Below are 61,126 nucleotides of genomic sequence, written 5' to 3'. Positions count from 1 at the left end.
GGGGGTCTTCTATCTACTCACTGTCTCTGCACTTCAGCTTCCTCACTGGTCCAAGGCTGACAGCCAACTAAGGAAGTAGATAGAGAGAGGACCAGGAGCGCCTCGTGAATTTCATAACCAAGCCACATTTTCAAGCCAGAGAAAAGGGGAAAGTTGACTCCCGTATAAGGAAATATTGTTATAAAGTGAGTGGTCATTAATAGAATGTACACTACCAAGAGTGATCCCTAATTAAACTAGGGGTGCCAGGTGGTTGTAACACGTCACTTCAGATTTATCAGTTATAAGGAATGTACCACTCTGGTAACGGCTGTGTATAAAGGAGAGGCCATGGGGGTTGGGAAATGTATGGGAACTCTCTGCACCTTCTCTTCAATTTTGCTGTGAGCTTGACACTGGTTTTAAAAATAAATCCAATGCATAAGTAAATAAGTAAATAAATTTTAGCAAAAGAGATGGTGATAAGGAAATTGGGTGCTGTCTTACATTACATTCCTTTATAAGTACACCCTAAAACAAGGCTTTAAGTATAAGTTGCTCATTTGGGAGTTGACCCCAGGAAGCATCAGTAGGGGAATGGGAACAAGCTGATGTGGAGAGTTTTGATGCAGAAGATATGATGGGGTGTCTACTGGGGACCCTTGGGAGACTGTGTAAAAACACCCCTGAAGATCAAGGAAGCTGGGGTATTTGTTTTCAATTGCCACCAGTCTTTCATTGAAGACAGGCAGGCCGTGCCTTGCCTGACACAGTAGGCCTGTTCCATGCGGGAGCTCGCCATTCTCTTGTAACCACAGAAAGCCCACCTGCAGAGTCGCAGAGACCTGCTATAGAAGCCCTACTCATGTTCGGGAACCGTGAGGGCTGAGGGGAAATGCTCTCCACTAACGGGGTAATCTATTTTTGTCCAGGAGCTCTCTCCAAGTCCTTTTAACCAGTTAGCTTTTTAGTGAATTTAAAATATAACGTGATTTCAACATTTCAGATTAGCACACTTTGCGGCAAATTACAGCACTCCTGAAAGAGAAACTTCCCATCCAGCGCTAGTTTCTTTCCCACCCACGGTATTTTGCATGGGGCGGCAGGAATGAAATTCCATGGGGGCTCCACACAATTTTGTGGAATTGATCAAGGAAATACAGTGTGTCCAGATGACACCTGGGTAGTTGGCAAATGTGAATCTGGGGCTAGGTTTAGGAGTACTGGAGGCGGTTTTAAAGGAACCAAGCCTAAGCACTGTGCCCAGAAGCTGGGGTGAAGATGGGGACAAGTGGGGGGCGAGCCTTTCTAGCCTCTTTTGAAAGGAGGCTGCCCGTGGCCTGTTCTGTGGCAGCCCCCTGCAGAGTCACACTTGATCATCAGGAGTGATAAAGATCAGGACGCTTTATCAACAAATACTCAACCCAAACTCACATAAAAGAAAACAGAATCTATTGGTTTATTTGACTGGAAAGTTCAAGGGATCCCTTTGGGCAGATTCATAAACAAAGCCTCTCTTCCTTTCTCAATTCCGCTGCTTTTGTGCTGCCTTCACTCTCAGGCAGGGTTTCCTTCAGTGGTTCTGGCGGTGGGATTGCAGAGGCCAAGATTCTGCATCCATTCCTGGAGGGAAGAGATGAGGTCAGCCCCACCCAACCCATGTGGCGTTAAGACAGGCAAAGAGGCCTCTGCAAAGGAAATTGCAGTGCAGCTCCCTGATGCAGGAGTAATCCTGGGGAAGCGAAAATGATTGGCATCACTGTCACCATGAAAGTGAGTGTTCTCTCTGCCTGTAGACATGCTCTTCTGCCTTTAAGACACATTTAAGTTATTCTTTATTTACTAACTATACACCCTCGTAACACCACACACACATACACATGCTTAAACCAACTGATATGATTTGGCTGTGTCCACACCCAGATCTCACCTTGAATTGTAATAATCCCCACGTGTCAAGGGTGGGGCCAGGTGGAGATAATTGAATCATGGGGGGCAGTTTTTCCCATACTGTTCTTGTGGTAGTGACTAAGTCTCAGACACCTGATGGTTTTATAAAATGGAATTTTCCTGCACAAGCTATCTTGCCTGCAGCCAGGTAAGATGTGTCTTGCTTCCCCTTCACCTTCCACCATGATTGTGAGGTGTCCCCAGCCATGTGACATTGTGAGTCCATTAAACCTCTTTCCTTTATAAATTACCTAGTCTTGGGTATGTCTTCATTAGAGGTGTGAGAGGAGACTAATACACCAATGTTGGGGCTCAGAAAGCAATATCCAAAGTATGGCATTTTGACATGAGAAATTGAAGGCTCCAGTGGACACCACATGTTCAGTAAATTTGCGTGCCTTTTCTCCTATTGATCCATCTGCCTCATGCCAGTGATTTTCAGCAAAGGGGCCAAGAGCCTGTGGCCCCCACACCTATTATGCACCGGGTTCTAGCCAGAGAATCATCAGTCAGATAATCTCATGGCCAAGCGTGTATTGCAATGCAAACAATGTGTAGCGATCAGAAAGCTGGTCCAATGAATGATCACGGACCTTCTCTCCTAGTCACGCACTAGTGATCCAACTGGTTCCAGACTGCCTTACCTCCAGCAAGAAGGGCTACATTCCAACTCAACTTCTTCCCACGGGCAAAAGGTCCCCAAGGTCTTTCATGGTTAGGCAGCTGGTTTATTCTACCAACTACCCTAAACAGTATAAAATAAATTATTGTAAAAGAGTATTTATGAGTGTTAATAAATATTTAGTTCTAGTAATCTATTAATACAACCAGCAAGAACGGCAAAGAAAACAAAAACATTAAGAATGTAGACTATTTAAATGCAAGAAGTTTATTTAGTGGACAAATATACAAGGAACTCTGCAACCAATAATTATAGAAAACATGTTAATTTTAACACATGAAAAACTAACAAAATGACCAAATTCCAGGCTATGAAATTGTCTTAAAAGATGCCAAACTATTAATATCTTAAACACAACATTTTTTGACTACAAGGCAATTAGTTTAAAAATTAATAACAAAAATATTTTTAAGTAAAACAATTCTTCCACAATCTTGGAAGAAAAATGCATGTTTCTAAATAATATATGATTCAAAAATAATAATAGATACTTCAAAATATTTAAAATTGAACAAAAATTAAAATACTACAGATAAAGGCAGTTCTTAACAAAATACATATTTTTAAATACTTGTGTGAGAGAAAGAAGCCTAAAAATTTATGAGTTAAGTGCCATCCTGAGAAAGATAAAAAATAAACAATATTAGCCAGGTGTGGTTGTGTGCACCTGTAGTTCCAGCTTCTTGGAAGGCTGAGATGGAAGAGTCTCCTGAGCTCCTGAGTTCAAGGCTGCAATGAGCTGTGATCACACCACTGCATTCCAGCATGGGCAGCAGAGTGAGGCTTCATCTCATTAAAAGAAAAAAAGAGAGAACAACAGAGTACATCAAAGGGTACAGAAAGAAGAAACTAACAAAGGTAAGAGAGAGGACTAATGGAACAGAAAACAAAGACACAATGAAGAAATCAAATCTTATCTTTTTCTTGAAAAGATGATAAAAATAAACAATCTTCTGGCAAGACTGAGCAAAGCAAAAACAGAGAAGGCACAAATAATTTTAGGACTGAAAAAAAGACATAACTGCAGATTTTGCAGAGATGTAAACAATAGAGAATACTTGGAAACTTTATGGCTTTAAATTGGAAAACTTAGACAAAAGGGAACATTTTATAGAAAAAAATGAAATCTGAAAACTGACTCAAGTTTGGGGAAAATCTTCACTATATTTATGTGTATATCTGTGTGTGTGTGTGTGTGTGTGTGTGTGTAGTGTGTATGTATATATATATATATATATACACACACACACACAAAGAACTCTTACAATATTATTATATATCATATTAATAATATCCTTGATTATACTTATAACAATCTATAATTATATTATCATTAATCTTATTAAATAAGACAACCTACTTGTAAAAGATGAGCAAAAGATTTGAACAGACATTTCACATAGGGAGACATATTTGCCAATAATTACAAAAGAAGTTCTCAAAAGTAGTAGTCCTCAATGAAATACAGATTAATATAACAATGAAATAACATTTCATACCCAGTGGAGTGGCTAAAATTAAAATTCCAACATCAGATGTTGGTGAGGATATGTCATAACTGAACTCTCACACATTGCTGGTGCAATGTAAAATGATAAAACATGATAAAATTATTTGGCAGTTTCTTATAAAGTTCATTATGTACGTGTCTTAACACTAAGCAAATGCACTCTGAGATATTTACCCAAAGAGTTAACACCAGTGTTCATAACATAAGTACATGTAATAGCCCAAAGCTGGAAACAACCTAAATATATGTCAAGGGGAAAGTGGCAAACCCAGTGCTATATATTCATACAATGTTGCAGTGCTTAAGAATAAAAAGCATAAGCTGCTAATGCATCATTAATATGGATAAATCTCAAAAAGACTACTTTGAGTATAAAAATATTAATGCATATTATATGATCCCATTTACTTAATGTTCTAGAAAAAAACAAAGCTAATCCCTGATAAACTGTTTCTTAGCAGTGGTGGTTTGGGGACAGCATGAGGAGGCAATCACTGGAAGGGTACATGGAGAATCTTTGTAGTGATGGAACTATTCAAAATTTTTGTGGAAATGTGGGTTATGTGGGCGTATGCACTTGTCAAAACTCATTAAATTATAAACTTAACAATAATGCATTTTATAATATATGAATTACATCATAATGAAAATTAAAACTGGCCCAATAAAGATAAGGAAAATGAATCAGAGCCTAAATATCCACAAACACCTACACACACACGTGCATATACTCAACTAGCAAACAAGCAGGACTAAATTTTTCTACAAAGTTACACCAAACATTCCAGAGATGGATTGCCTCAATCAGTCTTGTTGATTCCCCAGGACTAGGGGGAATTTTCTCCACACTGAAATCAGGAGCTTATCCGCCCCAGGCCTGTGGGGTGGCTGTAGGGTAGGAAGAACTCAGAGAAAGGGGTAGAGTAAAACAATATGAGACTGGAGGAGAGCCGGGGCCATCCCTGCAGGTCCTAGAGGCACAGGCAGCAGACATCGTTGGTTGACTACTGCAGAGTTCTTCTGATGTCCCCACTTTTTTGCTAATAAAGCCCTACTTTTGTTCAGATAGAAGGAGACCTTGAGAATGATTGTGAGCTGGGCCCCGCCTCCATCCCAGGAGATGAACCTTCATGAGTCTAAACAATGGAAGTGCCATTCTCTTTGCCATGACTTGTATTAAAGAAAGGCGACTGACAAAATACACGCCAAAGGGATGTGAATGAGGTCCCATAGTGGAGGGGTGGTGGTGGCTGGGGGGACTTCAGAAATGGTTCCCAGACTTCAAAAAGGGACCCAGAGAAGGGAATTCTGTCTTCTGGCTTTGAATTCTGCCACGTGCCAGTGTGGAGGTCTTCAAGCCAGGGACAAAACCCATACTAAGGAGGCCAGGAGAGCTGGAAGGAAGCTACTCCTTGAGTATGCTACTGAGCCACCAAATTAACCAGATACGTACATTTCTTTGGGACATTTACATAAGAGCATAAATGTTCCTGTTAAGTCATTCTTAATGTGAGTTGATCCTGTTCCCCATCACCTGCTGCCCAAAGCACTCTAAATACTTTCCCGTAATAAGGATTTCAGTATTTATGGTAAGAGCAAAAAGAAGGTATTGGTAAATTTTAAAGAAGGGATGCTTGAGTTATGGTTCAAAATGACCACTCTGCCTGCATAGGAATGGACTGCGTGAGAAGAAAGTGGGGTGGGGGATAAGGAGCCAATGGAAATACTGCGCAGAAGAAACATAATGACATCTAAGATGCTGGTGGTGGAGGTGATGATGGAGAGAAGTGAATCAATTCACATATATTTAGAAAGAAAAATCGAATATTTTGCCTCCTCCAGAAAGCCTTCCCTGATTTTTTTTTTCCAACCGGATCCCTGCTGCATTAAACTCTCCGTCTTTTAAATTTCCCAATGAACATTGTGTGGATTTCTCTTTAGTTACTGGTTCTAACTCGGGTCATTCAAATATGTTCCTCCCAGAAGACTAGGAGCCCTCTGAGGACTGAGACACCATTCTCGCTCATCTCACTCTCCCTGAGGGTCCCTGGCAGCCACTCAGCCAGGTGTGGTCAGCTGAGCTCCCTGACTTGCCTGGAGGAACGCAGACCTCACGGCTGCCTCTCTTTGGCTGGCAGGCAAGTTGTACCTTCAGTTCTCACCCACCCTCCTGTCCATCTGTACCTAACTCACAGGAAGCTGACATGGTGCTGTGTGAAACCAACCCGTGGAGGGAGGGGCAGCGAGGGGCACCCTAGCTCTCCATGCATGCTGCCAATGGGGAGACCCTCCCTACCTCTGCCACCTTGAGAAAATTCCTGTTCCCCTGTGAATCTGTTTATCCCTCTGCAATGCAGGCAGAGATCGGGAGTAGTCATTCCTCAGGACTGACCCTCTGGTTGAAGCGCGGCCTTCCTTCCACAAGAGGTTCTCAATCATGTCCTTTCTTCCTTGAGACTGAGTTCTACTGCAGGAAGCTGGAGAGAGTGACGTGAGGAACCCACTGACAGATGAGAAAAGCAAGCTTTTGCAAAGGACATTTTTTTTTCTTTCTCTACAGATTCACATTGTGTGTGTTCAGTGAGAAACAGAACACAGGGCTGCTGGCTTTGGAGGGTTGTTTATTTCAAGAATGCAGGTAGATGGTGGAAAGGGTGATGGAGCCATTTGCAGACAATAGCCATTATTTGTGCCCAGACTGCAAAGTGGCTGCAGGGTCGTCCTTGGCCTCCCCTTGAGTCCCATGACACCTGGGGAGCCCGGCTGGATGGACCCTTCGCAGGTTGCCCGATTCTAAGACATACCAGAAGGACATAAATAATCAGCCACCGACTCTTTCGCTCGACTATAAAAAGCGTGCATATGCTCTGTGCAGGTTTTCCTAAGGTAAGGGACAGAGCTGGGCAAAACCGGGCTTCTGGAGCTGCCCATATGGGGAGGCGGTCTTTTACCGACGATTCTGCAGACAGAAATTGCCCATCTGCACTGTTTGCAGGTGTTTTGAATGATTATATTATTAGCTCTGTCTGTTCAACTTTGCTTTTTTATGGTGGCTTTAGTATTGCAGTAAAAAAAAAAAAAAAAAAAAAGAAGAAGAAGAAAGAAAAAAGAAATATAAAGGCAGCCATCTGGTTCCCGATTTGTGATCGTGTTCTCTGTCAGGAAAGAGGGGAGAGGCAGCCACTGCTCTCTTGGGGGTGGAGTAAGCGCTGTGCAGCCCCCAGTTCTGCCCTTTTTCAGGAGAGTGGGATTTGGGGTAAGCAAGATCTTCAGAGGAAGCTGGTTTATTTCCTAATTTTTCTTCCCCCCGCCTTCACCTTCATGCGTTGCAGCTGCCACGGAGCTCACCTGGGTACTGGAATCGGTGATTGATGTGTCCCCCAGAGCTGCAGCCTGGCTTGGAGAACTGGCTGTGTGTGTGTCCCTGTGGCCCTGGACAGCCAGGCTGTGGCCGTCCATCCCACCCATGACTCTGGGCCTTAATTTGATCTGTGCTGTGACCTGTGAAACTTCACAGGGCATCCCGACTGCAGGTAGCAAGACAAAGATTTATTTGATTATCTGTGCATGGGTAATTCATCAGGGAAATGCTCTCTGTGTCAGATGGCGCAGAAGCGGGGTTATTTAGGGTTGTGCGGCACATCCAGGGCTGGGAGGGTGCCAGGAGCCACCAGCCCAGCAAGGTCACAATGCCTCTCCGCTGCAGGAGATGCCAGGCGGATCCGGAGTCATACTTGAGCCCGAGGATGCTGTCTGCCTTTTCATTGGCTTGGGCAAAGAGAAGAGAACTGTGTAGGATTTCTTTCCCCCATAAAAGGGCAGAAACAATACTCCGACGTAATCTGAGGAAGCCAACAGAGGGTGCTGACACCTAACCTTCTCTTCTCTTCAGGTACCCTACCCCAGGGACAGACAAACCATGCCAGTAAAAAGTATTCTATCGGTAAAATCTATTCTACCCTATATGCATATACAAAAACTACACTCTTCATATACTTTGCTCTTGTGACCCATCTCCTGCAACACGCAATCATGGTGACATGTGGATTCATTTGTCAGTTCAGTGAAAGAAGCAGCATCAGCCATGGGCCTCTTAGAGATCCAGAAGCCAGAAGGAGGAGGCTGAAGGAAGGCTCCAGAGAAGAAAAGAATCCCTAAAAATACTCTCCCCTGATTGTAGAACTGTTTCCATTTGGCATTTCTGATTGCAACAAGCAGAACCCCACCCGAGCGTGCAGCAGGAAGGGAGGCTTCTTGGGTGTTCTATTAGGGTGGAAGCTGAATTCGGATCTTTGCCTTCTTCTCTCCCCACTGCATCTCACTACAAGGAGTGAACCAGGCAATTTGTACTTTTTTTATGGGGTACAACTGCTGAGCTTAGAGCAGAAGCTGGGAATGGGAATAAACCCTTTTCCTTTACTTTATAAAAGGCCAAGTCACTGAAGATTGTGTCCACAGGATTCTGGAAGGAAGATGAAGTCTGTGGAGAGCAGCAAGGGAGAGGAAGATTGTCCTTTAGCCTAGAAGGAGGACCAAAGCCAGGGCCTGCGGTAGTCAACACTCCCCCCTAGCTCCTTGGCAGTGCCTGGAGTTGGTAGGACATTGGAAGTGATGGATCCATGGTGGGCATGGCATGAATAAAGCCAAGTATTGTGGTACCCAGCCAAGGCAGTTGGCTACGTGAGCATCAGAATTTATAGACATCAAAAGCTATATAAATGCAGGTAACCACTGCAGGGAGAAGAAAGGGGGCCCTTCCTGGGACATTTTGCTTTGCATAACACCACACGGTCTTTGCCTGACTCTGAGGGAGTGGGTAAAGTCAGGAGCTCCTCAAATGCCAGAAATGGTGCCTTCTAATTGAATGAAGTGATGGCACATCGAGGGTTGAATGCCTTTGATTGAGTAATAGTAAGAAATGAGATACTTTGGCGCCATTGAGATTGGAGCTGCAAATTCACATCTGTAGAGGCGTTTGTGGGGTGTCAAAGGAAAGTTTAGAGAAACACAAGGTCAGGAGCCACAATGGCCTGGAGTGAGAAAGGAGGTCGAAGAAGCCCTGAGGGCCTCAGCAGTGCAAGTCATAGGAGTGCTGTTATTATATAAACCAAAAAAGCCAAGTGCTGATCGCCTCAGACTGCTCAAATTGGTAGCTGAGACTGCACCTTTGGGATTCAAACTGCCTGAGTCTGAAGTTTATCACCTTTATTTATTAGCTGTAAAATACGTACCCCTCCTTCCTTCCTTCCTTCCTTCCTTCCTTCCTTCCTTCCTTCCTTCCTTCCCTCCTTTCTTCCTTCTCTCCTTCCTTCCCTCCTTTCTTCCTTCTCTCCTTCCTTCCTTCCTTCCTTCCTTCCCTCCCTCCCTCCCTCCCTCCTTCCTTCCTTCCTTTCTTCCTTCCTTTCTTCCTGTTTATCCTTTCTCCCTTTCTTCTTCCCTTCCCTCCCTCATTCCTTCCACTTTTTGCCTCAGTTTCCTCATCTGCAAAATCAAATTTATAATGTTTGCGCCTGCTGCAATAGCCCGTTAGAGGATTAATACACGCACACAAGGCTACCTGCCATGCAATTAGTGTTCAATAAACATCAGCCAGAGCTATTCTGATTATTGTTACCCTCAGTATATCTGCTTCCTTCCTTTCTCTGTACTAAGCGGTAGTACAGCTTAGAGTTAGAGAAAACATTTGCAGCCATACAGCCAGGATTCAAAACAAAATGCACAAATTATTTAATATTATTAATCTCTTCATCATGACATCTGGTCACTGTCTTTACTTCTTCCTTTTGAGTAAACCTTGCCTTGGGCTTGTTGTGGCCCCAGCTTATCATTGGTACAGAAAAAGGACAGAAGCCAGAGCCTGGGGTGGTCAGCGCTCTGCCCTAGCTCCCCCGCAGTGCCTGGAGTTGGTAGGACATTGGAGCGAGTGGAACCACGGTGCACATGGCACGGATGCAGCCAAGTCTTGACCCTCAGCCCCACCATATCAGGAGGTTACTCCACAAGGAGTCTCTTAGCAGGGCCCACGATCCCCCAGGCACAAGAAGGGACTAGAGAATTTTCCTCCAGGTCAACTCACCCAGAGCCTGAGCAGAGAAAGCAGCGGCTTCTCCCAAGCATGGACTCTTCCAGGAGAGACGTGTTTGAGGGGTGCTTCACCTGCTCCCAGTTGACCAAGAGGCTAGGGAGCCTCTTTTTCATGTGCATGTTTCTTTAATACTTTCCTTTATTCTCAAATTTTTCCCAATGACCACGCTCTCCTGTATTTACCAAACTCCCCTGCCCCCTGCAAGGTCTCTCCAGGCCTTCCCAAAGGGTGGACCTGGAGATGTGAACGGGTCCTCATTAGCACATGGTTTTGCTCCTTGGTGGGGGCAGGATTCTTGTTACTTGCAGTTGGGATTACGTGCAGCATGCTTGGGCCACCCCACCCATGGGTCACTCTGGGCTGTCTGGTCAGTCATGAGCCTGCCCTCAACTCTCCTTCACTCCTGTGGTCATCAGGGAGCACACCTGGCTCAACCTCCCCTTCCTCATATGTACCCCCTTTCTCTCTCCCCATAATCTCTGGCGTCCCTGTCCATATTCCCTTGAAGTCACTGATTCCAGTTATAATCAGCACTGAAAACTGCTTTATAATCTGTTCCACCTCAGAATTCTCCCACTGAACAATCCTAAACACTCAGCAGTTTTCATGTTTTTGACTTCATATTCCTAGGGCAGAAAATCAGATGGATCCAGCTCATCTACTGAGATGCCGCTTCCTGGGCCTCGCAGCTGCCTCCAGCAAAGGGGTGGAGTTCCGTGGAGCAAAAGAGGCTGCCTCACAATGCCAGGTTAGCAGGGAAGCCAGGCAGGGTGACATCTCCCCCATGTCCACACAGGGCTATCTCTGGTCCTGGGGACAGCATGTGCCTCAACACTTACCTTTTTCCCATAAGTGGGGTGGGGGAAGCCATTGTGGTCATCCATTTGGAAAACAATGATATCACATTTGTAATCCCAGCACTTTGGGAGGCTGAGGTGGGCAGATCACTCGACGTCAGGAGTTTGAGACCAGCCTGGCCAACATGGAGAAACTCCGTCTCTACTAAAAATACAAAAGTTAGCCAGGTGCAGTGGCTCACACCTGTAATCCCAGCACTTTGGGAGGTTGAGGTAGGAGGATCACTTGAGGCTGGGAGTTCAAGTCCAGTGCCAACATGGAGAAACCCCATCTCTACTAAACAATACGCAATCGGCTGGGCATGGTGGTACATGCTTGTAATCCCAGTTACTCGGGAGGATGAGGCAGGAGAATTGCTTGTACGCGGGAGGTGGAGGTTGCAGTGAGCCGAGATTTTGCCATTGCACTCTAGCCTAGGCAACAAGACCAAAGCTCTGTCTCAAAACAAAACAAAACAAAAATACAAAAATTAGCCTACCATGGTGTGGTGGGCTCCCATTATTCTAGCTACTGGGGAGGCTGAGGCAAGAGAACCCTGTGAATCTGAGAGGTGGAGGTTGTAGTGAGCTGAGATCGCACCACTATATTCCAGCCTGGGTGACAGGGTGAGACTATTAAAAAAAAAATGGTACTTTGCAGGTTGGGGTGGATTTTTCTTTTCTTTCTTTTCTTTTTTTTTTCTTTTTTTTTTTTTTTTTTTGAGATGGGATTTTGCTCTGTTGCCCAGGCTCTGAAGCACAGTGGCATAGTCATAGCTCATTGCAGCCTCAAGTTTTTGGGCTTAAGTGATCCTTCCGCCTCAGCCTCCCCAGTAGCTGGGACAACAGGCACATACTGTGTTTTTTGTAGAGATCTCAGTATGCTACCCAGACTGGACTCCAACTCCTGGCCTCAAGCAATCCTCCTGCCTCAGCTTCCCAAAGTGCTGGAATTACCGGCAAGAATCACCACACCTGCCCAGAAGGGATCTTTTTATTGTTTTTAGCTACTGATTTGAAGAAATTTGTTACAGAAACTAACATGAATTTCCCTGGCTAATATAAACAGTCTACAAAACAGACAAGAGTTCCTGCCTTCAGGGAATGTACTGCCTAGATGGGAAGATGGACATTAACTAAAAGTCATTTCTTGTTCAAAATCCAATGAGGATTAGGCAGCTGTCTTAGAAGGTTTCATCCAAGTGGTGACTCAGGGACTCAGAAGCTTACTACATTATGCCCTCAACATTTTGTATTCTTCCAGGTCCACCCAAGGAAAAGGGGGAAAGAGAGAGTAATTCAAGAAAAAGTATGAGCCAGAGAATATCGCAAGAGGTTTTAGGTGCAACATCCAGAAGAGGCGTACATCACTTTTGGACATCACATTTCATTGGACAGAATCAGCCTCACGGACCCAACCTTTCTGCAAAGAAGCCTGGGATATGTAGTCATCCTAGAAAGCAAAATCGTTCAAGGGATGAAGCCAGGCAAAAGTGCAGTTACAGCTGAAGTCTAACCCCAGCCGAATCTGAGGCTCCAGAGAGTGAATAGCATCAGAGTTGTCCTATTCTGAGGACAGGGGCTAGTCTTCTGTAATCCTCATCAGCAGTTCTTGGCCTTGGAGTATCCTAGAAAGATGGTATAATTTCCGATGTGTTCCAGAAAAGGTCTCCCATCAACTAAGGCAAGTGTTTTCAGCCAATGTCTGGAGACTTTTCATTGTCACAACTGGGTGTGGGGACTACTAGCATCTAGTGGGTAGAGGTTAGGGATGCCACTGACCATACTGCAATTCATAGACTAGACCCCACATCAAAAAAAAAAAAATCTGGACCGAGAATGTCAATAGCTCCAAGGCTGAGAAATCCTGAGCTAAGGGCAGTGGTCAGGAGAAGAGGTCCGCTGTGAGCTTCTGGAAGTCATGCTCTGTGAGTTCGGGAGATGGGTGCACAGGCCAGTGATCTGGGTCGGGTGCCCACGGTGCCTGGCATAGGGCCACAGAAGAGGAAGCAGGAGCGTGGAGCCTCTTGTCAATCTTGGACATGCTGTTCAACTCTAGTTCTAGAACAGCACCTTGCAAGTGGTCAGCACTCCAGACAGATCTGGGTGAATATGCATTCTTACAACTCCTGGGCTCCAGGCTGGCACAAACCCTCAATCTAGAGAACTGATATGGTGGTTCCAAAGAAGGATGCCCAGAAAACAGCTCTGAATAGGGCAGCCTGCTGGGAGTGGTTTCTCTGGCACCAGGATCTCAGATTTTTCTATGCAATTTCTTCTCTAATCCTGGTAATTTTAATGGCAAACGCTATGTAATTGGGGCTTCTTTAGATCTCAGTTCTGCTACTGAATTACAATGATCGCATGAGCAGACCAAGTCTTCTCATTTTTAGGACATTGGGTGCTTCATTTCTGCAAGAACGTTGCTTCTTCAACCGCATTCTGAAGTGTTCTGGGTTCTCTATGTCGTAAGTGCCAACAAGGACACTTCTGGGGAATAAGAGGCAGAGGGGAGGGGTGACTGTCCCAGCCCCTGTATGGGTTCCAACTAGAGCAACCCCACATTTAGCTCAAAAATTCTATTGGCTTTAAAATGGAAGCCCCATTCTCATGGGGGTCACTAGGACAGACAGAGAAAGATATAACCAAAAAGCCGTTTTCTCTCTGGATGTGAGACCAGAGCTGAAGGCCCCCTGGGTTGCCTACACTGTCACCCTCATTGCCTCGTCTGGGTCTTTGGAAGTCATCTATATTAGGGTTCCATATGCGATTTGGTTCCATATATAAATTCTGCTGCTAAAACTTGAAAATCTATATATTGGATGACATGGAAGTCACCATGGGGGACAGAGACATGGTGCCTGCCCTAAGGACTCAATGCATGTGTTCACCACCAGCCATAATTCAAGGCTCGGAGAGTGAGGATCAATAAAAGAGTGCAAGGAAATTTGCTATTCCAATTAACAGAATTATTTGCATAGATCCATTTAATTTATCAGTATAAACTCAGCTGTGACAGTTTGGAAAATTGGGAATTATCCAGTGTGATGCCATGCAACCCTGCCATAAAATCATTTCTCCTCTGATGATCCTTTTGTTTCTTACTATTGGGAGCTGTAAGTGGTGAGAGAGATTTAATCTGCTGTTCTGTAACTATTCGCTTGCCCTTGCATGCCTTTCACTTATGACCCGATAAAGACAAGGTCTGATTTCTGTATATAAGCTCCTTGAACTTGCCGGGGTAAGGGGTGGCTCAGGTCTATAGTCCCAGCACTTTGGGAGGTTGAGTCAGGAGGATGACTTGAAGCTAGGAGTTTGAGGCTAGCCTGGGCAACATAGCAAGACCCCATCTGCCAAAACAAAATAATAATAAATAATAATAAATTAGCCAGGCCTGGTGGCACACACCTGTAGTCTTAGCTTCTCAGGAAGCTGAGGCAGGAGGATCACTTGAACCCAGGAGTTTGAGGCTGCCGAAAGCAAGGATTGTGCCACTGCACTGCAGCCTGGCCAATAGAGCAAGAACCTGTCTCCAAACAAACAACAAAAAAAGTTATTTAAACTCACTATAAGCTAAGCCTCAGAAATTCTATTGCTTCAAAATGGAAGCCCCATTCTCACGGGGGTCACTAGGACAGACAGAGAAGGATACACCCAAGGAGTCGTTTTCTCTCTGGATGCCAGACCAGAGCTAGCGTCCCCCTGGGTTGCCTGCACTCTGACCCTCATGGCCTTGTCTGGGCCTTGGGAAGCCATCTTCTATGGCAGTTCTGAGCAGAATCCTAAGAGATGCTCATTTTAGCTGAAGCAGGGTTTAGGAAGGCTGCCACTTAGGATGGAGGTTAGAGTTGGCTTTGCCATCCCAGATCAAAACAACAGAAAAGAAGAAATAGATTAAAGCACTCTATGGTTTATGTTAAAATTGTTGAACTGAAGCCATGAGACAGACATTGTCTAGCAAGCAGACGCTGTGGGTCTGCCTTAAATTATACAACCTAATGTCCTAAAATAAGCCCAGATTCGGATTCCACCCTCCTCGGTCTGTCTCTCTCTTCTTCTCCTCTTTCTACTCATTTCACCTCACTTTATTTTTAGTATCTTAGTAGGAAGAATTATTTTCCTCCCCCCACTTTCAGCATGAAGAAACCGAGACTTAGAGAGACTGAGTCACACATTCAAGGTTACACAGCTAATCGGTTCTGAGACTCCATCAAGATTCTTTCCACATAGAGATTCCAAGAGCCATTTTTGTGTTAAATAATTAGTTCGTTCCTCTTTTGTGGAGCATGAAAACCCTTTAGACTTGCCATCTTTTGTGCCTTTGTTCAAGAAGACCATGAACTTGGATAGCTCCATCTTATCCCTATGAAACCCATCTTTCTAGAGCAGGGGTCCCCAACCCCTGGGCCATGGACTGCTACTGGTCCATGGCCTGTTAGGACACAGTCTGCACACAGGAGGTGAGCAGCGGGCAAGCAAATGAAGCTTCCATATTTACGCCACTCCCCATCACTGGCATCACCACCTGAACTCTGCCTCCTCTCAGATCAGCAGTGACGTTAGATTCTCAAAGGAGCAGGAACCCTATTGTGAACTGCACATGCGAGAAATCTAGGTTGCCCACTTCTTACGAGAATCTAATGCCTGATGATCTGTCACTATCTCCCATCACCCCCGGATGGGGCTATCTAGTTGCAGGAAAACAAGCTCAGGGCTCCCACTGATTCTGCATGATGGTGTGTTGTAGAATTATTTCATCATGTCATAATAACAGAAATAAAGTGCACAATAAATGTGATGTGCTTGATTCATCCCCAATCATCCCCTCCCCACTCTGTGGAAAAATTGTCCTCCAGGAAATGAGTTCCTGATGACAGAAAGGTTGGGGATGCCGCTCTAGACCATTTCCAGGGGCCCTTCCTCAGACAGGAAATGGCTTGCTGTTGTTACAACCTCAGTTTTTATCCACCTACTGTGAGAACCTCTGTGTATTGCCTCATGACATACTGGTCTCTAAGTTTCCTGGGGGTCAGTGTTATATTTTTGTATTGAACACAGGGCCCCGTGTGCATGCTGTAGATCTGGGTAACAATGTTGAAATTGAGCTATTTAGGTTGAACCGTTTGAATTTGCCAATAATCCGCCATTTTGTAATCTACAAAAACTGCAATTTCATCTGGTTCAACATAAATCAATTGCATTTTTCTGCATTGAGGTTTATGACATTAGGGAATGATTCTGAACTTTATACACTGAGATGTGCTAATTTGAATATGTTCAAGATAGTCTAATCATAACATCCTATTTTAGGGATACGACGATTTAGGGAATCATAGGTTTTACTTTCAGGTTTTCTGTTTGTTTTAGTTTTAGTTTGTTTTTTTTTTTTTAAAGAAAAAAAGTAGAGAAGGAATCTTGCTCTGTCACCCAGGCTGGAGTGCAGTGGCACCATCATAGCTCACTGCAGCCTCAACCTCTTGGGCTCAAGTGATCCTCCTGCCTTAGCATCCTGAGTAGCTGGGACGACAGTCATGCTCCACCACACCGACCTAATTTTTCAAATTGTTTTGTAGAGATGGGGGTCTCGTTATGTTTCCCAGGCTGGTCTTGAACTCCTGGGCTCAAGCAACCCTCCCTCCTCTACCTCCGAAAGTGCTGCGATTACAGTCATGAGTCACCATGTTCAGTCTACTTTTTGTGTTTTATGTTGAACACCTTAAAATATTAAAAACACACACAAAAGTAGAGAGACAGGTATAATGAAGACCTAGACTCACTCCTCACCCGCTTCAATGATTATCAAATTCATGACCCCTTCACTTCACCTCTATCCCACCCATTTCCCCTCTCCCTGATCCCAATTATTGCAAAGCAACTCCAATATATCAAGGTATCAAGCCACTGGAAAATAGTTTAACATGTGTTTGTAAAGGAAAAGAAATCTCATAAAAAATAACCAAAATATATTTTGAAATAAGTTAACATCTTAGTATCATCTAAGGTGTACACACACACACACACACACACACACACACACACACACATTCACTCAAATAAAATATAGTTGGACAAGCTATGCTTTGTTGCAGGGAGGGAGTAAGGCCCACACATTGGGTTTGGTGAACATGCTTCTTATGTTTCTTGTAATCTTGTTTTTCTTCTTGCTAGTGCATCATTCAAATTAGTTTTCTAAAGTGTCCCATTGACTTTGGAGGAAACTGAGGCCCCGGGAGGTTAAATGATTGTGCCCAAGTTTCCAAAGAGAGTCGGCGACTCTGGCCAGGGATGGAGTCCAGATGTTTGGCAGTGTTCAGCCTTCCTGCACCAGCCCCAAGGCCCCCACCCAGGCCCACTCAGGAGGGTCCGACCCCGGGTGCCCCGGACCCATCCTGGGGTCATCGGAATGCCCTCTGCAGATCACCACTTCCTGTTTGCCTCTCCATGAGGCAAGGAACACTGCTGTGAAAAAGGTTCAAAGGGTTTCCTGACACACAAAGCACCTAAAAGGCAATATTTTGATGATTTAAGTATAAATGATCAGAAACATGTGGATTTCATTTCCTTTAGAATACACTTGGGTATGAAAAGTAACAGGAAACGTGCTTGGCAAAATACAACCTGGGTTTCCTCAAAGCCCTGAAGCGGTTTAAGATGTTCAGTGGATTTGAAGGGGAGGCAGCCCCTCTCTCCGTACCCTCCCACCAGGCTTGCACTCGCCCACACGTTAAATCTGGGCAGGATCTGCTACTGCTTTGGCCTTGACCTTGTTGAGAAAGTGGGGGAGAAGAGAAACAGGAGAAAGAGGAGGGAGAGTCTGGTGAGAAGCTAGGCAGTTTTCCTAACTGGTTCTGCCTTCCCAAGAGCCGGGCCTGGGCTCTTTCCTTGGAAACAGCCATCAGAACATCCCTACTGGGTTCCACCTGTCCTCAGGTATCCAGCCGTGATTTTGTTTCCTCTGTCCTTTTCCCTGAGAAAAACCACTTGGAGTTACAGAGAGACATGGCCCACACCGCAGAGAGGCTGCTTTTCATCTTTACCCGTATTAAGATGAGGTTCAATTCACGACAGAGGCAGGCAGCTTCAGAGCTTCCAGAAGTCCTGAAGCATGAGCCAAAGATCCTAGTAAAGCAAGAGGAGATGGAGAAGGAGATCCTGAGGGCAGGAAATGCTTTGGATGGAGAGAAGAGAGAGGTGGAAAGGGAAGAAGACATGGAGTCAGAAAGGAAGCTACGAGAGAGACAGGGGCTAAAGAGGGAGGAAAGAAGATGGGGAGGGAGAGAGGGAAGGAAGAAAGGAGGGAAAGAAAGAGGGAGGGAGGAAGGAAGGAGGGTAGGAAGGAGGGAGAGAGGAAGAGAGGGAGAGAGGAAGAGAGGGAGGGAGGGAAGAAGAGAAAAAGGAGGGAAGGAGGCAGGAGGGAAGGAGGAAAGGAAGAACAGAGGGAGGGAAGAAGAGAGGAAGAAAAGAAGGGAGGGAGGAGGGAAGGCAAGAGGAAGGGAGAAAGGAAAGGGGGGAGAGGGAAGGAGAGAGGGAAGGAGAAAAGATGGAAGGAAGAAAAAAGGGGAGGGAGAAAAGATGGGAGGAAAGGAGAGAAAGAGAGGGGGAAAGAAGAAAAGACTGGAGGGGAGGAGGAAGAGAGGAAGACAAGAAGGGACAGAAGGGAAGGAGGGAGGGAGAAAACAATGGAAGAAGGAGAGATGGAAAAAGAGAGGAAGAAAAGAATGCAGAAAGGAAGGAAGAAAGGGAAGGAGAAGAGAGGGAGGAGGGATAGCAGGAAGGAGAGAGGAAGAAAGAGAAAAGATAGGGGAGAGAGAGAGGAAAGAGAAGTGAGCGATGATCATTGGGAAGGGTAGACCAAGGGCAGACGCAGAGATAGTCGGTGGATGCTTGGTTACGATTTCTGGCTCTCAAATAGTGTGTGTGTCTGCAAAAATTTCCAGAAATGCCCCTTTAACTGGGCATGCTACAAAATCTGTGAAGAAGCGTTCCGGGAGTGGGTGGGCTTCACCAACTGCGGTAGTCTTTCTCACTCTGCTTTTTTGTTTTAATCATCAGTGAGCAGAAATGACTCCAGAGGCCTTGCTGCTTGCCGTGACTAATGGACCCCAGTCCTTTCTGTGCCATGGGGTTCCCTGGTCGTGAACGCTGGCCAGGATCCCTACACCATCACTCATGGGACCAGTGTTCAGAAGTGGGCCTGCCAGGCATCATCAGGCAGGGCTTGGCCACCTCCCAGAAGCCAGGCCCTGCTGTGAGACAGGCTAAGGACAGGGCAGAGGACCAGATCAGAAGAGCAGGGCTTACCCTCCTGGGGACACACCCAGGACAGGAACACTTTTCCTGGTGGAGCCGTGTGGGCAGAGGGGCAACATGAGACCCTCAGTAACATACCCGTCTTGGTCAAGATGCAAGTGACTTGATTTTGGGTTCCTCTAAAACAGAGTACAAGATAAGGCTTTGTGGGCAAGGAGTTTATGTGGGGACATGACCATAGGAAGCACAGAGAGGGTGGAGAGAAGTGACACAGAGAAGGAAGAAAAGCCAGTAAGATCTTTTAGTGAAGAAGCGACTGCAGTAGGCAACTAAGCCTTGCAGCACGAGGGTTTACCTGGCAGACGCTGTGAAGAGTGCACCTCAGAAAGGTCCCACAGAAAGGTGAGGAGCTGAATGCGCACCCACCACCTCCTATCCCCTGGTGGTCAGGTGGCTCCTGGAGCTGGTCACCTCCCTCGCTCTCTGGTCCTCTCTGCAGCATGCTCCCTAGGCCAAGGTAGTAGGTTATGAGCTTAAATGGGAACTGTCTTCAAGCTGCCTCCAGAGTATGCTTAGTAGATCTTGGATCGCTTGGATAGGGATCTTGGCAGGGTCCCTATACCAGTCCCACCCTTGAGGCAAACATCAATACTTTGCCCAGACGAACAGGCTGAAAGGTGGTGGGTGAAGGGTGCCAAGTTACAGAAGCCAGTAACTGCACCTGTCCTGGCAAGAGATGAGCAGGGAATCCTGCATCAAGCATTGTCCAGCATGCACCAAGCCCTTATGGACCCAGCACCCCTTCAAGTGACCGTGACTCCCTGGACTCCAACCTCTTCTGCCTAAGGCCAGACAGAAAGAACTGGAAAAGTACTTTTGTTCTGGGCTTGTATGGCCTGGATCAGGTTCACAGCTAATTAGAAGTAAATGTGAAGCACAATTATGTAACAACCTTCAGTGGCCAAATTCATGAAAGGAATAATGGGTATATGTTTTCTTTCTGCAGAATTTTAATGAACAAGTGGCATTACCATCCATTATTTATCTTTTTTCAATTGCAGTAAATAGTTGCAGTGACGAATATCCAATTTCTTTATTTACAGAAAACTCGCATATGTGTAGATCATGGTACAGGCCCATATTTACTGTATAAAGTACTGACTTGTTTTTCTTTAATAGAGAAATGTGGCCATTATTATTCTATTTCTTAAGATGTAAAAGTCAATGCATAATAAATTGATAGGCCATTTCTTTTGTGCTCCTGTAAGAAATAGCCAGCCAGCTTCTCCTTGGAAATTATGGCTCTTTATATTTAAGGAAACTTAACCTCTAGCAGGATGAGAGACCTGGAGCAAACACACTCTAGGCACATGGCCGATGACTAATAAATATGTTTACAGAATTTATTGGTTGACAGAGTCCCTGAGAATTGGCTTTGTTTTTAAATCCCCCAGACAGGGTTGAAGCCACACCTTGAAGTATATACACTGCAGTTATGGGCCCTTCGCATTGGATGACCACACAGTCATCACTTGATTACATCTTCAAGTTGGTTATGATTTTGAGTAGGATTGTGAAAAAAAAGGAGATTCCAGGACTGAAAGTAAGTACCTGCGCAGCATCATAAGACAGTCCTCCAAGCTGACTGAGCAACCATATCTCTCTTACCTGGGCTTCTTGGTCTGGGAGAAATGTCCTGTATTAGTTCATTCTCACACTGCTGATAAAGACATACTAGAGATTGGGTAATTTATAAAGGAGTGAGGTTTAATTGACTCCCAGTTCCAAAAGGCTCGGGAGGCCTCAGGAAACTTACAATTATGGTAGAGGGGAGGCAAACAAATCCTTCTTCACATGGCAGCAGGAAGAAGTGCTGAGCAAAAGGGGGAAAAGCTGCTTATAAAACCATCAGTTCTTGTGAGTACTCACTCACTATCACGAGAACAGCAGGATGGGCGTAACCACCCGCGTGATTCAATTACCTCCCACTGAGTCCCATCCACAACATGTGGGGATTATGGGAACTATAATTCAAGATGAGATTTGGGTGGGGACACAGCCAAACCATATTATGTACCTCTAATGCCACTTCATTCGTCTGTTCTGATGAAATCTACTACAAAAGGTGGGTGTGCTGATTGCTGAGGAAGGCAGAGCATTACACACAGCCCTGTTCTCCAGAGACCCAGGGCTTGGAGATCAAACATAGCCATGGAGGGAAGTTCACAGTGGAACGTGTTCAGGATGATGGCAGAGTCTGAACCAATCATACATAGCAGGTGAGCAAAGGAGGGAGGGGCTGTAATGACCTTGAAGCCCATGAGCTGGGTTCTCTTCTCCAGTGTGATGGGTACTAAGTGTGGCTCAGTGTAAGAGAAACAGGTGGATATCAAAGTAACTTGTGCTAAAATGATTCCATCTCTCATTTCTAAGCCCTTGTTTACAGATGCTTTCTCCTGAGTCCAGTAACACATGACTGCTATATTCTGTGAGTTCTTGCTTTTAACCCTACCTCTCCTGAGTTCCTTACATTTGAAAAAAAAAAAAATTAAAAAATCGAACTACTTAGAGAACTGAACCAAATGTACCTTCCCTACCTTGGAAAGAAAATTGGGCCTTCTGAGCTGCTTGTCATCCCCCCTACCTCATCCCATATTCTCATTTTCTTCTTTATATTCTAGCAACAAATTCCAATACACGCACACACACAGACACACACACACACACCCCAAGAGATAAGAGAGGATGCTTGAAGGTGGACCAGCTACATCAAGTGCGTGGGCCTCCAGTTTCTCAGAGTCTGACTTGAACTACTTACAGAACACAGGTCCGTGGGGATCAGGCTTGGGTCTGCCTGTGGCTAAAGAGCTTCCCGGGATATGAGCTCAGGACCAACAACAGCCTTTTATATGAACCCATGGGCTCCACCATGAACCTGGTCCTAAAAATTAGCCTCTTGATTTTTTCCTTATGATTATTATTATTTTTTACAGAGAAGCTGCTTTCAATGATTTCTTAAGTTTTGTTTCCTGATAGCTACTATTCCAAAGCACTCTAAAAACCAATTTTATACTTAATAAAGTTTAACTATTCAATATTTTTCATTTCAAAACTAAATAACAGACATTTAAAAGAATATTTCATTTTTAATGACACTAGTGCCACTATTTTAGAAAGCTGGATGACATCCACCATGCATTCCTATCTCCCTAACTGCCAAATACTCTATTAGTCAAGTTTGTTCATGTTTATAAGATTTTTTGGGGGATGTTTTAGTGCTATCAGAAGATCTAACATCTGTTTCTCCAGGGATTCTCCATGTGTTCTGTGGTTTACAACAATTGAAACCACTGTTTTCGAAATACATTTGGATTAAACTCAATGGACTAAGACTTGATTTCACAGGGAGCCCCATTCAGGCGTTCTGGGGTTTTCTCTCATGTCATTTTTACGAATGGTGAGACATGTGCCCTGGATTCAGGTGGGTGACGTGGAATAATAACAGTGGAGTTCAGTGGAATGCATGTGTAAAATGATGTTAAAGACATTCTAGTGTGGGGAGCGTATCTGGGTGTCTCTGTTTCTGCCCGGAGCACGGCAGAGGACAGGAAATCCCTTTGACTTTGCTCTTTTAGGAACCACAGTGACAGGGTCAAGTCCAGCACATCCCCTTATGTCCTTCCTTGGCCATCAACAACAACACCGTCCATACACCTTTCTGTGATGTTGGGAATGTTCTACATCTGCACTTCCCAATATAGCATTGCCACCAGTGCCCGGCAGCAATGGAGTGTTGAAATACGACCAGTGAGACTGAGCAGCTGAGGTTTTTGTTTTATTTAATATTTTAAATTTAAATTCTAATTCTAATATCCATGTACAACTAGTGGCTATCTGTCTTAATTCATTCTCATGCTGCTAATAATTACCCGAGCCTGGGTAATTTATAAAGGGAAGAGGTTTAACTGACTCACAGTTCAGCATGGCTAGGGAAGCCTCAGGAAACTTAACAATCATGTTGGAAGAGGAGCAAACATGTCTTTTTCACATGGTGGTAGCAAGGAGGAGTGCCCAGGGAAGGGGGAAGCCCCTTATAAAACCTTTAGATCTTGTGAGAACTAACTCACTGTCACAGGAGTAGGATGGGAGAAACCACTGCCACTATTCAGTTATCTCCATCTGGTCCCTCCCCTGACACTTGGGGTTTATAATAACTACAATTCAAGATGAGATTTGGGTGGGGACACAGCCAAATTACTCTCATTTTAGACAGTGAAGGTCTAGACGTGTCAGCCACTCTGAGCCCAGTCATTCTTTGCTGTGTCTCCACGGAACACTCCCTGATTTCTCCAGAACACCAATGTCTCTTATCTACACACTCCTTCAACAGAACAAATTACACCACTGGCCCGAAACTATTGACTGCTGTGCCCAGTGCCAGTCCATAGTGTGTTTCGGGAATCACAGCTGCTCAAGTTCAACGGCCACTACGTGTTTTAGGGCACACTTGAGGTTTACAGAGAGTACTTAATCAGAACTTTCTTGCCTGCAAGTTTTGCGTCAATTTAGACACACTCCAGTGAGGTAGGAAGATATCGACTAAACTGTTGGAGAACATAGCTTGGATCTGCAGCCAAAGTCAGCATTCTGATATGTTCCCCTCAAGCTGACAACCTGCGAGTGCTGATCCAGCCTACTGCATGGAGAATTGTGACCTATTTTTCAAGAGAGGCTGGTTATAGAGATCACATAAGGGCAGTTTCTTTAACACATTAATCTTACCTGATAGAAAAATACTGACCAGTGAGAGTCCAACTCTTTCTGTTCCTTATCAGACAGGCCTCGCTCCTTTCTGAAGGGGAGAGGAGGATGAAGATCCCTTGAATTTCTTGTGATTAAAGGATTCTTTTTTGTCTCCATCCCATTGCTAAACTGCCTTCTCCTTTATGTTTTTCATCTCTTCTCCAACATCCAGTGAACAATGTCTCCCCTTTTGCCTGTGACCACCAGAAAAATAAAAATATTTATTGCCTTCAAAGTTACATCCACTCTGATCCTGAGTCACTGTTATACCTTAAAGGAATTCTCGTAAAATATGTTGAGGAAATTCTTCCATATTTCATTAGTAAAAACAAAAAATATAATTTATACACACACAGACACAAACACACACAGAGATATAATTTTAACCAAAAAATCCTATTGTATTTCTTTATTCTGGTGCATAAAAACACCTTTCTAAAAAAGATGGAACAAAGATGAACAAACTTATAAAAACGACTCTAGTGCAAAGATAAACCCCAAAGATTCAAGGCGTGAGAAAGGCCCAAGTGAACTACTGATACTATTCAATCAGTGAGACTTTGTGTAAGAGATGAATTAAAATAACAGACTAAAGGACAAAAACCACTCTGTTCTAACTTCCCTAAAATAATAGAAGAATATTTTAAAACAAAATTAATAGAGAATAAGTACATATGGACAGTGCAAAACAAGAAAATGTGGATCAGCAGACCAGAACATGTGAGGAATTCCTAGAAGACAGAAACCAGATGGGATTAGAGTGACAAGAGTAGATGAATCTATAGCCAAAAATCATATGCAGCACGCAGGATGAATCCCCACATGGCCTTGGCTCACCCAGCTCTTCCCCCTTTCTCACTTGTAGTTCTCAAAAATAACTATAGAATGTGCCGGGAATGTAACATCCTGAGATAACGAGGAACTGGCTAGAACAGAGCCCGGGCTGTTCCTCCTCGTCCTAGAACACGATGTCCTTCAGTGTGTTAGCCCAGAAACTCAACTCTGCCTGGGTATAAAACCCAGGCAGAGTGGCCTTTTGGGGTGCATCAGTTCCAGGGCAATGTAATGTAATGTGAGACATTGAGATAAGACTACATTTGCCCCAGGAGCAAGCCCTGGGGCACTGGCTCACCTTGATGTCTGTAGGGAATAAAGTTGCTTTGCTTAATTTGCTATGTTAGCCTTCTGCCTCCCTAGACTTATACAAGTGGTAGAATAACCAGTGACTAGTGAACGTGCTAGAGAAACCAGGGCTCACACCGTGAACCCTGCTTCACACACCCCACAGTTACTGTGAAGCTAAAAACGAATGCTGGGCGTGGTGGCGCACACCTGTAGTCCCAGCTACTCAGCAGGCTGAGGCAAGAGAATCCCTTGAACCCAGGAGGCAGAGGTTGCAGTGAGCTGCGATCGTGCCACTGTACTCCAACAGAGCAAGACTTCATCTCAAAAAAAAAAAGTTAGAAAAAGCAATAAATACTATTAATGTCAAAACATGTGGGATATAACCAAAATAGGACTCAGAAAAACAGTTATAACTGAATTTTTTTTTTTTTTGGACGGAGTTTCGCTCTCGTTACCCAGGCTGGAGTGCAATGGCGCAATCTCGGCTCACCGCAACCTCCGCCTCCTGGGTTCAGGCAATTCTCCTGCCTCAGCCTCCTGAGTAGCTGGGATTACAGGCATGCGCCACCATGCCCAGCTAATGTTTTGTATTTTTAGTAGAGACGGGGTTTCACCATATTGACCAGGATGGTCTCGATCTCTTGACCTCGTGATCCACCCGCCTCGGCCTCCCAAAGTGCTGGGATTACAGGCTTGAGCCACCGCGCCCCGCCACTATAACTGAATTTTTTAGAACCTGAAACAAAAGTTAAAGAAAGGCTAGGTATAAACAAGGAAGTATTTAAAAAAAAAAAAAAAAAAGAACAGCAAAGTAAGCTCTAAGAAAGCAATTTTAAAAAAGAAAAATGAAGGAAAATAATTAAATAGAATAGTAATATGAAAAGCACACCTTATCAGTGAATCCAAAAGCCAAATCTTTCTATGACAACACTGAGGACAACAGTAAGAAAGTGGACGGGACCAGGACTGTTCCACCAAAGGCCCCTGGAGTGATTTCCTTGATGTAACTCATGTCACCATTTTCACTATGAATGTGGGTGCCTCATGATGTGTGCCACTTATGCAAAACTAATTCTGTGTCCTTATAGTGTTGCTCTCCTCCATTGAATTACCTTAGCACCTTTGCCAAAAAATCAACTTCACATATGTATGTGTGGCTCTATATTTGGCTATTTCCTATTTTGAAACTCTGTTATCAAATGCATACGCATTTAAAATTATTTCTTCTTGGTGAATTCACTCCTTTATTATTTGGGAGTGTCTTTCTTTGTCATTGACAGTACTCTCTGTTTCAAATTCTGCTATATCTGATATTAAGGTACTCACACCAGTTTTCTTACGATGAATGTGGGCATGGCAAATCCTTTTCCCATTCTCTTATTTTTAATCATCTATGCCTTTCTATTTGAAGTAGTTCTCTTGTAGACAGCATGTATTCGTTTTTAGTAGTAGTGCTTTTTATATAATCTGACAATTTATTCTGCCTTTTAATTGGGGTATTTAAGTCCATTATATTTATTGCAATTATAGATAAGGTTGGATTTAATAGTACCATTTTGTTAGGTCTGTTCCTTTTGTTTCATCTGGTTTTTTTCCTCATTGTGCCTACTTTTGAATTCAGTAATTTTATGATTTCCTTTTATCTTCACTATTTGCATATTAGTTACGTATTTTCTTAAAATTTTTAGTAGTTACTCTATGGTTTCAATATACATCTTGAATTTCTCACCTTCAAAAAATTTTATACCATCTCATGTATAATGTAAGACACTTATGATAATATTTTCATAATTGCTTTTCCCCTTCTTTGTGCTATTATTGTGGTGCATTTTCCTTTTTACATAAATTCCATAATACATTGTCACTATTTTTGCTTTAGATAGATAATTATATTTTAGAGTGATGAAAATAAGAAAAAAATATGCCATTTTTATATTTACTTCATGTTTACTGTTTCTAGAGATCTTCATTTATATGTAGATCCAAGTTTCTATCTGATATTACATTTCTTTTGCCTGAAGAACATTAACATATTTCGTACTGGCTCCTGTTGGTTAGCTGTGCATTCTCTCAGGTTTGCTTTTTTCTTTCCTGTGTAGAAAGTGTTTATTTCACTTTTATTTTTGAAAGATATTTTAGCTGGATATAGAATTTTGAGTTAATAGTATTGTTTCCAATACTTTAAAAATGCCTTTCCATTGTCTTCTAGCTTCCATAGTTACTGAAAAGAATGCTGCTATAGTTTTCTTCTTCTCTTTCTTTCTCTTTGAAAAGTCTTTTCTTTCTTTGCTGCCTTCAAGATTTCTCTCTCTCTTTTTTTTTTTTTTTTTTTTTTTGCAGTTTTACAGTGATGTATGTAGGAGGGCATTTTTGTCCTTATCTTTTGTAATTTATACTGATTCTCCGAAATTCTTGGGGCTTTGATTTGGTGGTCATCGCTAATTTTTTAAAAAGTGACCATTATCTCAATAATTTTTTTAGGGCACCGTCTGTCTTCTATGGCATTCTAGTGACATTCCATTTGTATGTTTCTTTAACAGTTTGATATTGTCCCACAGCCTTTGGATGCTTTGTTCTGGTTTACTTTTCACTCTTTTCTCTTTCTTTTTGTGTTTCAATTTGTCTAATTTTATTGAATTATCTTCAAATTCACTGATTCTTCTTTCAGTTGTGTTGAGTCTACTGGTGTCCATTAAAGACTTTGTTTCTGGTACCATATATTAAAAAAAATATCTAATATATCCATTTGACTTCTTTCTTATGGCTTCCCCCTGACTGTGGAAATTTCTCCATCTAATTACAGATATGTTCATTTTCTCCCACTGGATCTTTTGCACATTAATCACTGTTATTGGTAAATTGTTATTTGATGGTTTCTACACCTGGTTTTTTATGGGTCTGACCATGAGTTGTATTTTTGTTTTCTATTATGTTTTGTTGGGACTGTGTGTGTGTGTGTGTGTGTGTGTGTGTGTGTGTGTTGATCTTTTACATGTCTTGTAATTTTTGACTGAATGCTATCATCGTGTGTAGACCAGAACTGCTGAGATACATAGCATTTATTCCTCAATATTTACATTTTTCTTTTTTTGTTTGGCTGCTAGTATGGTTTGTGTCAATCTAGTCAGAAATTGGTTTTATTGTTGTCATGGTTACTCTCCATGCACAGTCTTTAACTTCCATTAGTAGTGGGTTGTTATTATTTTGTGCTTGGGTGCAGGCTGATGAGCCTAAATATATTTCTCAGAATTACTGCTACAGCCTGAGATTTTAAATGATCTTTGCTCATCTCCACCGCAGGAGGAGTCTCTCACCATGCTTTTGCCTGTTCTCCAGTGGTAGAGTGCTGTTGCTTCTTTTGGTGCTTGTTAGATAAGTAGTAATTGTCAATGAGGCTTCTTTCTTGTCCTTTTCCAGCCATAATCTTATAAAGGACTTTCGTGACTTGGCACAAAATGGCAAATAAAGACGTAAAACTACACCCAACTTTATTAGTCATTAGAGAAACGCAATTTAAAACCACAACGAGATACCACTACATGCATGACTAAAATTTAAAAGCCTGAAAATATCAAAAGTTGACCAGTATGTGGAGTTACTAGAACCTTCGCACACTGATGTTGACAATACAAAATGGTACATTCACTCTGAAAAAACAGTTTGGAACTTCTTTATAAAGCTAAACACATAATGACCATATAATGGAAAAATCTCTTTTAGATATTTTCCTAAGAGAAATGAAAATATACTTTCACACAAAGACTTGTTTCATGGATGTTCAGAGTAGCATTATTCCTAAGAGCCCCAAACTGGAAACAACTCATATGTCTATCCACTAGAAAATGGGTGAACAAATTGTAGTATAGTCATCCAAGAGGATATTACTTATCAATAAAAAAGAAATTACTACTCCCCATAATATGGATGAATCTCAGAAGTATTATGTGGAATGAAATAAATCAGACAAATAAAACTTCTTCATATTATATAATTCTGTTGATGTAAAATTCCAGAAGAAATAAAAACTAATGAAAGCAATTGTTTTTGTGATCATGGTAGGAAAAGAGGAATGACTACAAAGGAGCCTGAAGAAACTTTTTGGCATCATGGAAGTAGTCTACATCTTGGTGGTGGGAGTTACAAACCATGTGCATTTGTCAAAATTTATCAAACTGATATACGTGGAATTGGTGAATTTCATTGTATATAAATTACACCCAATGATTAAAAGTAAGATGTGAATAATTGTTCCAGTTAAGTAAGAGAAGCAGGTATAGTCTAGGGGAAGTTCTATGCCCTTGAACCCTTCTTCAGCTGAAGCATTTCTCAGGAACCACTCAACTTTCATACGTCTCAGTCTGAAAACCAGTGGCTTAGTTTTCCCAACTTGTGTGTGCACTTGAAAGTTAGAGCCAGAGGTGATGTGAATTTCCCAGATCATATAGTTTAATAATCTCAGCTCTAGGATTTTAACCAGAATTATATAAGGAACCAACAGATTTTTAAGGAGATAATCAATTATCTTTTATTCATTGCTTTCATCTTCTAAATAATTTTTGACTACCAACTATATATATGACATAAAGCTACTATTGGAGCGATATACGAAGAGAGTTCACAAACCTAGCACTCTGCATACCTTCTTTTGAGAAATGAAATTCACACAGGATTTATTTCTCTTTCTCAGGAGTGATCCAGACCGACTGCAAAAGTACATCCTTTACCGCAATTAGAACAGAAAAAACACATCGAATTTCAGTTATGCATTTGACCAGCTTCCCGCTGGTCAAATCTCTGTGCACAACGCGTTCAGATCGTCAGTGATGAAGCTCTCTGGGTGATGTGTTTTCCTAGGAGCTGCTGTGAAAACAAAGGGTCCAGGGAGGTTCTGGGATGCAGCCAATCCTTTGGGACTGGTAGGTGGGTGAGTCCAGTGGAATTTGAGACTAGGAAAGCCCATTCACTGCTTCTTCCAGGAGGGACCACCTCTTTTCTGGAGCTTCAAGTTTACCCAGGAAGAATATCACAGGTTTCAGAAAATTGATTTTAAAAAATGGCTATTTTGGGATCCACTTGCCTTTTCCTCTTTCCAAAGAGGAATCATTGTTGGAGGCTCTGACATCAGCACCACTCCCACTGCTCCAGCATGGCCATTAATCACCCATCAAATTCCTGCCTTATTTCCTTTGGCCTTGAAAATTATATGTCTTTCCTTTTGGCCTTGGAGATTATATGTCTCAAACTCTCTTGGTTGCTCGTTTTTTTCCTCCATTTTTTTTTTTTTTTTGCCTTTTTTTCTTTCTGAGGGATGAGAACTGGGGAGGAGAAAGCCATTGTCAATTAATAGAGAGAGATTTTCACCAGGTGTTTCTCAATTATCACATTGGCAGCAAGCCCCTTCTGTGTAAATTGTATTGAGGGGAAAAAAAAAAAAAACGAAAAATACCTCTCTGTGCAGACATCCTCCCTGGGATTGTAACCAGCTCCATGTCTTCTTTCCTCAGAAGGACAGTCCTCCTCTGGGAATAGCCCTGCTTAGAGCTATAAGCAAAGCCAAGGTTGCTGCCTCCTGAAATATCATAATTTGAATGTGTTAAAGTGTGTGATTATTATTAGATCTTAAACACTCTAGATTTGCTCCCTCATTCCACACAAGTTTCAGAAATAAACCCGCGACCAGTCTCCAGGAGAGATTGATGCTTATTCTGTGTCAGAGGCCTGGTCCCCAGACGTCCCCATAAATTTGTCTGCTGAAAGACCATAAACATAATTCTGAGCATGGAAGTTATTTAGATTTGAATTAATTGCTTTTTCAGTTGTTTTCAAATATGCAAATTGAAATAGCCAAAAAGAAAAAAAAAAAAACCCAAAACACGTCTATATATAAAACGAAAAAAAAAAAAAAAAGCACTCCATTCTCCTGGAGAGATTCTAGAATGTCCTTTGCCAAGGTGATCTGCTTTTTGTCAACAAAATGGCAAAGGTGCATTTTTTTTTTTTAAATGACCCATGTCTGTGCGGGTATTTCCTCTTTCTCTGACATTTTCTTAGAGGAGTGATCAAGTATTTCCTGTTGGTCAGAGCCTCTTTGACTTCAGCAAGCTACCACACACAAAAAAGAAGATTATTAAATCAACTGTGGATAGTAAAAGTGCGTTACCAGTCCGTTGAATCTGTAGGAAAACGATTTTGTAGAGAAGGCTGAAGGAGAATGCAGGAAGACACGTTTATCGTCATTAAAAGTCACTTAATGACACAAGCTAGGCAGTCAGCGTTCTTCTCATCAGTGAGGTCAGAAGCATCTCTGCTTACAGCTGTTATGACCCAGCACGCTGGCTTCGATGGAGACCTTGAGGGACCTCTTGGGGGGAAACATGGTGGTTTATCTGGGGACACAACTTGTAAACATCTCTCATCTAGGAATTTCCATGAAACCTCCTGAGCTTGGAGAGATGCCCAGCTCGTGCCAACTCCTGTATAACAAGCTCCAGATGCTTTCTCTACTCCGTGCCAGGTGGGATTCCCTGAGGTTTGCCCTTAACCCATCTCCTCAAAGCCCACAGTCAGAGACGAGGCAGTTCTGGGGTCAGACACGTGCACGCAGCTGGGTTGCCTTTACCTGTAGCGGTTCTCAGGAACCACTAAACGCCCATGCATTTCAGTCTGAAAACCAGTGGCTTCCTTTTCCCCACTTGCGTGCGCTTGAAAATGAGAACCAGAGGGGATGTGAATTTCCCACATCCCATGCCCTGCTCCAGTGAGTGTTCAGCCTTTAGTTATGTCCATTCATAGCCTGCCCAGACAGGGTCAAGTTCAGCCAGGAGATGGGACTCCCTCTCTCTCCATGACATCACTGGTCAGTAGTCACAGGTCAGCTAGTCACATGAAGACTCAGTTTTTGAGCAGATTTGAGTACAAGTCCTGGGCTAGGAAATACAGAAGTCAGAGAAAATTGTAATCTTAAGCTCCTCTCTTTGCCTTAGGCCAGTTTCCCAGAAGCACAGCTTAAGATGGGATTCTGGGGCTAATGACTTATTAGGGAGGTGCTCTTAGGAGAAGCCAGTGAGAGGTGCAGTTTATAGCAAAAGAAGAGTCAGGCCAAGGACTGGTCATAGCTGAATCCTAGCCTCAACCTGAGTGCACTGGAAATTCGGGGAGGGTGCACAGTCCCAGGTTACTCTGGGTTGTGGGGGGAAGAGTGAGCATCACACGTTTATTTCTGACTGTCATGGGCTATGGATGGCCTGCAAGAAGGAGAGCACAATCTCCCTGTGCCTCTGTTCAAGGCAGCTCCTGAGGGCAGGTCTCCTGGGGGTAGAGTGCCTCTGGGAGCACCTATGTTTTTAGCACTGAACTGTGGGTGCTCAGGCTCATTAATCGGCATCTGGGCAAAACATTAAGGCTGTGCAGATGCAGCTGTAGTGGAAAACAATATGGGTGCATGGTCACAATGGACTTCCTAACACACTCCCAGGTCTCAGCCTTCAGCCATGCAAGGAGGGCCGAGGTGTTGCCCACAGAGCAGGTACTCCCCAGCCATGGGACTTAGGGTCAGGGCTACAGCCAGGCTCACCCCGGTGACAAGGATGTCTGCCCCATATCCCTGCCACATGAAGCAGTAAAACAGCAGCTCTTTTGGCACACAGGGAAAAAGCCAGGGTCAAGGTCCCACGTTTCAGCACCACTTACCAGCTGGAGTCTTCGGGCATCATGTCAAGCCCTCCCTGAGGGCTGGCTGTGACTTTCTCATAGGGTGTTTACTCCCTAGCTTGTCAGCTTCCTGGCCCCTGAAAGTGTCTATGAGTGTAACCTCAGAATATATGCATGGAGACTCAAGATTGACAGAGGGGCCAGGCGTGATGGCTCATGCCTATAATCCCAGCACTTTGGGAGGCCAAAGTGGGTGGATTACTTGAGGTCAAGAGTTTGAGATCAGCCTGTCCAACATGGTGAAGTCCATGTTGCTCACCTGTAAACCCAGTTACTTGGGAGGCTGAGGCAGGAGAATCACATGAACCTGGGACGCAGACATTGCAGTGAGCCAAGATTGTGTCACTGTACTTCAGCCTGGGTGACAGAGCGAGGCTCTGTCAAAAAAAAAAAAAAAAAAAAAAAGATTGAAAGTGGGACACACACTGACCCTTGCAAAGGGAGAGCCCCAGGCCACAGGGCCTTAGGGTCACAGGCAGAGGTGGGCCTCCCCAAGAGGAGAAGGCACAGCCAAGAGGTAAGACTCCAGATTAGATGATCAAAATCCAGAATACAGGCCCATGTTCTCAAGTTGACCTTATTACTCTGACCCTTTGACACGAGGTTCTTGTGCTGGGCCAGGGCCATTGGGTTTGTCTTCTACAGAGTCACTCACTGTGTGACCTCAAGTCCCCCCCAACTGTTTTTCCTCACCCAGACCTCAGGATCTCTTACCCGGACCAATGCTCTTGCCCCGTCTGCCCTCAGCAGCCCACTTCTTCCCACCTCCAACGTCTACCCCTGATCTATCCTAACCTCCACAGCAATCTGGTTTCAGCTCAGATCATATTCCTTCCTTAAACATTTTTCACGTGCCCCAAAGCCTGGAGTGGGTCCTCTGGCCATCACCAGAGGAATCTGGCCCATGGGTCATCCATGTGAAAGGGCAGTCCTGATGTATCAGGAGGCTGCTTCTTAGAAAACTTCCAGTTCTGAGTTAACACAGCAAAGTAAAAACTGTCAGCCCAGCCAACGCTCTGCTCAGGACATGTCTGAGAACATTCACAAGCTCTGGAAGGAAGAAGGCTCAAGGGCCCCTCATGGAGGAGGTGCATCCTTGGCCCGCAGCCTCTGCACCAGAGCTGTCAAGAAGGGAAGGCAGGCAGCTGGAGAAGCTGGGGAAGATGCTGGAGACCCATCCTGGGAAGGTCCTCCATCCCTCCACCCAAACTGCATGCACTAGAATCGACTTGTGCTCTACTGGGGCACTTGAGCCCAGCCTGCACCTGCACATACTCAGTCAAAGACAGTGAAGCAAGAGGAACACACATTTGAGCTCTGACACACACCTAAGAAGACACCTCCACCAAGCACATATCCATTGTGGTGAGTGCAGCAGTGATATCATCCAAAGAACAGAATACTGAAAGGCACATTATGCAAATGTGTGTTCCCAGTTATGGATTCACCTGGAAGCTTTCAAAACTTCCAAGGCCTCATTCCAGGCTTAGCCAACAACCAGTGCTACCTCAGTGACTGAGTGAACATTATTTCCGGGATAAATTAGATTTCTGGGAACATTATATTCCAGGTCCTTCTCTCTTCAAATGAGGGACCTTAAGGTACACGCCCTGCCCAAGGTCATGCTGCCAGCTGGGCTGAAGGGCAGAGACAACCTCTCTGTGAGGTATGGTTTCTTCCTGGAAGCTCTCTAGGGAGCCCTGAAACTCAGGTGGCCCAGGGACAATGCTGTTGGATCTAGGGTACTGGCAAGTACTGACATTGATGATTGATAGATGATGAAGCCGAAGATCAGGGATTTTTCAGAAATCTGCCCAAGTTCAGGAAGCTAAACTTCAATGTATCCATTCAATCTATTCTAAGAAAGAATTTTTTTTTGGGAAACTGATTATTATAAAGTCTACTTGCAAGAGTAAACATCAGAAGCTGTAACGACAATTGCAAAATTAACCAAACCTACAGTAATAGCAGAACAAACAAGAAAAGAACGACAAGCTTGCTGTTTCAATCAGTAAATTACAGAATAAAGCTGTGGTAATAAACAGGGTGAAGTGCGTTTCACAGGTTAACAGTGCTTTTGATTGTAGGTTGGAGCCACCCTAGAGTTTAAGAAAAATACAAATTCACAGGCCTCTCTCAGAGATGCTGATCTCATTGGTCTAGATGAAGTGTGGCCTGGGCTTCACAGTTTGTAAGTGCTTTTTAGATTATTATAACCAGCAGCCAACAGTTAAGAACCACTGGATTAATGGAAGGAAATCAATGGAGAGATTGTTAAAAATGAAGGTTCCTGTATCTGGGTCCACTGACTCAGGCTCTAAGAAGGGGTCTGTAAGAAACAAGGTTCGCCAACACATATCAATGTTTTGGAAACTTTGGAAAAGAGAGTTCTTACACAGTTCCACATACAGGCAGGCATTCAGTGGATTCTAAAGGTGACATCTCAAAACACAGAACGAGAGTTGTAGCAAGGGCGTTGGTATAATCCACTGGCCATTTGAAGACCAAGTTGGATCTCGAGTTCACTTCTTCCAACTAAAACCATAAAGAAATAGGGGTAACTAACTAACTTCTAATATTGTGCTGGAAAAAGGCTTTCTAAGGAAGGCAGAAACTTTATATAAAGAAAAAATGTAATAGATTTGACTGCCTAAAAATGAAACTAAGTCATGAACTGCAAAGTACATAAACTAGAAGCAGCAAAGTGCAAAAAAAGAAAGTTGCCACACGTATTACAGATAAAAGCTTAGTAATCTTTATTTGCCAAAAAAATAAAAAATTTTAAATGAACTTTCATAAGCCGAAAGAAAAACCAGTATGCAGTAAAAAATTAAGCAGTAAACACAAGGAGGTAAATTGCAAAACAAAATGTGCAGTCAATACATACTAAAAAAGATGTTCTACCTCATAAGTAATCAAAAGTGCTAAATAAAAATCAAAATGACTCATTTTTTTTTCACCCATCATATTGGAAAGGATTAAAAGTTTGACAAAAATCAAAAATAGCAAGGATGTGGGAAAATTGACATTCTCATGCACTGTTGTTGGAAATGTAAATTGGTATTCCTTTCTGGAAGGCAGTTTGTCAACTGAAATTAACTTTTTTTTAAAATAAGAAGCATGCCTTTAGCCTAGTAATCATATGCTCGAGAATTTATCCGAAGGAGATAATTGCTAAGTGATGCAAAGATATAGATACAATAGCATTCATTAATGAATTTAATAGTGAAATTTTAGGAGCAACATAAATATCTATAAATAAGGATTGGTTAAATAATCTATAGTATATATATGTGTGTATATATATACATATATACACACACACATATATGTACATATATATGTATATATATGTGTACACACACACACACACACACACACACCCCAACCAAAAGCCCCTACATTTGAAAGAGTGTATTTCTATAGATTTCTAGTTACTGAAATGACGTGGCTCTTCTACACCTCCTCCTTTTGTACACGTTATTTCTTCTCCCTGGGCTGCCCATTCCCCCATGCTTTCATATGTGGTTCCCTCCTGGGAGTGCCCAACCAGCTCGAATTGCCCCTTCTTCTGTGAAGCTGTCCCTCCTTTCTGAGACACATAAGTAGTCACCACTCTTACTGCCCAAAACATTCCTTTACCATTCCCATGGCAGCACTTGTTCACTCATTCATTCAATACATGTTTTTACTGAGCACCTACTATGTATCAGGCTCTCCACAGGGCTCTTACCACCCTCTAAAGTAGTTGACTTTTTCGTGGCCATCTTTCCCACTGGATTGCAAACCTCTGCAGAGTAAAAGAGTGCGTGATTTATTCTGTTATCCTAGATTTCAAATTGGTACTTGGCATATGAGCAACACTAGCTTATTGAATAAAAGGAAGAATGAATGAAAGGGTGAGTGGATGAATGGATGGGTGAATGGATAGGTGGATGAATTGAAGGAAGGATGGGCAGATAAATGAATAAGTAGGTGGTTTAATGAATAGAAAAAAATTATGGATGGATGAATGGGTGGGTGAATGGATGAGTGAACGGAAGAACACATGGGTGGATGTTTGAATGGATGGATGGATGAAGGAACAGAAGGAAAGATGAACAGATGAATGGATGAATAGGTGGTTGAATCGGTTGGTAGGTGAATGGATGAATGAGTGAATACAAGGAAGGATGGATAGATGAAAAGATGGGTGAGTATACGAATAGATGGATGGGTGAATGGATGCATGGATGAATGAATAGAAGAAAGGATAGTTATAGGAATTGGTGGATAGGTGGAGGGGATGAGTGAATGGATGGGTGGATAGATGGAGACTAGACAGATGAGTAAGTGAGTGATTGAGTGCTAGGGAAGACAGACAGATGAATGTGAAAGGGCTGGGTGGATGAGGAGATGGAGTAGATGCATAGGCTAGCAGAAGGATAATCAGATAAGTAGGTGAGCAAATGGAAAGGATGCCGTGTTCCTCAGTCCATCTTATTGCCACCCTGCCTCAGGAAGGACATTCAGAGAGTGCTTATCATTAAACATTCTTTCCACAGCTATGTGTGGGATCTACAAAGTGTTAAAAATTATCAAAGCTATGTAACTGAGAAAATTGGCTCTACCATAACAAAATAGAACAGAAAAAAAATCCCCTGTAAAACAAAAGGCAACAAGTTTGTTCCACAGACATTGGACATGTTAAGAAACCAGCAGAGGAGAGAGAAGCAACTTAAGAGATTATTGACAGTAGGAACCCACTTCCATGCCCAGGCCTGAGTGAGAAAGGGAGTGTCCAGTCACCAGATCCAGGAGCAGCCCATATGTTGGCATCTGAGACCATCCTGATAGTCTCCACCAGTGGGAGGCAGTTGCAGAGAAAGTGTAGTCGGTACCCAAGTGAGAGGACAACACCCTTGCTTCTCTTTTCCTCCTCCCCTAAGTCACCCACCTGTGCCACCCACTGGCCAAACCCAACAAGGAACCAGCTGGCAGGGGAACCTGGAATCGTGGGGTCCAGGTATCAGCAGAGCAGGGAGGAGTGATAAACGCATTTGAGGACAAACAGGCCAACAACTGCACACCCGACAAAATTGAAATCAATAAATATTTAAATGTGTCCACAATGTCACATTATTTGTCAGCCAAGCAACTGCAAATGAACTCTTACATATGTTATGAATAAATTATGTTGGGTGTGTGTACATTTTAATACAGCTGATGTGGAGGGGGGGAACGCCTGGGGACAATGAGGCCTTCAAGTGACCCTCCAGACACTCTTCTTGTGCTGCGAGTCTCAAGGCTCAGCTTCCTGTTCTCTAATAGAGTAACTTTGGGCAAATCACTCAGTTTCCCCCTCTTTAAAGTCCACGTCAATTTTTCAAGATCCCTATGAAGTGAAAGTAAAATGTTTGTAGAAGTACCCAGGACCCCATCTGACCTGATGGAAGCCATCATTATCATTGCTTCTAAGAGGCACTCAGCCAGCCAGAGGAGGCATGCACAGGTGCCCTTCAGCAGAACACTTTGTCATGACGACGTAACAAAAGCCTGAAGAAGTGCATCTTCCTAAAATTAAAAATCTCACGTCCATCAACTCACGGCGAGGACACCATGGTGGACGTGGGCAATGATTTAATGACAAGGACAGTCATCCCAGCCTATTTATATTACTGCACGTATTATATTCCTAAATACTGAGCAGGAAGGGGTAAATTAAATGAGAGGGTATCAACACAATGGGACATGGAGAACATATGTGTTCATGTATGTAAATGTCTACAAATTTGTTTTCAGCTATAGTCTCTGAAATGAAATTATGGGTATTGTTTTCTTTGTTTAAAAAAATTATCAGTGATAGCTTGTGCCAGTTCAGCTGACCCAGTGCCACAGTTCGGAAAAGAGCGATAATGACAGAGCAGGAACTAAGGACAAATTACGTGACTGAGGTCCTTCTCAGTGACGTCACTCTGCTTGCTGATGAACTGGCCACTCGTGGTGGCCCTCAGGCAGCTAGCACTCACAGGCTGGAAAAATGAGTCTTCTAAGGCGAGCCTCCAGGGTCCTCTGTGCTCTGCCACCTGCATGGCCACCATCTATAGTCACAGGTACAAATCACAAAAAAAAAAACCTCCCTTCCTAGTCCGCAAGGACTTAAGCCCTGCTTCAGGACCATTCACATGGAGTTATATGTAGCCATAGCTAACACACCTGCTTGTAAAATCTTTGCATTTTCTATTTGCTTTTATTTTTCCCCAAAAATTTGAGACAGCTTCAGTGCATTCCTGGGAATCGTCACCCGCTAAAAAACGCTGACGCAGAAGGTAGAGGTGAAACCCAGGGAGCTTCGATCAAGTGGTTTTCTGCAGGCAGCACGTGTGGCTTTGGAGTAGGCCCTGGGAGCCCCTTCACCTCCCGGGTCTCAAGCATCTTCTCTGTGAAAGGCAGGATGGACATGATGACCCTGGAAACCCTGCCATGCTCTAAGGCAAAATATCTCCTCTGACTCAATTTTTAGTTTTAATCTGACATAGTGAAGCAACGATTTAAACCTCTAAAGCCAATATGAGCAAATTTTTGCTCATAAGGCTCAGATTGCAAATCTCTTAGGCTCCATAGCCCCCGTGGTCTGTCTTGCAACTGCTCAGCTTTGAAGTTGAGCACAAAACCCAGCCATGGACAACAAGTGCACAAATTAGAGTATTCGTGTTCTGAGAAAATGTTATTGACAAGGCCAGGTGGTAGGCTGGATTTTGCCTGTGGGTCCTCTTGTGCAGACCCTTGCTGTAAAGTAGACTGTTTCCAAAGACTTAACTGGTGACTGATGGAGTTAATAAAAAATGTAGACGATGGTAATGATGATGAAGATAAAAATAATATAAGCTTCTTCCTTTTATGTAAGAGCATGTGTGTGCTCTAAAAATTAAAATAGCGCCAAAGATGGTTAGCAAAACAACGTCTCCTCCACCCCCAAATACGTCCATTGCTTAGCCCCAGAACCCACCTCGCCTGACATGGCAAAGGAAATATTGCATGTGTGATCACAGTCATCAACACTGTCATGGAGAGATGATGATCGTGATGATCTTGGTGGACCCAGTGAAACCATAGGAGTCCTTAAAAGCAGAAAACCTTTCTGGCTGGATCAGAGAGAGATCTGAGCATACACAAAGGGTTCAAAAAGAACTCACTCTTCTGTTGCTGGCTTTGGACATTGAGAAAGGATCCCAAGAGAGCCAAGGAATTCAGGCAGCCAGAAGGAGCAAGAAAAGGCAAAGAAACAGATTCTCCCCTAGAGCCTCCAGAGAGGAATGCAGTCCTGCTAAGACCTCAAGCTCAGCCCCAGGAGACCGAGAGAACTGTAAGGTAATAAATATGTGTCACTTAAACCACTACATTTGTGATAATCTTTATAGCATCAGTAGAAAACTAATACCCTAACTCCCTGAGAAAAATTTGGAATTTACAAAATCTAATCTCACCCGTAATGTCACTACCCAGAGATACCCAGCATTAACATATATTAGAAATATTTTAGATTTATTTGCATATGTGTATGTATGTGTAACTAGAAATAGTATATACATTATATATAATATACATTATGTGCTACTATTACATATTATATATACCACATATATACACACATTACATATAATGTGTATATATACTCCATGTGTTTATATACTATATAATATAAAATTGCCATATACATTACATATAATGTGTGTATACATATATAATATACATTCTGTATACATTCATGTATATCTATATATAGAGAGAGCTAAATATAAACTATTATATCAGTTTACATCGGCTGTAATTTAGATTCATTTTATTTCATTTAACATTTTTAAAGAATTTTCTGGTGCCAACAAGCTTTCTTCAAAAACATGTTTTATCGTACAGATGAGCTATAATTTCTTCACTCCCCTCCTTTTAATTGTTTCTGATCTTTTCATTAGTATAAAAATGGCCAAGGAGAAAATCCATGCACATATCAAACTGTTAGAATGTTATAAGGTTACTATACTCCTTTTGCCATAAAAGTATTTTTTCCCTGGTTTTGTTTGCCTTTAATTTATTTGGGGTCCCTTTTGATGTATGGAAGTTTTGCATTTTATTTTTTTCCAGGAGATGAATGCTTCTGCACTGTTTTTTTCTTCCATGGCTGGCAAGGTGATTCTCAGTCTCAGATTTGTGTTTTCTTCTAGCGCTCATAAGCGTTCTTGTTTTCAGTTCTATCCTTGGGCTAGCTGGTAGTTGTTTAATTTCCCAAGTTGCTAAGCTGTGTTTCCATCCTCATTTATCGAATGATTCTTCATCTTTGGCCACAAATATTTAACGCTATTACCATACTCCACAGCTTCTAAAATGAAAAATTTTCCATGTTAGCATATCTGAGCTCTGGGTCAATTTTCAGTCTCCAGCACCTAAAGGTCTTTGTTGGCTTGGCGTGCAGGCCACTTCTCCCTGGGAAGTTTTGGATTTGCTTATGCTATCATCTGGGGACACTATGGATGTGAGACCACTTCGGGCTTCCAGTCAGAAGTTCCTTTGGACTTCACACTGCAGCACTGTGTGGGCATTGGTTCCGATTCCAATTCTCAGGGGAGACATATTTTCTTCCCTCCACCCAGTGTAGATTAAGATGCAAGAGCATTACTTTGTGATCTGTTTCTGCATGGTGCTTGCCTTTCTTATGGACCCTTGGACCGAGGATACAGCCCTCATCATAGTGGTTCTATTAAATTCCATCTTGGGAGTTTTTCCTCTGTTATTGGTGCATGGGATAACACTGCGTTATACAATCAATAACGTATCTTATAGTCAACAAAATATATTACATATAAAATAAAATATATCCTAGGTTCTGTTTCTGGATTGTCTAGTATATTTTTCCTATGTCTTGTTAATTTCACTAGTATGACAGTGTTTTGAGATTTTTAACCTTAATGTTTCTTTTAGTATCTGGCAGGACAATTTCTTCCTAATTGTTCATTCTTTCTACAGTGTTCCAGGTTTTTTTGTTTTCTTTTGTTTTGTTTTCTTTTTGAGATTGAATCTTGCTCTGTCACCCAAGCTGGAGTCCAGTGGTGTGATCCCGGATCACTGCAACCTCTGACTCTTGGGTTCAAACAATTCTTCTGCATCAACCTCCCAAGTAGCCAGGATTACAGGCATATGACACCATGTCCGGCTAATTTTTTAAATATTTTTAGTAGACATGGAATTTCACCATATTAGCCAGGCTGGTCTCCAACTCTAGACCTTTTGATCCGCCTGCTTCGGCTGCCCAAAGTGCTGGGATTACAGGCGTGAGCCACCACGCCCAGCTCCAGGCTATGTTTTACATTCCAGATTAATATTAGAATTAATGTTTCAAGTTCTCACACATCACTCTTATCAGTAAATGAATAATTTTTTTAAACTCTACTGAGATTTTTATAGGATCGTCATTAAACCTATGAATAAATGTGGGATAAATTGATAAGTTTGCAATATTAAAAGTTAATATATTTTCTAATCAAAACCATTTGATCATCTTAAAGACCTTTTTATATTTTTCTATCATTAAAATTTTATGATTATAATTTTTTAATATTTCTGGTTAATGACATCCTTTCCCAGTTAGTTATTATACATTCTAATGTTACTGAGAACGGAATTATTTTTTGTTAATTTTTTATTTGATTATTTTTGACATGCAAGACAGTTAATGGTTTTTGCAACTAACCACCTTTCTAAACTTCCTTAATCATTTTCAAATTATATTTTCATAATTTTAAGATATCATCAACTTTTATATTGATCAACATTTTAAATACTTTAGGAAAACCAGAGAAACAGTGCTACATTAAATCCATCCACTGATTGTACAATGAATTCTGATGTTTTAAAGCTTCAGCATCTTAGAATGAAGACATATAGATTTTATAAGCAAAACAATCATCTTATTGATATATAATGTTAATACTATTCCGTCCTCACAGTTTCTTCTCCTAGTTCTCTTATTTCTACCGGCTAACATTGATAATATTATTCTTGATTTTAATGAGAAGACCTCTAGTGTAGTGGTTTTTAATTACCAAATTTTTCTTTAGTGTGGGGAAGGTCAGAGGCCTTTTGAAATCTGATGAAAGATGTTTATTCCATCCTCCAGATAAAAGCAAATGTGCCTCACAACCCGACTCTCTGAGCCTTCAAAATTCTCTCAACCCTCTTTAATAGGCTTCCACCAATCGCCAAAGTTCATGAAAGCTGATTCCGGAGTCCTCTATGGTGTTACTTCTTAGATGAATGGTAAAAGTTTGTAGATTACATTTGCTTAGTTAGAACATCCTCTTTATTCATCCTCTTTATTTCTGTCTTTTTTTTTCCACATAAAGTTAGTAATTAGTGTTGGATTCTATTAAATACCGTTCAGGTATCACAGTAGATGGTATCATTTCTCCCATTTCTTCAGCCCTTTCTGTACCCATGATTTGCTGTGAGACCTTGCAATTTCTTCCATGAGAGGAAGAGTGGATTTTTCTGCCCTGCTGTTATTGGGAACAGATATGTAACTTGCTTAAGTGGCCTGAATTGCAAGTTGGAGCCAAGCTGAGATGATTCCAGCTTAGATCAGCTGACCTCCAGCTGACCCACAGACATGGGCAGTATACATTTTGTTGTTTAAAACATCTGTATTAGTCAGGGTTCTCCAGAAAAGCAGAACTGATAGGAGATAGATAGATAGATAGATAGATAGATAGATAGATAGATAGATGATAGATAGATAGATAGACAGATAGATAGATAGATAGATAGACCAACAAGAATAGGGAATTGGCTTATGCTATTATGGAGGCCAAGAAGTTCTACTACAGGTTATCTGCAAGTTAGAGAATGAGGGGAGCTGGTAGCATAGCTCATTCAAGTCTGAAGGCCTGAGAACTGGAGGCTGATGGTGCATATCTTAGAGTCTGAAGGCAGAAGAACCTGGAGGTCTGATGTCCAAAAGCAGGAGAAGTGCCTAAGCTCCAGAAGAGAGAGGGGGCAAATTTTCTGTTTCCCTTTGCTTGATCAGGCCTTCGGTAGATTGATGGAGCCTGCCCTAACTGAGTGAGGGTGAATCTTCCTTACTCAGTCCACTGATTCAAATGCCAATCTATTCCAGAAACACCTTCACAGACATTCCCAGAAGCAATGGTTTACCAGTTATTTGGGTATCCCCAAACCCAGTCAAGTGGGCACATAAAATTAGCCATCACAGGCACTGAGTCTGGGGACTGGCTTTTGTAAACCAAATTTTGTAGCTAACCGTTACAGGTATCTATTTAATCAGTGTATTATCATTCCCTTGCCACATAACGGATTGTCATCATGTCAGTGACCCAGAACAGCACATGTTTTCCATGAGTCAGTTGTCCAGCAGGGCTTAACCAGACCCTTTGCTCATGGTCTCATAAGGCTGCAATCAAGGTAGGAGCTGGGCTGTGTTTCTATCTGGACATTTGAGTTAAGAAATAATCCACTTCTGAGCTGAATAAGGTTGCTGGCAGACTCATTCCCTTATGGCTGTATTGCCAAGGTCCTCTTTTTGTTGTTGTTTGTTTGTTTGTTTTGTAAGCTGTAGACCAAGAACCAGCCTCAGCTCCTAGAAATTACCCTTGTCATATAGCCTTCTCTGTAGAGCCACATGTCACAACAAGGCAGTTTATTTTTTTCAAAGCCAGAGAGAGAGAGAGAGAGAGCTCACCTCTGTTGAAGACTCTTCCCTAGTCAGGACCTCCTGATTATGTCAAGATAATCTCTTGATTTATTAAAACTCAACTGATTAGGAGCTGTAATTACCTCTGCAAAACCCTTTCATTTTTGCCACAAGATTCTATTGATTAGAAGCAACTTACACTTCCCAACCATAGTCAAAAAAAAACACAAAAAAACAGGGATTATATAATTACATCGGGGGTCATCTTAGAATTCTGCCTACCACAATCTTGTATTTAATATGCTTAATTATATTAATATGTTAATGTAATATTTGCATGTGAAATCACTTTGCATTCCTAGAACAAATTATGTTTGGTTATAATTTATAATCCTTTAAAGTCCTGCTAGTTTTCTTTCATGGGTAATTTAATTTGTACTTTTGTTCTCCTATTCAAATAAGAGATTGATCTGGAATTTCTTTGCCATTCTGGTGAGTTTGATAGCAAAAAGTGAAACTGAGATCGTAAAACACATTTGGAAGTCTACTGTATCTATCGGTGTTCAGTCAGGAAAACAGAACCACCTCAAATATTGTAAGAATAAGAATGAATTGTAGCTGTCTTCTTGTCTTGAGTTTCACAGGGGCGTATGTTAGGGAGGTATTTTTGGTGTTGAAACTTTGGGATGTAATCTAGTGGGTGGTGCTTACGTGTACTGATCACCTAGTAGGCTCTTGCTCAGTCACGTGGCTCCCCTGTAATTCCTCATAGTTGTAGCCATGCTCTCTCAATGCTCCGAAAGTGTGGGCTCCTCTCCCACTTCAGTGCCAGTTGCAGATTGTAGCATGGCACTCCTGGGCTGCCCATTGCAGCTCTGGGGTGATCTCAGGGTTTAGAGTTCTTCCCCACCTTGGAGGCAGGAAAGGGAGGGATCTTAATAGTCATTGTGACCAAGGGTCTTTGCTTGTCTCCTGAGGACTTCACCCCAGAGAGATACAGGTAAGCAATTGCTCAGTGCAATCAGCATTCGAGAAATGCAAATCAAAACCATAATGAGATACCATCTCATTCCAGTCAGAATGGCTATTACTAAAGAGCCGAAAAAAAAAAAAAAAAAGCAAAAACACAAATGCTGGTGAGGTTGAGGAGAAAATGAAATGCTTGTGCACTGTCAGTGGAAGTGCAAATTAGTTCAACCATTGTGAAAAGCACTATGGTGATTCCTCAAAGAGCTAAAAACAGAATTGCCATTTGACCTAGCGATCCTTTTACTGGGTATATAATCAAAGGAACATAAATCATTTTACCACAAAGACACATGCATGTGAATGTTCACTGCAGCACTATTCACAATAGCAAAGACAAGGAATCAACCTAAATGCCCATCAATGGTAGACTGGATAAAGAAAATATGGTACATATACATTATGGAATACTACACAGCCATAAAAAGAATGAGATCAAGTCCTTTGCAGAAAAATGGAAAGAACTGGAGGGCATTATCCTTAGCAAACTAACACAGGAAGAGGAAACCAAATACCACATTTTCTCACTTATAAGTGGGAGCTAAATGATAACACATGGGCAGATAGAAGGGCACAACACCCACTGGGTCCTACTCGAGGGTGGTCAGTGGGAGGAGGGAGAGGATTGGGAAAAATAACTACTGGGTACTAGGCTTAATAGTGGGGGGAGAAAATAATCTGTACAACAAACCCCCATGACACAAGTTTACTTATATAACAAACCTGCACACGTACCCCGATCCTAAAATAAAAGTTAAAAAAAAAAAGAATAAGAGCATGCATGGACAGGAAAAGATCCAGTAATGTAAAGGGTGAGGAGAAGTGGAAAAAGTTGGAGGATCAAGGAAGTCTTTGTTGACCTCTTGAGCCTGGCTGCCTGGCTGGATAAGCCTGAACTTGTGGGGAAATCTGAAAAGCACACACACCCAGTCACTGAAGTGGGACCCTGCAGGGGGAGCCCACTGGAGTGGACCCACAGTGGAAACCGTTCCCTCTGTAGGAACCACTGCCTCTGCAGACCTATAGCCAAACACTTGGGGGAGGTCCTGGGGTGCTATAGGAAAATGACTGGCCACAGAGCAAGAGCAAGGTGAGGCCATGCTGGGGCCCACCAGGCAGCTCAGCATCTGTCTGTTCACGTGTCTGCCCACCCCAACCTCTGATAATGTCCTCTGCCTCCTTCCCACCTTGGGAAGCTCATGTGGATTCCCCCGTGGTCATTCTGGGAAACACCATTTAGGGCCTTAGGCCAGAGCTGTCGCGCCAAGTTGACAAGGCACAAGTTAGGCTTCCCCAAGACAAGCTAGATGTTTGCCTAACATGGCAAGACTGGAGAGAGTATACGAAGGAGGGAAGGAACTCTGATTAAACATCTGCTGTCCCACATTTCTCCCACTCACCTGTTTGCTCATTTGAATGAATTATTAAGGTCATGCTACATGCCATGTACTGTTCTTGGTGCTGCTGATAGACGAATCCATGTGATCTGGTGCATTCCCTTGCAGAGCCTACCATTCAGTGTAGACGGCAGACAGGTGGCCAGGTCACTATGTTCCAGGGTGATATGTGCTAAAGGAGAAGTCTGCAGATATTTCCCTGGAATGCCCTTGGATCCTGCCAGGGTTGGGGCAGGAGATGTTGGGTAGAGGATGACAGGCACAGCACCCTATACCAGGCACATGAGATGCCAGGGAAGGGAGTGAGCCTCAGGACTGAGAGCGAAGAGTAACCCAGGCGAAAGAAGAGCGTGTGTGAAGGCCCAAGTCTTAGGGTGCAGGGGAGCGTTACTTACTCAGGAATTGTCAGATTCAGCATGGATACCACTTAGGCCGCTGCTGGTATGTTAGGTTAATGCCTTCATCCCTGGACAACTGAAGCCAGGAGGGATTTCAGCAGGACAGCCTCATGGTCAAGCTTATGCTTCAAGGAGACCACAGGGACAATTATATAGGAAATGCATTGGTGTATATAAGACTGGACGCAAGAAGACCAGCTGACAACCCCAGGCAGAAGTGACAGAAGCTCAAATTAGGAGCAGTGGTGAAGAAGGAGAGAAATTGAAGAGTTGAACACATGTTAAGAAGGTAAAATGACAGCACTGAATGGCCCATTTGACTGGGGACATGAGAGAAAGGAACTCAACTGCATGATCCAGGTCTAGATTGTAAGGGATGGAGCGATGGGTGGTTCCATGTATGAGGAGCAAGGAGGAACTTTGTATGAGGAGCAAGGAATTTTTGAGGGTATAGAGATAATGACTGTAGTTTTGGGTGTGTTGATGAGACTTCCAGTTGAACGTATCCAAATTTGGAATTGAGGAGAGATCTAAACTTGGAAATTGTCATAACCTAGATGAAGGGATTTGAAGCAGACCCTGTCATTGCCCCACCAATACTCCCTGGCCCACCCAGAAGTTGCTCACACGTGGTTGCCATTCAGACCTGTGGTTTTCTGCATCTCTCTGCCTGAGACATTCTCTGGTTTGGGCACTGCCTGGCACCTGCACAGAAGAGACAAAATGTTCTGGGAGGTAACCCCTCAGAAACAACCCTCAGTCATTGAGAGGGGGACACTGCTAGATAAATACCCATTTCCTGGCCCCTCGGGGAGCTCATCTGTGGGCATTCCATGCCATTGTTCCTTAAAGCTGAGCCCAACCTTTTCCCCTGGAGAGATTGTTAAAACTCAGATTCCCAGGCCTAATCCAGAGACTCTGAGTTATTAGACCTGGTCAGGAGGGAAGTAAGATTCGCATTTCTATGCACATCAAAACCACAGTGAAATAACATCTCACCCTAGTGAGAATGACTATTAAAAAGACAAAAAATAACAGATGCTGGTGAGAATGTAAAGAAAAGAGAACTCTTATACACTGTTGGCGGGAATGCAAATTAGTACAGCCACTATGGAAAACAGTATGAAGATTTCTCAAAAAACTAAAAATAGATCTGCCATTCGATCCAGCAATCCCACTACTGGGTATTTATCCAGAGGCAAAGAAATCTGTGCATCAGAGAGATACCTGCACTCACATGTTTATCCAAGCACTATTCACAAGAGCAAAGACATCAAATCAACCTAAGAGTCCATCAATGGATCAATGGACAAAGAACATTCGGTATATATACACAATAGAATACCTTTCAGCCAAAGAAATAAAAATAAAAGAATGGAATCTTGTTATTTGCTGCAACATGGATGGAACTGGAGGTCATTACATTAAGTGAAATAAACCAGGTACAGAAAGATAAATACCACATGCTCTCACTCAGATTTATCTCATGGAGATAGAGAATAAAATGATAGATACCAGAGCCTAGAAGCGTGTGAGTGTGGGAGGAGAAAATGAAGAGATGTTGGTGAATGGATACTAACACATAGTTGGATAGAAGGAAAAAGTGCTAATTATCAATGCTAGTCTAGGGCGATAGCCTAGTATTTGCAAGTCCTCTAGACATTTCAAGTCCTCTCCTCTGGCTATGTTGAAATATATAATATATTTAAATATTGTGTATTTCAATATACAATATATATTTAAATGTTGTATATTTCAATATACAATATATATATTTAAATATATTGTATATTCATCATAGCCAGAGGAGAGGACTTATGTTCCCAACACAAAGATATTCAACGTGATGGATACCCCAAAAATCATGACTTGATCATTACACATTACGTGCATGTAACAAATACATGTATCCCATAAACATGTAAAATATTATGTATCTAGAAAAGAATTATTTTAAAGATTTGCATTTCTAACAAGCTCTGTGTTGCTGTACCTCTCAACACGAACCCAAGGGGTCATTTCCAGTTTGCAGGAAGGTAACCCCTGTTTAACACTCACTTTATTGACTTTCTGTCTTCCCTGTCTCCCCTCTCTCTCATCAGCTTATTGGGAACGTACTCCAAATGAGCTACAGGAACCCAGATCCTTGTCTGAGGTCTGCTTTGGGCAAATCCTAATTATGATAGCCACTGAGGCCCGTGTATAATAAGGGGATACTTGGGAAAACTCTCTCAGAATTGTCATCCCAATTGGGACACATGGAATACATGAGGGACATTCAAGATAACACAGCAGCTTGGGAGTTGTGCCTGATTCCTGCCACCTTAGAAATATTTCTGTCACAGAGACACTGTAGCTAAAGGAGGGAGGTGGGATCATGGGGAGGGGGAAGAGTTTTCAAATGATGGAAATAAAAACAACAGTGAACCAGAATGTTTACAAAACAATAACATTTCTTCATCTCTATTTTAAATATGGAAAATGAGTCTCAAGGATATAAAAAAAGATGTTTGGTTTCACTTAACCCATCGATACGGTTTGGCCTTGTCCCCACCCAAATCTCATATTGAATTGTAGCTCCCATAATTCCCACGTGTTGTGGGAGGGACTTGGTAGGAGATAATTGAATCATGGGGCAGTTTCCCCCATACTGTTTTCATGGTAGTCATTAAGTCTCATGAGAGCTCATCGTTTTATAAGGGGTTTCCCCTTTCACTTGGTTCCTACCCTGCTCTTCCCTGCCACCATGTAAGTAAGACATGGCTTCCACCTTTCGCCATGATTGTGAAACCGCCATACCAAGTGGAACTGTGAACCCATTAAACTTCTCTTTCTTTATAAACTACGCAGTCTCAGGTATGTCTTTATCAATAGCGTGAAAATGGAATAACACACCTACTCACCACACAACTGGAAATGGCTTTAGTTTGTCTCTCTTTGGAGTAACCTGTCCATTCCATAATATTTCTTAATAGTGTTTGTAGTCACAAATATTCATCTTTCCATGGCTACCATGCTAGATTAAATTCTTCCACAGGGTTTCTTTCCACCGTTTCATTCCAGCCCTTTCTCAACATCACCTTTCTGAGTGCAAAGATCCCAGGAAGGGGCAATTGCAATCAAAGCGTGTGGATGGGTCTACCATCAGATGTCTCTCTCTGACCTGAGGCAGGAAGCTGAGGGCACTGGGCACCTGGCATAGGGCAGAGGAAGGGCTCAGAAAGTGGACAAGACAGACAGTCATGAAAGACGTAGTGCCACTGGAGTTGTAACTATATGGGAACTGCAATAATGACACCCACGTCTTGGTTCCTTCTTTTGTTGTTTGATGTCTTAGTGAAATTGGGTCAATGCAATGCCAGCAGCCTTCTCCAGAGGTCAGGGGGCCTGCCAGGATGGGAATAGAGAGTGAGCATTAGGTTCAGGCAAAGCCATACAGTGGGCCGGGCTGTGACCTGCACGTCCATCTGTGGCTCTGGCGACAGCAGTGGTTCGTGTGCAAATGGGAATGTTGCAATCCTCACATCTTGCAGAAGACGCTGAGTCCATCCTCTACTTGTTCCCCACACTGACTCAGGCTAGAAGGAGCTTGTCACCAAGACATGGGAAGATCGGGCAAGAGAGGAATCACGAAGCTACAAGCAAAAGCAGCCAAAATTCAACCACAGCAGAAAATGAACTACTAAACTCTTAAGAAAGGCTAGATCCCAGTGTGTGCTCATTATCTCTGGAAGAATTTATCTCTTCCCTAGTTGAGGATGCCCCGCCTCCCTGAGTCTCTCGTACAATTAACTTTACTGAAGAGGCAATGGAGTGAGGGAAGAAGTGATGGGGAGGACAGAGAGGCAAGACTGTAAGCTGAATAAATGTGTGATGCCACTGACACAAGGTGGAAAGGGTGGCTCTGTGATGACAAGGTGACTTAGCAAGCCCAGAAGGCACCAGGCCGGCTTCATCCAGCAACAATCAAACTGGTATCTGCACACACACACACACACAAAAGTTGGAAAGAAAATCAGGACTTTATCCAAACAAATCTATCAAGTATCAAGTTTGGCAAGAATAAAAATGCACCTAGTATATCACTGACTTTTGTATATCTGAACTCCAAACCTAACCAGCTGGAATATTCTATTTTAAGTAGCATCCCATTCAACCTTCCAAAAGCAAGGCACGTAGTCTTCGCAGGATGGAAGTCAGTGCCTTAAACAGTATCTTCTTCTCTGGATGCAAATGAGTGAAGTACTGATCTACTCCATGGAGGAAAAAAACTCTGAACTAAGCCCCAAAAGCCAGAATCATGAAAAATCAGTGTGATGGTTTCACCATCCAAAGGGTTATTGGCAAGTTAGTGGTCTATGTCCTGTGACAACATCAGTTCTGCTTTACAGAGAATGTGTCAGTCCTACAATCCTCAGAGCTAGGAAATACTGGGTGGTTATAGACCATCAGACCGCACGTGAGCTTGGGGAGTGGACTTGGTTTCTGTCCAGGTTTTGGAGTTCATAATGATTGATGGTTGCCAATATGGGCTCAGACAGACCTGAGTCGGATTCTACGCTGGGGCTCGGAGGCTGTCGGTAACTTGCTCAGTCCCCTCCTCTCCCACTCTGCCCTGGTTTGCAGGACTTGGTTACAGGCAGATGATAACAGCTACAGACCTCTTGGCTCAGTGTCTCTTCCCTCTTAGGTGCTCCGTAGCTAAGTAGATACCGGTGCTATTTTCCTGGAAATTTTCCTTACCATGTAATCATTAGCACAGGTCTCTCCAAAGAGCAATTTATGTTAAAGAATTATTTTGAGGCATTCAATTTGATTCTAATAGTCATAGCTGGGCTGTGTCTAGTTTGTGATTTTCAAAAAAAACAAAACAGAAACACATCATTTAAAACGAGTTAAGCTGAAATGAACCAATGAGTTAAGCTAAGCTGGATAAATTCTGCACGTCACAGAAATGACAGGAGGGAACCAAGCTGAGATAGGTTAGGCATGAGGTTAGAGACTTGAAAAGAAAGGGGAGTGAAGGAGGGGGCTCTGGTTTGGGAGAGAAGAAGGCTGTTTTCGATGTAGCCAAAAGGCAACAAGGAAATAAGACCATCCCCCTACTGTGCTCCAGGCCATCTTCCTCTGCCCGTCAGCCCTGCTTGGGCTGGGTGGGCAGGATGAGGGTCCTCTACTCATCCATGGAGCCACCGCGGTCTCTCCAGGGGGGCTCTTCTACACCACCCAGCTTCTCCTAAAACTACCACTTGAGACAAAAGGAAAACATGATTTTCATCCAGATGAATGTGGTATGTGTGTGTTGTCTTAACTGTTGCTGAATGTCACATCAGAAATTAGAAGCCCTAAAAATTAATTTTAACCAAACATACTTTATTTTTTCTCACTGTATTCATCTTTTCTGTCTGATTCTGCTCTCACTTCCTGAACAAGAGGAGAAATCTTAGATCCTTCAGTTTTCAAAAGTAAAAAACCATGGTCAGAAGCATGCCCTTCTCCTTTGGTTCTTAGCATTCTGGAATGCACCTGTGGTAAAATATGAAGAAATAAAACAAATATAAATTATGCATTTTCCAACTTAATTTAAAATGCATTATGCTCTGCTTTGTTCTCCGGAATTAGTCTTATTAAGGGGACAGATCTGTATGGATTAATTTTGAGTCAGTTTGTTCACTTCTTTGTAATTCAGTGGCAAGGATTTTTGTCCCCAGGCATCAAATTAAATTTTTTTTTTTTACTGTAAGTAACACATACAAAATATAGACCTCTTTGTGTTATTTCTTTGTTTACCTGGCATGTAACAGATTCTCATATTATGTTCCCATCAAATCTTAAATCTTTTCCCTTTAAAGAACAAAACTTTCCCCACAATTTTTAAAGCAAGGTAACCCTTGTCACAATATTGGAGTTCAACACAATAATAGCATTATTCTCTGGCTGGTATTCATTTCTATTAAAGGTCTTCATGGCCTCCCTCCAACCCAAACTCAAGGCGACCAGCCCCCAAGCCCCTGCCTCCCCAATAATTTTGGCAGCATGTGAACTGATATTTTATGGCTATTTAAAATAGGTACCAAATCATCATTCTTAAGTATTGTTTTAGTACAGTAATTCTTTGTTCTGCTTCGACATTTTAAATCTTTATATTTTCCCCCCTACATGGAGCAAGAAAATCGTCTGCATTCTTAATTAGTCTTCTTTAAACAAAATATCCTTTCATATGCACTAATAAAGACTAAGGAGCCTTCCCTTCTTGTTTAAATAACTGCTTGCTGTAGTATAAAATTGTAAGAGACACGATGCAGATCAAGTTGCGGGCTTGAAGTGGGGAAGAGGAACAAGCCGTGCCATAATAAGCAGATTTTAATGATTTACTATAAATCAGCATTTTTGCCCTGTCAGTGAGATTGAAGAGGCAGACAGCTCCTCACATGTCTGCCGAGCAAATGCCTTCCTGATGAATCATGTGCACTGAATCACTGATCACAACATTCAAACGGCACATCCAAATAATGAGGGAAACATATACACAGGCTCCCGATGGCTGCTCCAAGGCAGCAGGAATATATGTTTTTCTGTTGTGTGGTCGTTAAACCCCTCGCATTGATCCTCCGAGGACTGCAAGGTGGGTAATAGAAGTGTATATTACCCAGTTAACCGCTGATGCCCGAAACACAGACTGATCTCCATAAATGCTCTCCCCAACCCCCTAGACTTTTGATGAGAATCTAATCTGGTCTTGAGGAGAAGGGAGGAAAGCAAAAGAAGAAAAAAATAAAAGACAGGCTGTAATAATGAACCTGAACATAAAGAATGTGGCTGTAAAACCCAATAGAAATCGGAGCTAATTTCTGGGGGCTGCTTATTCTAATGCCCCCACCGCCCCCCTAGCCTCTGCCCCCGCGGTTTGCTTCTTCTGCCAGTGCCTAATATTCCCCAGTGGTAGTGCTTCCGGTGGGCGGGATCATCCTGGGGAGAGGAGAGTCACTCTTCTTGCTGGAAGGACGCATTTGGAAACTGAGTATGGGGGACCCCCAACAGAACAGTGGTCCGGAGAGCCAGGCCCCTGGAGCAGCCTCTGAGGCCATGGAGATGGACTTGAACTTGGAGATGTTCAGGAAGCCTTTCCAGCAAACCGGAGGCTTTCCCTGATGGCAGCCTTCAGGGCCTCACTCCTTTCCACCACCACAGCCCAACCTCGGCAGCTTTGTCTAGTGCTGCTTGCGTCTTGCTGTCTTTGTAACACTCATCTTCGTGGACTGTGGCTTCCTCAGTTGCAATATCATTGTTTTAACTTTTTTGGAAACCCTTAAAATATCTTGCACATAGTACAGGCTTTGTCATCATCCACCCACCTCCATGAGTAATGAATGAATGAATGACAGCCACAGCGACCAGGTATTGGCCAGTCACACTTAGCTGGCCCTCTAGGACACCTCACTCTCAGAGAAAACGAGGACGTCTTTGAGCCTAGGATGATCAGTTTCTCTTTGCCAGATCCTAACCTCATTCCCTCTGGTATCTGAAGCCCTGCTTTGGAGCTGGCTGGGAATCTACCAACCCTGGTCCCACCCACGGACTTACCTGGCTGTTCGACTGCTGTGGGGAAGATCTCCAAGGGAAGTCTCAGCTCAAGCTGGAGAGGAAAAGAGGGCAGCCTCCAACACCAGAGCATTTCCAACTGCATTCCTGTATGCACCCCACATTCCTGGAACACAGATGGGGCCCTGCAGCCCCACACTCACTGCCTCTGGCTGGAATGCCCACTTCTCCCCTATTTAAATCTATGAATTGTTAAAAATAGAGCTCCCCTTTCTCCCTGCAGCCCTGTCTCCTCTAGTGCAATCAAAGTAATCTCATCCCAGCTACTCAGGAGGCTGAGGCAGGAGAATTGCCTGAGCCCAGGAGTAGGAGGTTGCGGTGAGCCGAGATCGCGCCATTGCACTCCAGCCTGGGTAGCAAGAGCGAGACTCCGTCTCAAAAAAAAAAATAAATAAAAATAAAAAAATAAAAAATAAAAAAGTAATCTCTCCCTCCTCTAAGCCCCCATCATGCTTCAAATATTTCCTTTGTTCATTCATTCATTCAATTGATTAATTAATGCTTAGTAGAATATACCCTGTGTCACACCAAGAGATGCCTGGTCTCTTCTGGTAATGGTGAAAAGAAGATTGTCACCCTGTGGGGTGGCAGAGGCTGCATCGTCCATTCTTCAGAGTGTATCGAGCATTCGCTGTCTGCTAGGCACTGTTCTGGGCACGGCGGTACCCCAGTTGGGTCTGCACAGGTCCTTTCCAGGAGGCAACCAATCTGTGCTACGTTTGTCCTCAGTCAGAATCCTGCACTTAGAAGGGCCTCTCCCTGGTTTAATGCTCTAATGTCACCATCGTGAAATTCATAACAATTTTTGAACAAGAGGGCCTGCATTTTCATTTTGTGAAACACTGTAACAGTCCTAGTTTCTACTTTGAAGGACTTGAATTCAGGGTGGGGGGTGGGAGCAAGATGAAAATAAACAAGTAAATGAATGAACAAGACATTTAAGATGCCTCTGTGTGATGGAACAAAGAGTTCAAGGAGGGCTACTTCACATGGGGAAATCAAGGCAGGCTGGCGTGAGGAGGAATTCCAACCATAACCAGCATGAGATCAACCAGTTAATCCCGTGAACAAAATGAGCTATTCAACTCCATGGGGTGCCTCGGTGACTGCTCAGCCTCTTATTCTGTTCCAGATGCTTGGACTGGTGGGCGCCTTCCTTGTCTCACCCTAGAGGGAGATTGTCAGGAGGTACAGGCCCCTGTGGACACCTCTGCCAGCCAGACAGTCCAGACCATTAACTCCACCAGGAACAAGGAGAAACACCCCGGTGTGTTCACTCTGGAACCCTCTAGAACCCTCTGGAACAGAAACCTCACTTTCCTCCTCCTCCCCTGGCAGCCTCGGCCTCTAAGCTTCCTGGGTCTTCTCTGTTCCTCTGTCCACCTGACTTTGCCCAGTAATCTTCTGTAGGAGATGCATGGTCCTACAGACAGCCTGAGAGGCTCATGCCCAGGAGGAGCTCCGCCTCTGGGCCTAAGGTTTGGGGAAACAGCCCAGACCATCCAATACTTGTGAATTTCCACTTCCCCTTGGGTCTCCAGCCCCAGGCTCCACGTGGTATCTCAGAGCGCTCAGATGGTCTTGTATCACAGCCTTTCATGGCAGCATTCCTGGGCCGGGTAAGTCAGGTGTAAATTCTTTTACACAGGACTCGTGCTTCCTTTAGGTCTCTGGAGAGGATAGGAGTGCGGGGACTGGGGCCAGGGGTGTGCCCTCCCACAATGGCCACTCCCTGTCCTGTTCGGGTACCTCTCTTCCTGCCATCCGAGCCTCAGTCCAGCTGTCCCGTGGAGAAGAGAGAGAACCAAACAACCCGTCATCTCACCCGGTGAGGAGGACTTGAGGTGACAAATTAGTGTGGCACCAAGCACAGAGGCTGGCACAGGAGACCCTTGTCACCTCCTCCAGGCTGTCTTCCATCAATAACAGTCTCCATCGTGGTGCCTGGTACTCCCACGGCAGTCATTGTTTCTCTGCTGTGGCAAACTCCTGATGAAATTCAACAGTTGGGACAAATGGGCTGGAAAGAATGCTCTCTGAGGGCAGAGACCTTAGGTGCCACAATGCTTACCTGGACGTGATACCCAGCAGGTGTGCAGGGACAGGTCTGAGGAAGGGAAGGAAGGGGATGGCGTGGCTCGCGTAGCGGCAGCACACAGGCTGTGTGGGCAGCGCCCAGGAAGGAGGTGTGTCAGTACGAGGGTTGACACCAAGTGCTGTGCAGTTGAAAGCCACAATGTAATTATCCACCCAGGAAAAAAGGGTCCCCTCCCACGGGACTGCCATCCAGGAGAGGAGATGGAAAATAAACTCGTTCGAGGTCAATTTAAAGGTTAAATGGAGGTCAACGGGGCGGGGGGAACTGAGACCCTCCTTGTCGATGGGAGCAGTCTTGTCCACTCACTTAGGACTTTAACCTTTGGCTCTGACATTCATCTGAAAAAAAAAAGCGTGAAGCAGATAATTGGGTATTAGTAGACATACCATTTTAGCCATCTTAGAAAATAAAAAATAAGAGTGATCGTGGATCCAGTGGCAGTTACTTTAGAAAGATAGTAACGTGTAATTCCCAGTTTCTCAGACTGTAACTTCTGCACTTACCACTAATTTCTCCACTGCTCCAATTGCAGTGTATACATTTAGTTTAGAATTTATCATCACCGTTTGTGTATATTACGGCAGCAGCATAATCCATCCTCATGAAGCTAATGCTCAGCATTAGGAAAATGGACTCCGTATGGAGCCTGCCAGGCTCTGGCCTCAACGTAGACCGAGTTGCAGGTTCCTGGGCCCCCACCCCTCCCACCCCAGAGTATATGTGGCATTATGTTTTGTGCACTCCCTCCAAACTGCATGGTCTGATTTCTGCAAGTTGCCGGTGTCCATTGTCTGTGGATGTAAAAATCAATGACCTACATAAGATTTTGATTTTGCACTGGGAATTGAGAGAGAGAGAGAGAGATGAGATGAGATGCAAATGGAAAATAATGAAACAGTCATGTTAAGAAATATATTAGCATGTTGGACTCAAAAAATATATTTCCAAGAGGATATCAGTTTTTTTTTTCCAACAGGAACATATTTAATTTCATGGTCATTTGATTAAAACAGTTAATTGTATTAATGTGTTATTGAGCTGAAAGTGCTGGTCATTCCAGGGTGGACGTTCACTCGGGCGCAGAGAACAAAACCTCATAATTCCAGGGCTCTTTGGGAGCTGGTGGAACTAGGACCTGCTATTGAAACCTCTCAGTGGATGTTCAATCCTTGTTTTTATTTTCTTAAAAGAGAGAGAGAGAAAAAAAAAGCCTCAAACTGCTGATTTCTGCAGAAAAATCTGCAAATGAACTGTTCTATTAGCACAGACATACCGAAGTCTTTAGAACCCCTCTCTTCAAAAGCATAATTAGGTATTTATTTCAGACATACTAACATCTTTGCAGTAGCTAATAAGATGCAGCCCATTTGAATATTAATATAATAAATGATTAAATTAAACAGCAAGATTCAGACTCAGAAATAGCCTTTATAGGTCCCAGGGGGTCACTAAAACTGTTTCCATTTCTTCCTACAGTTAACATAGTGCAAGGGACAGGAATGCATAGAGCAATATTTGTCTTATGAAACGCGGAGTTTTATATGGTGCTATTCAGTTTTATTACTCCACAGTTTGAATCTGGGGCCCAGAGTGAAGTCACCATGCTGTGGTCTGACAGCCCCTCTTCCTGTCTCACGGTTTGCTGGCATTCCAGAGATACTCCACTGTTTGCACTGCTTGGCAAAGCATCTTCTCCGACAGTCTCCATACCGATAGGTACTCACGCAGCTGGGCACAAGGTAAACTCATAACACGATGAAAGGAAACAAAGACAAAACCTCAAAACCAACTGACTCTGCATACCGAACTGCCCAGGGTTTATTTTATGTGTCTACGTGGGTGTGTTTCTGGACTCCAGGGAGCACAGCGTGTGTGGTGAAGGGAGGCGGGCTGGCTGAAAGGCCACACCCAAAGCTGGGGTGTGGGCTGAAGCCAGATGCACCAGGATGTGGACAGGCTCTTCATCTCTCAACTGGGAAGGACCCCCACCCACCCCTCCACGTGCACAGAAAAGAATAGGCAAAGTCCACAGTTATAATTGGCCATTATTCCAATAAAGGTGTTTCCCTTTTTAAATTAGTTCATGAAAACTGCACAGTCTCCAAATCCCATGAACCTGAGATGTGTTAATAAACATCTGGCCATGTTTTTTGCTTAATTAGCATTCTCCAGTTTGGACGGAAGTCTGTTTATGTAAAACAAAACACACACACACACACACCCCACACACACAGATTCTGTTTTGTAAGCCACAGCCCCTCAGAAATCCAAAACCAGCCTCCCCTAATGGTCGGAGAGAGATTTGGGTCTTTCCATACTCCTATTTGTCAACTGAGCAGCAGCAGAAGAAAGATACTTGGATCTGCATGTCTAATTTTATTATGCAAGTCTCAGATTCAATATCTAATAACTTGATATAGTCGTGCTGTTTGAAAATATTCCTATTTTTGAAACAGACGATATTGAAGCTCGCAGGTCAGCTTGCATTCAATAGAAAACAACACAAACCAGCCTCCAGCATGCCCAGAGTCCACATTATTACTATGCACAGCCAAAAATCTCCCAGCCCTATCTCTCTGAGGAGCAGCGTCGGCAGGGAGGTAATGGATAAGCCGTAACCCAGCTTGGGAGACTCTACTGTCTAAATTAGATAAAAGAAAACTAGGAAGAAAATTCAAAGATAAGTGGTACAAAGTAAATCAAAACAAATCATCTTACCAAACTTTATTCACATCTGATACCATTTTTAGAAATTAAGGTCAGTTTTGTGGAACTAATAGGAAGTTATACCTATATATCTTGGACACCATGACAAAACTGGGGTGGAAGATTTATACACCATAGTTGCAGATGCAGAAGAAAGATATGAGAGATCAAATGGAAGTGCGTGATAACAAATGAAAAATGGTCCCCGCAGCCCATAAATTAATTGAGAAAAGAAGGTTGTCATTATTGGAACATGCTTTAAAATAAGGTATGGAATCCAGATGGCTGAGGATAGATAAGCTCACAAAGTTTGAGTAATTGATGACTTAAAAATAAAACAAGATCTTGAAGAAATGAATCACATCAGACAAGTTAGAGGAGGAATATTATAAGAGAAAAGAAGAGATTAAAAAAAGCACAGAAAGCAAAAATGAACCCCACATCTCTGGAACCATTAAAGCCCAATGGAAGCATAAAAGAAAAGGCGACTTTATGGGGAGTCAAAAATGGGGGAGAGGGCAAGAAGCGGGGCAGGTCGGAGGCAGAGCTCTGAGAAGGTGGCTATGTTTCAGATGCCATTTCATAAACGTATTCAGCCTTTTTTGGGCTTTTCTGGTGCAAACATAGGCCTTTTCCTTTTTTTTTTTTTTTTTTTCTTTAAATGATATCTACCTAGGGCTTCCCTAAGGTGGGCCACCAACGTGGCAAATAATACTTTTCTGCTGCTGCCTCTGAAGCTAATCCCCCACTAGAAAATTCAAAAACAATTTGTCTCTGGGGTACCTGTGTTGGGGGGCTCGGGGTGGCTGGCAGCTTGGGAATTTTCTTGGGGAGGTGAGGTTTGCCAAATGAGCAAACTCAATTGATTTTCTACAGGCAGAGTAGACCAGAACCTTCCCCGAGGAGAGGATGTCACCACCTAGTCAAGCCCATCTCTCTTCCTGCCCACTGCCGATGGGAAGCAGGCTCATGACTTCAGTCCCTTCTCCTGGAAATGGTGCTTCTGCTGTATGCAGATGCAAAATGAGTTCTAAAGGAACAGTAAATTCTCCCTCCCTTCTTCCTTCCCTTTTATCTGTCTTCTCTCCTTTTCCCTCCTTCCCTTCCTTCTTTGCCCTCTCCCGCTCTTCTTCCTTTCTTCATCTCTTCCTCCCTCATCCTCTTTCCTGTTTTTCATACCTTTTGTCCTTCTTTACTCCCTCCCTCCCTTCCTCCTTTCTTCCTTCCTCCTTTCTTCCTTCCTCCCTCCTTCCTTCTCCCTTCCTCTCTTCCTCCCTCCCTCCTTCCTT

At 43.1% G+C, this 61,126-nt stretch overlaps 2 long non-coding RNA genes across 3 annotated transcripts; both read right to left on the bottom strand.

Annotated features, from left to right (window-relative positions):
* Positions 1–1,414: 1,414 nt before the first annotated feature.
* Positions 1,415–33,137, bottom strand: LOC116530800. Of its 2 annotated transcripts, none has more exons than XR_004260135.1 (3): positions 28,535–33,137; positions 24,094–24,289; positions 1,415–1,602 (listed from the first exon to the last, which is right to left on the bottom strand). It is a non-coding gene; the product is annotated as an uncharacterized LOC116530800 (long non-coding RNA). The 2 variants fall into 2 exon arrangements; XR_004260136.1 differs by having other exon boundaries at positions 30,667–33,137.
* Positions 33,138–33,396: 259 nt separating this feature from the next.
* On the bottom strand, positions 33,397–55,288 carry LOC116530799. Its single transcript, XR_004260134.1, has 4 exons — positions 55,016–55,288; positions 52,804–52,957; positions 35,326–35,465; positions 33,397–34,788 (listed from the first exon to the last, which is right to left on the bottom strand). It is a non-coding gene; the product is annotated as an uncharacterized LOC116530799 (long non-coding RNA).
* Positions 55,289–61,126: the final 5,838 nt, after the last annotated feature.

The sequence above is a fragment of the Sapajus apella genome, unplaced genomic scaffold (genome assembly GCF_009761245.1).
Source record: "Sapajus apella isolate SASKATOON/1434 unplaced genomic scaffold, GSC_monkey_1.0 scaffold68, whole genome shotgun sequence".
NCBI classification, from domain to species: domain Eukaryota; kingdom Metazoa; phylum Chordata; class Mammalia; order Primates; family Cebidae; genus Sapajus; species Sapajus apella.
This window is presented reverse-complemented; position numbering and strand designations above follow the sequence as displayed.